This window comes from Mytilus edulis, chromosome 11, assembly GCF_963676685.1.
Source record: "Mytilus edulis chromosome 11, xbMytEdul2.2, whole genome shotgun sequence".
NCBI classification, from domain to species: domain Eukaryota; kingdom Metazoa; phylum Mollusca; class Bivalvia; order Mytilida; family Mytilidae; genus Mytilus; species Mytilus edulis.
This window is the reverse complement of record NC_092354.1, coordinates 16,227,552-16,294,497: the sequence shown is the minus strand read 5'-3', so window position 1 is coordinate 16,294,497 and position 66,946 is coordinate 16,227,552. Positions and strand designations below refer to the sequence as shown.

General features: G+C 32.1%; 2 protein-coding genes across 2 annotated transcripts; both read left to right on the top strand.

Moving 5' to 3' along the window:
• Nucleotides 1-10,348: 10,348 nt before the first annotated feature.
• LOC139495228 (uncharacterized) lies at nt 10,349-13,983 on the top strand. Its single transcript, XM_071283472.1, has 3 exons — nt 10,349-10,534; nt 12,753-12,864; nt 13,534-13,983. The coding sequence occupies exons 1-3, from the start codon at nt 10,486-10,488 to the stop codon at nt 13,925-13,927; spliced, it is 555 nt and encodes a 184-aa protein (XP_071139573.1). The 5' UTR covers nt 10,349-10,485; the 3' UTR covers nt 13,928-13,983.
• A 2,852-nt stretch (nt 13,984-16,835) lies between these two features.
• LOC139495227 (NADPH oxidase 5-like) lies at nt 16,836-56,309 on the top strand. Its single transcript, XM_071283471.1, has 14 exons — nt 16,836-17,304; nt 30,682-30,787; nt 35,949-36,099; nt 38,865-39,075; nt 39,881-40,269; nt 41,181-41,353; nt 45,945-46,136; nt 47,853-47,985; nt 49,234-49,410; nt 51,186-51,238; nt 52,932-52,988; nt 53,702-53,911; nt 54,682-54,951; nt 55,860-56,309. The coding sequence occupies exons 1-14, from the start codon at nt 17,231-17,233 to the stop codon at nt 55,989-55,991; spliced, it is 2,328 nt and encodes a 775-aa protein (XP_071139572.1). The 5' UTR covers nt 16,836-17,230; the 3' UTR covers nt 55,992-56,309.
• The last annotated feature ends 10,637 nt before the right edge of the window (nt 56,310-66,946 follow it).

Below are 66,946 nucleotides of genomic sequence, written 5' to 3'. Positions count from 1 at the left end.
TAAAAAGATCATAACATGCGGCTCTTGGGCTGATATTGAACCTAGGGCTGATAATACATGCGATATGAAAAATGCCATGTAATAATCTGATATTATGTACCAATTTTTCTAGTTCTCTATTCTAACATATTTTTGGTTTTTTTTTTTATTTACAAGACTGTTTTTTTCTTCTACCATTTGATTTGTCATTTATTCTGACTCTGTCTTATGTTGAACATTGAAACCAGTATAGCATGTTTTATTAAAAAAAAATACTGCCCCTGTAATAAAGTAATGAATGGAGTACATTTGTAGCTTTGAATGTATACTTCTTAAGAATACATTAAATTATTCTAAAAAAAAAAAAAAAAAAATATGCATTGTTTCTTGTGAAAAAAATATGTTACACAGGTAGAGAAAATACTCTCTTTCATTATTTTACTACTGCCATTCAATGACTTGATAAGTCAATCTCGAAACATCCGAAGGCTCTATAAAAGAGGGATGAAAGATACCAGAGGGACAGTCAAACTCATAAATTGAAAATAAACTGACAACGTCTGGCTAAAAATGAAAAAGACAAACAATAGTTCATATGACACATCATAGAAAACTTACGAATGAGCAACACTAACCCAACCAAAAACTAGATGTCATCTCAGGTGCTCCAGAAGGGTAAGCAGATAAGCATCATGTTGCTTATATTATAACAAATCCAATATACGTAAAAAGTATAATTCGGTAGGTCACAAACATGAAAGGGAAGGGGATTGTAGTAACGACGCAAGGAAGATACCTGATATCATTTGTGAAACGTTTATTCAATAACGGTCAACCAACTCGTGGTGACGTCCGTAAAATTTACGAAGGGATGAGTTTAACTTCACCATTTGGAACTCTTTGTTTAATAGTTCCCGTTTGAGCAGCAACCCTATATCAAGAAAATCATGATAGGAAATGCAAGCACGGGCATATTGTATCAACTGGGAGATATATACTCCGTATGTAGGTGCTGCTGGAATGTTGCTACTTAGAAAGAAAAGTTCACCATTGGAAAGCTGAAATCATCTCTTGTGTCGTGAAGTTTTGTTTTTCAACCGACCCTGTGTTTGAAATTTGCTTAATTAAAACTTTATAATTTTGTTAAATTATTTTTATTTTCATCCTTGATCATTTGAAAAGGAAGCCAAACAATAAGAACTTTTATTGTCCGTTTTCTGATGTGTGTACGTGCTAACAGATATATATGTGTACGTGAAAACATATAATGTGTGTACGTCACTACAGATAGATGTGTGTACGTTATAACAGATAGATGTGTGTACGTTTTAACAGATAAATGTGTGTACGTGATAACAGATAGATGTGTGTACGCGATAACAGATATATGTGTGTACGTTTTAACAGATAAATGTGTGTACGTGATTACAGATAGATATATCTATAAAAGTTCAATAACTTACTGAAAGGTTGTTGCTACTTTGTACTTTTAATGATTTCATTATAGTAGGGTGCCCAGTATCGAAAAAGACGTCTAGTTAACGAGTTTAAGTTAACGGATAACACACGGCTATATTTATATGCAAACGATTGGAAAATCATTAAATTTTGTAATCATGAATGTCGTCGTATGCTCCCGTGGTCACGTTTTTCAAAATTTTGTGGTTTCTTAGGGTACCCATAGATACCTCATCATACAGGCCATCTTCAACACGAAAAATAAAATTATTGCATTCCGGGTTATTTGTTCAAATGATACTTATCATTTAGCATAACAATTAAATTTATCATATAACGAAAGCTGAAAAGATTTATATAATTTAAGTATAAGTATTTTATGATTTTAGTTAGACTATTTTTTTAGCTGAAATTTACCACATTTTGAACGAAAGAAAATTTATTGCGTGTTACTTTCACGGGATTTTTACTCTGATTACATCAATAACACATGGTTCATATGTGTGCCTAATATCTTTCGTGTAATGTTAATCGGTGAGAAGATAATAGCAATTTAAAACACAAATTTAGAGATAATTCTGCCTTGTTTCAAACACGCCTTTTCTCGTGCCGTTAATCGTTTTGTAGCTTACACTACCAGGTCATTAACTAGGCCAATTGTCACTAACTTCATTTCTTTTTTTGCTTGTTGTATGGTCAAATTGTATATTTGGAATAGTTCAGTTAGTTGTTTTGTCATTGGAAATATTTTTTGTTGGTTTTTATAACTTTAATTGGTTTTTTTTCAAATTAGTTTTGTTATAATTGTAATATACAAATCAAATCCTTCGGTCACATTTCAGACCCGGAATATGGCACACATTTACAGTCCTGTTAAACTATGCCCATCAAGCCCGAAACGAAGTAGGCATGAGATACAATGGAATAAGTGTGTTATATGTCAGGGTTCTTTTACTAAATTGCTTATTAATAAGCGAGGAATAAGCACAAATAAAAGCTTTATCGAGGCTATGGGAGCACGGAAAGATTTGAGTTTATTGCATGATGCTTCAGACTTAGACCATCTTCGTACTGATGATTACAAAATGTTGTAGCATCATTCTTGCTACAAATCTTACACTAGCTGACACAACTGAAGTCTTTTTTAAAAGCTTAATCAAGTTCAGGAATCAACACCAGGAAGTCATATTCTAGTTAGCACTTCCTAGGACCCCAAATCAGCTCAGAAAGAGTATTTTAATAGGTTTTAAGAATTATTTTGTACGCCCGATGAAGTAGATACTCGCATCATTTTACATATGCATGCTATTCATGTAGACAAAGATATAGGTGTGAAAGGAATCAAGGGTAGGATAATAACAAAGTCATAAGATACAGATGTTCTAATTTGATGCTTTCCTTACATCCACTCCATGCAACATACACATGAGCTATGGTTTCAAACATGTAGATCTATACAAGATTTTCGCATCTCTACCTGTCCACGAAATATGTAAAAGTCTTCAGTTTGCCATCTGTAACTTTCTACCAGCCGCACATGCTGTAACATGATGCGATACAACGTATTCGATCCTGTTTAGGATCAGTAGGAGCACTGTTTTTTAGTCTTAAAAGACAGCCCATGCAGGTGATTTTGCCGATTTGTCAAACCTTTCTAATTGTGACATCGATGAATCTATAGATGCAGCTCGAGATCTTGTTGTCAGGTTGAATGATCTCAAGTCAAAACTAAAAATAGATCACTGTGACCTTAACAATTTGAGCGTAAAATTGACTACAATTTAAAATTTCTCCCTTGTCAAACTTCCTCCTTGTGAATCTACTTTTGAACAATATGTAATAAGAGCTTCACTCCAGAAGTAAATTTGATGTCTTCCCATATAGCAGAACTACCTTAACATTCTCCTCTTCAGAATGGCCAAAGACGAATAACTTGTACCTATCTATCTCGAAGGTCATATGTCACCCGAATTTCTGCAAGATTTAGTTTGTACTTGTAAGGGGAATTCTGTGTTTTCAAAGGGTTGCGTTTGCTTCGAACAAAATCTATCATGTATAGATGTATGTCCATGTCAGGCAAATGACATATGTCAATATGTAAATACTCGTGTGGTTGTAGTTCGAAACATTGATGACGACAAAGATGACGATGTATAAGATTTCATTTTTCTGTATGCATCTTAAAAATCATTGTTAGCTAGCGAATGAAAATTACGTAGTCCATAATATTTTCTAAACAATAAATAAAGTATCTACTCAATTTTGAAATCGTGGGAAATATAGTAATAACCTATCTAGTAGGGAAAGATATGTAAAAATAATAATAAAAAAACCTGCTATATGTTCTCTGACCTTGGCCGGGGATCGCACTACGGGAGACCATAGAATGTACTGTAGGTAATACTAGCCTCGATCATAATCTTCTATTTGCATTTGTTTTTCTTTTTCGTGTTTTTGCCATGCTGAAGTCTGCTTGTCTTCATTTTATAAGTTTTTAATGTTCCTTTGGTTTCTCACGCCTATTTTGTTTGCCATTGTTTGTAAAACACATCAGTGCAGTACATAACCCTCTCCCTTATTATATTTTTGGAATACTTGTAAACATTATAGCCAATTGTTACTCATTTAGTCATCTGTATTAAACGTAAATATCAAAAACCATAGGTAAAAAAACGCGAATGGTTGAATTATATAGTTGATTGCAATGTAATGGATTGTATTATGTATATCATGTGACAAATTGCAGTGACAGACCTATATCAGAAAAGTATTTGTGTAACGGTATCTTCAAATTTTAAGTTAGATTCTGTACTTGCTAATGAACAATCAGAACAGCACTAACAAACTACGAGAATAAAGCAGAGGAAACAAAGGAAGGGATATTCATGAAAATAAACGCAAACATCTCTCATTTATATTAGTGTTTGTCAAATGAATTTCATTTGTGCAGGACCAGTAGATTTGGAGCCGGACTAGTAGATTTTCAGTCCACTAGTCCGGCTGGCCAATACACAAAAAGCTTAAATTGGACCCCTGTCTGTATGTAGGATAGGGTGTTTTACCTGTTGCTAATACATGTTTTGTTTTCAAAACTTTTACACCCCCCTTTTCTCTGTTTGCAGTAATGTTTACTTCTGTAAATCAAAGCTATAAACAGAGCTTTATATTCAATCAACTAAATTCGACGTTAATTTCGAAACAAATCGTTTATATATATACTCTTTCACACCCAATAACAGAAATTTGATTTTAACCTAGAAATTAACAAAACACCTAACTATCAAAAGACGTGAAAATCACTCTTTTTTTGACAAATGATTAAAGTTAATATCTAAAAAACATCTTTAGATCGTATTTGTACCGAATTGAAAACAAAAAAATAAAATTTAGAAATTGAAATAGGTCAAGGTCACTGTTATTTAACAGCTGTTTGAAAATTTAAGATTTGCACTCTATATGCTAAAAAGTCAATCTGAAGTTATTTTTGGCGATAAAAATATAAATTAAGTTCTAAATGTAGATACAAAAGATATTTTTCTATAAATTGGTTGTTTTTATTTTGCTCAAAACGAATATATGTAGCAGACACAAGCTATTTAAATGTTACTGTGCATTTTTCTTGATTGTTTGCTTTGACCTTTGACCCTGATTTAAAAATAACGTGACCACGGCAGACAACGTCGACAACGCTATTTCGATGAGGCTTGTTCTTCTCTTTCCAACGATATAAAATATAGCCGTGTGTTATTCCGTTAAGGCAAATCGATAAAATTTGTTGATCGGGCACCCTACTATTAGTGAATCTTCAGACAATGAAGAAGTACTTTTGAAACAACTGTTTATAATCACTTGATCATTATGTTAATATATTTTCATTTTTGTCGTTGATGAGAAAGTCGATAGATAAGAACTATAATTTATACAATATAAAGATATTGTTAAACACAAACATCCTAAAAGTGCACAAGATACGTCAACCATTATCACCATTGAGATAGGGACTATAGAGTATAGTTAGTGTTTTGAATAAAATTAGCTTTTTCAATTGATATTATATTTTAATAACAGAGAAAGTTTTAACCTGTCCTTAGTCAGGATTCTGACGTTTGTTGATAGTTTGTTGGTTTTCCTGTTCAAATGGTTTTACGCTAAGATCTGTACATAATGTATTTTTGTTGATGGGATGTACAAGTTCCAGGCAACGTCTACTTGTTTGTTGTCAATCTGATGAGTTAGTACTTTTTCAACTGATTTTTACAGTCCGTTATTTTGTTGTAATGTTATACCACTGTCCAAGGTTAAGGGGATGGTTGGGATCCCGCTTACATGTTTAACCCCACCACATTTTATATGTAGGGCCTTGCCCAAGTCAGGAGCCTGTAATTCAGTGGTTGTCTTTTGTTTATGTATAACATTTTTGTTTTTGATCATTTTTTTCATAAATAAGGCCGTAAGTTTTGTCGTTTGAATTGTTTAACATTGTCATTACGGGGCCTTAAATAGCTGACAATGCGGAATGGGCTTTGTTCATTGTTGAAGGTCATACGGTACCTATAATTATTGATTTCTGTATCATTTTGGTCTCCTGTTGAGAGTTGTCTCATTAGCATTCATACCACATCTTGGACTTTATAGATAGATAGCTTGCTGTTCGATCTGAGCCCAGCCTCCGTGTTTAAGACCACACTTTGACCTGTAAGGGTTTACTTTTACAAATTGTGACTTTGATATCATAGGACACATTCTGATCCATTTATTTTCCAACATCATTAAAACGATTTATACATTGTTTACATACTATTAAACCTATTCCATACTCACACTTCAATAAAAACAGAAAAAAAATTGGACAATGATGATTTCTAAAGTAAAACAAAAAAACCAAACAAACAAACAGTAAAACAAACACACGAACTAATATGATTTAGAAAATGTTTCCGAAAATTGAATGCAATAGATTCATTTGTTTTCATTGGTGCCAATTCAAATAGATCGAATAAAATTATCAATTTCGTGAATATTTGATTTTGACAAATCTGCACATTTCTGTTTACCATTTGTAAATAATTCAACCTTTGTATTCGTGGTTCCTAGGTAACAACGAAATCCACATAAATTGGAATCCAGCGAAAAAATGAATACACAGTACATAGTGCGGTACAGTAGATTCACATGCGTCAAGAACAGATCAATTTATGTTGTGGTGCTATTAAGATAGTATATTAAACTCGACACTTTATTAAAAGTAAAGGAACACTTATAATTTACCTTTGCATTCAATTGTGTCAATGTTATACCCCTAATGCGCCTCGAATTTAGGACGTCAAATCGATGTGTAGTGATAGTATGTATGTTGCGTTATCGTTTGTGATTGTTGCACTTCAATATTTCTGTTGTTCCGGTGGGTTTCTCTGAAAGTTGATGTTTTCTCAATCGGTTTTTAGTTTAAATTTTGCTTTTATTTATCTCGATCGATTTATGTGTTTGCATTTTGTGTTCTTTTGCTTTTATGCACTGATTATTTGTCATGATGGATATTCAATATCCTTATTTTTTAATGATTTTCTTATTTTACGCAAATATTTCATGCATTTTTTCGGATAGATTTTTTATTTTCATAATGTCTTGGGCCATACTATTTTGTCAGTTCGTACTAGACAAAAGTATACATTTTGAAAATTGGCCATCCCTCCTCCATGCTATGAACTGCTGATGTAGCTATATTTTGATTTGTCTGTTGTTGTTTTTTCGGTTTGTTGTTGACCTGACAGTGTGTTCAATTATTTGGTTCCTATATGTTTTTACTTGTCAAACGGAAATTATTTGGAGCTGTGAAAGCTGTTCTAGAAATGTTTTTATTAATATGAAACGCAGTAAAAGATGGTATAGTATCGATTTGTTATTAAATGTTTCAAGAGGATTAAAAACGCCGAATACAAAACAAAACCGTGTTTCATGTTAAATCTTCATCATCATGACCATAGATTAAAATAGTTATCAAAGGTACCAGGATTATAGTTTAGTACTCCAGACGCGCGTTTCGTCTTTATAAGACTCATCAGTTACGCTCATATCAAAATACTTAGAGAGCCAAACAAGTACAAAGTTGAAGAGCAATGATAATCCAAAATTCCAAAAAGATGTGTACACAGGAAATTTATAAAAATGACCACATTATTGATATGCATGTCGACACCGAAGTGTTGACTACTGGGCTGATGATATCCTCGGGGACGAAATGTCCACCAGCAGTGGCATCCAACCAGTTGTGTAAACAGTGAAAAAATATTCCAAAGTACTGCTCTGTAGTTGAACTGCTGATTACACATTTTCACTATACACGACAGCAAAAATAGAGATTGGTGATGTAGACAAAATTCTGCTTTAAACGATAGCAAGATCATTTTTTTTTTAAATTCAACCGCTCATACAATTCATTTTGTAAAATAATAATGTTTGCACCTACAATGTATTGGGCGAAGTTTGTGTTCACAATTACCTATGAAAAAACATTTTCTTTTCGTATAAGGCAGTATACGAATTGTGCAGTTTTAGGCAGATTATATACAGCAGTTCATCGGTAATACCTGGATTCGGTGTGCTTAATAGAACAATTTTGCAGTGTAAATGTCAGTAGAACTATATTTCCCATTTAAATGCCGGCTGTGAACACTGACGATAAAGCAGGATACATGTAAAATTATGTATATCAAAATAAATATACAATTGCAAAATTCGATCATAGTTGAAATCTAATGTACGTTAAAGTACAACGAGCATGTGGTATGTGGCATGTACATACATTTTAAATATTTGAGCAAAATAAATAGTCAAGTGATTATAACAGAGAAAGTTTAAAGTTGTAATAAATCAAATAATTGGAACCAAAGATATCCACTTAGTAACTAACAGTTATCATACAGTTATGCACCTGTCCTAAGTCAGGAATCTGATGTACAGTAGTTGTCGTTTGTTTATGTAATTTATAAGTGTTTCTCGTTTCTCGTTTTTTTTTCAGAGATAAGACCTTTGGTTTTCCCGTCTGAATGGTTTTACACTAGTCATTTTGGGTCCATTCATAGCTTGTTGTTCGGTGTGAGCCAAGCCTCCGTGTTGAAGGCCGTACATTGACCTATAATGGTTTACTTTTATAAATTGTTATTTGGATGATGAGTTGTATCATTGACACTCATACCATATCTTCCTATATCTATGTAATACTTTAATGAAGAGGTGAAAAAAAATGCTTTACACTTTTGACTGACAAAACTGTTTTTAAGCTATAAAAATCAAAAATAGAATTATTCTCCTAAGTCAATACATACCTAGTACTGGTACTTAAAATCACAACAATGTAAAATTCCTGAGAAGCATTTTATCATTTTTTGTAAAAGTGAAATGTAGTACATAAAGATATTTGTAAAAGTAATGTACAATAACGTTACATTGCTTATATCTTAAGTTCAACGTTGAATATACAATGAGAGAAAAAAAAAACGGGAGAAAAACAAACACTAAAATTTGAATTCGCTTTCAAGACTTTCTAGATTTAACATTTGTACACTGTTTCTAAAGATTAATTTACATTTCTTCCGAGAAGATTACCATTAACCAAAAAGACATATAAAATATATGACGTCAAATTGATCGTTTTCCCTAACCTTGTAATGATCTCAAATTAAAGTTGACAGTCATACATGGGTTAACTTGTCTAAGGATAACTCTGGCTGTTTTGAGTCTTGGCTGATTGGTTGTAGGCCCAGAATTGTTTTGAATGTACTACATCCCAAACCTACTTTACCATACCTTTCAACGAGGAATATTTTGATATTTTGGACTTCAAAGACGCTATTGTTTTTTTGTCGATTTCGAACGACTTATATTAAGTTGCCGATTTCGACAGGAAACATTCAAAATATGATCAGAGAAGACCGCTTTTGCAGTCTATGTAACAATCGACAGATTGGTGACGAATATCATTATATGTTTGAATGCAATTTTTTCCATCAAAGACAAAAAGCGTTTTGAACTGCATATTTGACAAAACGTCAAAAACAGTTAAATTCTCTGAACTTATGTCAAGTTAAAACAAAAACAGTTCTGAAGAAGCCTTGTTCTTTTATAAAACAATATAAATACTTGTGTTTGTACTCCTGGCTTGTAACTTTTGTAACCTCTCTTGATTGTTTCGTACATATTCTTAAATTATTTATAAAGTACATGTCGATTACATCTAAATCTGAATTAAACATTTCGTAACCAATAACCTTTTATGTATTGATGTATTAATTGTTTGATGTTTATCCCCAAATTTAGCACTATTGACTTTCGTGGCTATATCATGAAGGCACGTTTTTATACGAAGAGAAAATAAGAGTGCCCAAAAAGAACAGTCCCTTCGGCAACAAAATATGCCAATCCTTGTCTACTATTACAATTGATGTTAAACGCACGGGCGGGATTTGAACTCACAATATCCGTGTTGAGATGTTGTTCAAATCAGCCTAAAATAACTCTTAAAAAACATTGGTATGAATGTTAAGTAATGAAAGTCGTTAAAGTGAACTTTATATTGGTATTTTTCGTTTTCTTACATTAATCTTTTATTATTTATTGATTTTTTTGGGGGGAGGGGGGTTTCTCATTATGAATTAAACATATCTTTGCGAGCGATGCATATAGATATCCCACCTATTTGTCTATATTGTAAACGAATTATATACATAAGCAAGCGAAGAAGAAAGCAGGTAAAGATTTGTATTACAATAACATGGTTTAGATACATGATAATTATACATTCAGTTTAAATGCCAAATTGATTATGGTTATTTTGTGAAGATGACATTTAAAAAAACACAATGGCTTTTTAATGTTTAAGAAAATCTCGCTGCAATGAAAAATAAAATAATCTATTCAAATAATAAGAAATGTAAATACAAGCATGTGAATTGTTTGTGGACAAAGGAATTAGGTCATTAGTTACTTCCTCAAATATGTTTTGACAAAAATCATTATTTTCTACGTTTTACTTAAACAAAATTTGACAAAATGTTACTGCGATCTTTTATATCATTAGTGATTTTAGCACCAGTGCTAGGTATGTATTAACTTAAAAGAAAAATACTATAACTTAATATTTTTTGTTTGTACAGCTTGAAAATTTACACTTTGAATTTTTTTTATTCTTCTCATCCTCGGTTATGACATAATACTTTTTTGTTATTGAAATTTTTTGATCAACAGTTCAGTACTGTGAATCTGTTAAAAGCATAATGAATACAAATCACAGAATTTTAGCCATTATCGATGAACTGCCGTATGTTATCATCCACTTTAAAATTGAATAAATAAAAGAAAAGAAGACCAAATTTTGACAATTGACTGGCGCCTATTAGTCATGTTAGTCTAAATTTGTCAAATGCCAAAAAAATAATGGTGCTGTGCAATTTGATCTAGAAATGTTCATCCTGCTCAACACGCGCGTCTTTTTGCTCATGTTATTACAATGAGTTATTATTATGTGGAGCAGGATCTGCTTACCCTTCCGGAGCACCTGAGATCACCCCTAGTCTTTGGTGGGGTTCGTGTTGTTTATTCTTTAGTTTTCTATGTTGTGTCATGTGTACTATTGTTTTTCTGTTTGTTTTTTTCATTTTTAGCCATGGCGTTGTCAGTTTGTTTTAGATTTATGAGTTTGACTGTCCCTTTGGTATCTTTCGTCCCTCTTTTATTACAACATTCACCAACGGTCATAAGAAAATAGTCACAAATGTGAAAATAGTGTATTCAGAATTTAAAATAAAGTTGTGTCACGATTTATTTACTTAATGAAGATTTATTTTCTTTGCGTATGCTTAAAGTAAAAATAAGATCGATCGCAAACATATAACATAAATAAAAGCGCGAGGTTTGGCTAGCCACAAAACCAGGTTCAACCCACCATTTTTTTAAATGTCCTGTTCAAAGTCAGAAAAAAGGCCATAGTTATATTATATTATAGTTCGTTTCTGTTAGTGTTACATTTTACTTTTGTATTTCTGTTGTGTCGTAGTTCTCCTAAGTTTTAGTTTGTTACCCGGATTTGTTTTTTTCTCAATCGATTGATGACTTTCGAACAGCGGTATACTACTCTTGCCTTTTTTATACATACAGCCAACAACGCTAAAATAAAATCATTGAGGTTAAAATTTTATAAAGAAGAGACAATCTTTAAATTGTTGGATTTATATTTACATAATAGTATAACGTGTACAATTTAACAACACAATGTGTCGTGTCTCGTCATACTTCCTCAATCTGCATTATAATTAACGTATTAAGATCAGGAAGAAGGCGGGTTGTTGTTTATAGTAAACAATCGAACATTCAAATAAAATGCGGAAAGATTTAAACTATTTTGTGTTTTTTTTTATTTCAATTGAAATCTTTATTGTGGCATATGATAACAATAACACAAGAAGTACATATCGTAAACACCTTAAATTTCAATTACAGGCGTCATTTTATTATCTTTTTTGGCTCAGCGGCTGCAGAACTACAAATACATATAATTAAAATGAAGACGAAAAAGATGGTTGTACATTACATATACATAGCAAATCGCATTTTGATGGATCTCTGCCTTGAAATATAAAGATTGATCTAAGTTATCGTATGGTGCATTATACAGTAATAAGAAGATGTGGCTTGAGTGCCAATGAGACAAATCTCCATTCTAGTCAAAAGGTCTATAAAGATAACAATTATAGGTCAAAGTAATTTAAAGGCTTTAACACAAAAAACTGGCTCACATCGAACAGCAAGCTGTACATGTCCCAACAATGACTATAGTTTTAACCATTTTTCGGCTCTCCCTTGACACCATTTGCGAGTATGGTCTCGAGGAAACGATGATAGTCCGTCGGAAGGGGACGATAAATGGCTGACCCGTGTTAAGAGAGAGCAATATCTCTTGCACGTTACAGACACCCTTGTAGATTTCGAAAAAGAGCAGGATAATGCCGCTACAAGGCAGCACTCGCACCCGCAAAGTGGAAATGGATTAATATAAGTTACAAAACTTATTTCCCAATCCACTATAAACAAATATGTTTAAACAAACCAATTTAAACAGGAAAACCAACACTCTTATCAATATTAAAACAAAACACAATAATATCAACAAACGACAACCACTGAACACAAGGTTATTGATTTAGGACTGATGCAAACAAATACTGCGTGTTTACACATTTTTACAGAAGCTTACCTTCACCCTAAACTGAAATGTTATTTGAATATAGTACATAACTTATACAAATTAATGTTCCTTACAGGCGTCACAGTATACGATGGAGTTGACATTTTTATTATCCTCTGGGGTTCAGTAGCTGGAATTGCTACCCTGACTATATTTGTAATCATTGTATACATCTATGTTAAAACAAAGTAAGTACGAATACTTTACAAGAAGTTAAAAAAAAACACATTGGAAGTTCATCACCTGATTAAACATTACCGAAAAACAGCGATGTAGTTTCAATAAGTCGTTTGTATGAGAAGTGCTTTTTATGAATTTTAAAATGTTCTAGTGGTTGTCGCTGCACATAATTTAATACGGACGATGACACTTCTGGCGAGAGGTATATTTAAAGAGTTATACTTGTCGATTGATACACATTGTCAAAATATAGAACTGATGCTATTTTAAACTCAATGTAATATTTGCTTCACTCAAAACGATGCAGGAATAATGATATGGGAAATGTTAAGAGATTTATTTGTCATTATTTGTTGCCCATAATTTATGAGTTTTGCCCATTGTTTGAGTCCGTATATTTTTCTTTTTAGCTGCATGTTGATTTTCTAGGCTTATATAGGTTTTGTTTTCGTCGTTTTTTTCTTCAAAGTTTTAATTTTTCTGATCGCTGCATAAATATTTTGAAAACATGAAAAATCGTTCCGTTTAACAAAAGTATGTCTTTTTCTATATATTTATACATTTAATTAAGTATGTACACATACAAGTGCATGTAGTAAGCAGATCGTGTCGTTCCATTGTATAAATATATATATTAAATTCTCAATGTCTCTTTTATAAACATTCAAATTTTACAGTACAGATATTATAGCTTCTATTCGACGAATGATATCGACCGAGGATAAACAAGAAACTTACGAGACCCCAGAAGCGAAAAGAGACAGTCATATTTACAATCAAGATCAACAAAATGAAGACAATCTAAGTGAAAACCATCAATATCTAGAAGTTCGATCATCGACCACAAGTGATATTACGAATACGCGTTCGACCAATGACGATATTCATAGCCAGATATCGACCAGGCGAATCACTGGCGATATTCGTAATCAATTAATGTACACTGGAAACATTCCGAATCGATTAACTGGTAAAACAATAGAAATACATGGTGAAGTCGATTCAAATCGATCTTGGGATCAGAATCGTGAAACAGTTTATGAAGTCACCGACCTTGATGACTTAAGTTGAGCAACCACAATTTAAAACGTCAGCTAAAATGCTTTTATAAACTGTATGTCCATAAATTAACCTATTATTCTTTATTTTCAATTAATTCTTTTTAAAAATGTCATTACTGTTTTACCTGTTAACATTTCATGTAATATAACAAAAGATGCATGGAGAAGCGATAAAGCTAAACTTTTATTCTCTCGACTTCGTCTTGTGGGGTTATTGCCGGGATGTTTAAAAACAGTTATTTAGGGGCCAGCTGAAGAACTCCTCTGGATGTGGAAGTTTCTCGCTGCATTGAAGACCCATTGGTGGCCTTCGGTTTTATGCTTGAGTGTTGGTCTCTTTGACCATGTTGACACATTTCCAATTTCCGTTCTCAATTTTATTGAATAATTTACGAAGTACAGCAGCAAAATTATACAAAAGAAATATTTAATACTTCAGTAAGTTTAATAGATTAGATGTATAAAGTATTAAATGTTGTATTCTTATATGGTAAACATTGAGTTATCTTTCTTTTACCAGAACACGAGTTTCAGCTGGAAAAAAAATATTATTTTTCGTCTTACAAACAATATCTAAAACAATTATGTAAACGTTAGGCAAACAGAGTTATCTTTCTTCACACAGACAATTTGTAGAACAAAAATGTAAACATTAAAATGCAAACTTTAAATATAGATAATAATTAACTAGTTAAACAGGAAAATAGTTATCGTTTGATACGTCAGACGCGCGTTTCATCTACATAACACTAAACAGTGACGCTCAGATCAAAATAGTTATCAAGCCAAACAAGTACAAAGCTGAAGAGCATTGAAGACACCAAATTCCCCAAAAATCTGTCCAAAACGGCTGGGGTAATCTTTTCCTCGGATAAAAAAAAACCTTAGCTTTTTGGAAAATTCTAAGTTTGCCAGTGGTAACAGGAAATTCATGAACATGACCTTACAATTGATATTCATGTCAACATTGAAGTGCTGAATACTTGACTGGTGATAGCCTCGTGGACGAAACGTCCACAAGCAGTGGCATAGACCCAGTGGTGTAAAAAGTTATCAAAGGTACCAGGATTATAATTTTAAACGTCAGACGCGTTTCGTCTACATAAGACTCATCAGTGACGCTCAGATCACAACAAATCGATTAAAATGTGAAAACATACAATAACTATGACAATATTGTTAACATCTCACAACGTGCTAAAACGAAAATAAAGTTTGATAGTACAGCAACTAACAACTTCCACTGGATTGATAAAGCAACAGTAACATACTGCTTTTAAATAGTCAAAAATCAATTAAACGAAATTAAATCTGAGTTACAAACCAAAACCAACGGAAACACATCACCCTGTATGAAAGACAAACATTTGAACAACAGAAAAACTGAACTGCTACAAAAACAAACGCCAAATGTAACACAAATAAAAAACAACTGCTATATTCAACATTTGGTTCAGGTTGAACCTGGTTTTATGGCTACTCAAACATTCCGCTTATATGGCAATGTTGAAAATACCACTCAATGACAAACTTATGTGACAGGATAATCTGAATACAAAAAGGCATACAGTATTTTTTTAGAGTTACGTTTCTACTTATCTTGGGATTGCAATGCTACATGTAAGCACGACATTTTTTGTTACATATGACGTGGCTTTGTACTGATACATCACGAAATTGTGTTATTGTTCTTTGATATTTTTTTGTATTTTGTTATTTTATTATTTTCTTTGCTTTGTTTATATGCATTTATGTTTTTTCTTTGTTATACACTTGTCTGTTTTTTAGTGATTGCGATTATAACACATGAATTATGTTGACTGTTTTAACCAACGGTATACTTACTTTTCAATTGTTAACTTTCCATTTCTATGTAGCAAAATTCTAGCAGCTCCTCCATACAGAGTATATACATTGCCGACTGATATACATCTTCCAATTCATACGATATTCCCGCGCTTGTATTTTCTATGATGATTTCCTTGATAAAGGGTTGCTGCTCACAAGGAAGCTATTAAGCGAAAGGTTCCAGATGGTGAAGTTGAAAACATCCCTTTAAATATTTTATGAACGCCATCACGATTTTGTTGACCGTTATGGAATAGCCGTTTCAGAGATGATATCGAACATGCTTCTTACGTCGTAACTGCAATCCTCTTCCCTTTTACATGAACGTGACAAACCGAGCTAGATTATTAACCGTGTTTGTAATAACATGAGCATTAAACGAGCCAAGTCAAGGTGTTTGGTACCACATTCCAAGACTTAATAATAAAATATTAAGTAATTTTCAGTCATTTCAAAAACCGGGGTGATTTCAAGTGCTCCGGAGGGGTAAGCAGATCCTGCTCCACATGTGGCACCCGTACTTGAGTGGTCTACGGTAAAATTAAATAAATCAAGAATTCAAAATTGATACTTTCAGCTGGAAGAGTTTTAGTTAAGGATAAAAAAAAGCTAAAATATTGATAGGTCATGGAGATCTTTTTCGAGATATTTGATTTATAAGATATGGCGGGAAAAGGCTGACTCGGACTTTTACCTTAAATTTGCATTAGTACAATTTGGGTGTCAAACAGGAAAGACAATCAAGAATCTGCCTAAACTTTGTCAAATGACCTTTTATGATATTAAAAGATAAATGGGTTTTAATGGGGCAATCTATTTTACCTTGTATCGTATGGAAAAACACAAAGGAGTTCGAACATTTGACAGTTATTCCACAGCCTCAACTAAGTACATCCTTTATTTTCTTTAAATTTTCACAAAATGTTAGCTTTGACCCTTAGACAAACATCAAAAAAACACTTTAAAAACACTAGTTTTGATCATTTAGAAGCTTTACATTACCTTAACAATAGTACCTGATTATAACGTTCATCTTATTATAACAGAGTTATCTCCCTTTAGTGTTATGTACCAACATAAGAGTTATTCTAGTTAAAAAAAAAGTTTCCGATAACAAAAGTCTTTGACTATGTATATATTTTGTTATTTAAAATATGAAATAGTATGAATCAGACGTATAGTATTCATTAAAGGTGTTTTGCTTACTATTAAGAGAAAATGATTCTTTAATATTCATGAATATTCGAATATTTTTGAATATTTGAATATTCAACAAATTAACAAATCATCTAATGGGTAGGTTCTGCCCTACTGATCGGTATTTGTAGTGGCACATATTGTAATTTAAATAGACACGCATGCGTGGAAAATTACAAAATAAAATTAATCGTCTGTGAAATGAGAGAAGATAAAATTCTGTATTAATAATCAAATATTACAAATTCTGAACGTTTTAATTCACATTATGAACAAATATTTGAAAGACAAAATTATGAAAATTGAGGAAAAATCAGACGGTGTTACGGTACAAGTTGAAAGGTAATTATTCGTATATTTTTTTGTATCTTTACGTTTACATAGATATTTGTATGTGATACATGAGATAAAAAACTGCATTTTGGGTCCTAAATTATAGTTGGAGAAGATATTCGGACTATCTATTATGTCTAAATACTTTTAAGTATATATGTGAATTTTCTATATATTCTTTATATTGTATACCTATTTAGTACTTGTCAAAAACTCGTTTGAATTTGATTTCTCTTCATAATTTATTAAAATATCATACAACTCTCTCATCTTTTTCTTCTTTCGTACTGTCATATTCTTTCTTATGAATTATTTAATTGTTTTAGCCTTTTTTCCAATATTTGTATATATGGTTTGAAAAAGGATCTTTCAAAATAAATATAGCAAATGATAATGAGAAATTACCCTGAAAATATTTGATCGATTGATTGTTGGTGTTTTAACGCCACTTTTTAGCACCACATTTATGCTATTTCGTGGCGGCCAGTTTTATAAGTGGAGGAAGCAGGAGTGATCGATGAAAAACCACAGACTTCAATAGAAAAACTGACATATTTGAAAATGTAATTAAGAATATATTGTTCGAACAATTTTCTATTCATTAATAAACATAAATATTTTAATATTACATAAACGGAAATCTAAATAATTTGAAGATATAGTATTAAAGGTAGTTTTTAGATATTTTTCATTTGTACTTTTGAGAAAATATGTTAACTTGTATTATGTGTTTCTCATGAGTTTATTTGAATTGTATTGATCATATCAACAGTAATACGTATGATTAAATGAAATACATATACGTAAAAAATCATACTTACTAAGAACTTAAAAGAAATTGTAAATATCTTATAGTACACACCAAGTCTGTCATAATCGTAGATATGATTATATGATGACGGACATATCTTATCAATTGATTTAATTGAAGTCAGGAGCTAGAATTTCAGGGATTACTAGAAGTAATTTGTTAATTTATGTATCATTAAATTTGTGCTTAGTTTCTTTTGTTACCTATTTTGACACTGGACTCGGACTACTTTTCAACTGTATGTTACTGTGTGTATTGCTGTGCAATTGCTTTTCTACATTGCTTTGACATCAAGGGGATGGTTCACTGAACACGTTGAACATGTTGAACTCCGCTGCATTTTTATTGCATGTTGTTTAATTTTAGTTCATTCATATGTTTTGGGGTTTAGTATGACATCCATTTTCGCTAGTACACAACTTTGTTTAGGGGTCAGTTGAAGCCCACCTCCTGGATTTTCTCGCTTCGTTGAACAGTCAAAAGTTGCAGATTGTTGTCTCTTTGATAACTTCTCCATTTCCTTCCTCAATTTTACAGGAAAACCTGACTAAACCAATTCTGCATAAACCGAAAACCTTTCTTAACCAAACATGTTCTTAAGTACCGTCATATCAAATTATGTGCGTTATGAACCTGATAAGAACGAACATCGGCTGAAACCGGAAAAAATCGGAAGTCCCGAAGAGGTTCCGTTTAAACAGGTTTTGCAGTAATAAGGAACAATGTTGCCAAAATTAAATAACAAAAATACAGAACTTCAAAGAAACTCAATACAGTACGAACCTTAACATATGACACATTTGCATTTCTTCTACAGCTTATTACCGATATGTTAAACATAAAATTGAGAATGGAAATGGGGAATGTGTCAAAAAGACAACAACCCGACCAAATAAAAAAACAACAGCAGAAGGTCACCAACAGGTCTTCAATGTAGCGAGAAATTCCCGCACCCGGAGGCGTCCTTCAGCTGGCCCCTAAACAAATATATACTAGTTCAGTGATAATGAACGCCATACTAATTTCCAAATTGTACACAAGAAACTAAAATTAAAATAATACAAGAATAACAAAGGCCAGAGGCTCCTGACTTGGGACGGGCGCAAAAATGCGGCGGGGTTAAACATGTTTGTGAGATCTCAACCCTCCCCCTATACCTCTAACCAATGTAGAAAAGTAAACGCATAACAATACGCACATTAAAATTCAGTTCAAGAGAAGTCCGAGTCTGATGTCAGAAGATGTAACCAAAGAAAATAAACAAAATGACAATAATACATAAATAACAACAGACTACTAGCAGTTAACTGACATGCCAGCTCCAGACTTCAATTAAACTGACTGAAAGATTATGATTTCATCATATGAACATCAGGCACAATTCTTCCCGTTAGGGGTTTTGTATCATACCATCATAACATATATGAGAAGAACATAACCCGTGTCATGCCAACAACTGTTTTTAGAATAAATGTGTTTAGTTCCGACGCAAAGACCTTATCAGTGACTCAATATTAACGCCAAAATATGCAATCTTTAATGACTTGACAACAGTATCGTAATTATATCCCTTCTTAATAAGTCTATTCAAAGGTTTTGTAAGTTTCTGAGGTGAATACTGACACCTTTGTGCTTTATAAAGAATATTTCCATAAAAAATTGGATGTGAAATACCCGAACGTATAAGAAGTCTGCATGTTGAGCTATATTTACGAATGATGTCTTTATAACGATGATAAAATTTAGTAAATGTTTTGACTAGTTTGTGATATCGAAAACCCTGGTGTAATAATTTTTCAGTAATACATAAATTTCTCTCGTTAAAATCTAAAACATTGTTACATACACGAGCGAATCGTACAAGTTGAGATATATAAACACCGTAAGATGGTGACAAGGGAACGTCACCATCTAAAAACGGATAATTAACGATAGGAAATGAAAAATCATCCCTTTTATCATAAATTTTAGTATTCAGCTTTCCGTTAGTGATAAAGATATCAAGATCGAGGAAAGATCAGTGGTCATTGTTAGTATTAGCTTTATTTAAAGTAAGTTCAGCAGGATAAATTTCATTAATATACATACTGAAGTCGTCATTATTGAGAGCCAAAATATCATCCAAATATCTAAAAGTATTATTAAATTTGTTTATCAGATGTTGTTTTGATGGGTCTTTGCTTATTTTTGTCATAAATTGTAACTCATAACAATACAAAAAGAGGTCCGCAATAAGTGGTGCACAGTTAGTCCCCATTGGAATTCCGATAATCTGACGATATACGGAATCCCCAAAGCGAACAAAAATGTTATCTAGTAAAAATTCAAGGGCATATATAGTATCAAAGCATGTCCAATTAACATAGTTTTTTTGTTTATTGCTACTAAAAAATGACCTAAAAGAGTTTGAACATATATATTCACATTCTGATTTTTTGAATGCCCATTTAATTAGGTGTGTGAATTTTTTCTTAATGAGAATGTGAGGCAATGTGGTATACAGGGTAGAAAAATCAAAACTTTGAACAGATTCAAAATCACCAATATAAGCATGCAATTTATCAAGTACTTCCAACGAGTTCTTGACACTCCAAAAGTAATTTATTCCACTATTTTCGAAGGCCTTATTTGAACAATTTATTATAAGGTTTTTAATTGTACCAAGTGTGCTGGTAAGAAGAATAGACAATTTAGTAGTTGAACAATGGCTTAAAGACGAAATAAATCTATATTTGTAAGGGGTTTTGTGTAGCTTCGGAAGCCAATACATAGTTGGGACTTTCATTGTATTTGGCTCTGCTTGTAAAGCGGTGGCTAAAAGTTTATGTTTGTTACAGATTTCGTTTTCTGAAAATGGAGTCAGTTGGAATGTTGGTGAATTGGTGATTTCCTTTTTCAGAACCTCAATGTAAAATTTACGTCAAACAATAATAATATTATTAGCAGCTTTATCGGCCGGGACAAAAACAAATTCCTTGGATAGTTCTTTTAGTTTATGTTTGATACGAGAAATAGGTTTATTGTGGTTATTGTTAATAGTAAAATGTTCTTTAAAATGTTGAATACGTATATCAACTATCTTCATTACTGAAATAAAAAAAGAGTCCAAAGATTTTTTGTCAGCTTTTTCCCGTTTTATCCATTTCATACAGTAAGTATGGAGTGAGTCGTGGATGATATTACGACACTCATTCCAATTAATACTAGTAATTGACGGGGGACGATATGTAGGTCCTTTACTGAGGAATGATTTTAACTCTCGGTCTTGAACGATGTTAAGATCTCCTGTTATAACATGGGAAATGGGTCCATAAATATATTCGGAATTACTGCAATTACATGAATACTATATAAATATATAAAAAACGTCACTCTCTTTTTATTATTCATCCATTTGACAAAAAAGTTAGAATTCAGTCTAAACGCTTTGTTTATTTCGGTTTTCTGATAAGAGATTCAAACACGGCTTTAACAATCGGTTTACTTAATGATTTTTAAAATGGTCATTTCGTGAGAACAACACAAATGAAAAACTGTTACAAACACAGACAGTTCCCAGCAAGATTAGTCCTTCATTTGAGTATAATATTTTTTTACTAAGACATACCATCTATATACATAACTGAATAATAGGGTTGTCAATATATAGGATAATCATACGTGCGTATGTAAGTACACGTACCCGTAGTTATCTGTTACTATGGATTTATTATTATTCACTTGATACCAATTTTCTTGAATTTCGTGGTTACAGTTGACCCACGAATTCAAATGTCCAATGATTAAAAAATATTATGTAGTCTTTGTATGAAGTGAGTTTTCCTCAATCCACTAAAATGATATAAGTACACACGAAAATGCAGCAATACATGTAAACAAATAACAAAAAATAGGATTGTAACGTCACATGCATATTGGTAATGGCAAATAACAATTGCTAATAGTTTTTTATGTTTAATATCTGCGAGTTGTGAAGGAAAACTAAAAATTCTGGTAGCTTTTGGAAAAATATGACGAGTTGCCTATTTTGATATAAGATAAAGTCATTAAAATTCTTTTCATTTGTCTATTTGTCAATGTTTGTCCTACGAATCTCTTCAATTTTTTACAGAACCCATAAGAATTGTTTAGTGGTTGCTGCAAATCAGCCATACCGGTAATGGGTTCATGACTTCTAAAGTTGACAGTGTCCGTGAAAAATTATCTCCACATGGTTTAACCCCCATAACAATTAAAAATAGCAAAAAAACTACATAGGAACCCTAATGACAGATTTTTGTTATTTTGACTAAGGGGGACAATAAAGGCCTAGATAAAGATAGGTTGTATCATATGTTTTAAGAAAAGAAAAAGAAAAAGAAAAAGATGATGTCAAAGACTTTGTTTTCTTGCTAGTGCAAGTACAAATTAAAAATTTCTTATTAGTTCTGTATAAATATTTTGATAAAAGAGTTATCTCAGTTAATGACTTAATTGAAAAAAAATGATTCTAAAACACAAGTATTTGGTATTTGTTGAAATATTTTGAATAATGCAATAAATCAGCAAGTTTTCTTCACATTTATAAACAGTCTAACCAATAACATTGCACATTTGTTTACAAATTTGCAGATTTCGGCAAATTACTAGATTGATTGTGATTTACGATAGTACAATCAAAGATGGCGGTATATCATGCAACTAACGTAGGACAAATGCGCAGACCACTGAGTACAGTGAAACCTGACTAAACCGAATCTTGCATAACCTGTCTAAACTAAACATGTTCTTCAGTAGCGTCATATTAAATCATGTGCGTTATGAACCTGATAAAACCGAACATCGGCTGAAACCGAACAAAATTTTAAGTCCCGAAAAGGTTCGGTATTAACAGGTTTCACTGTATTAACTTTCATGATCACAAACGTTTTCATTTTTGCAATTTCAAAGTAATGTTTTTAAAATGGGATAGTGTCGAGTTTGTTTAGAAAAAAAAATCACATTGCAGGATAGCTTGTTCAGACCAATAGAACTCTGCAAAAGAGCTTGTTCAGACGAATATAAAAATACATGAGAGCTTGTACAGTTCAATAGAACACTACAGAAGAGCTTGTACATCCCAAAAGAACACCACAGGAGAGTTTGTACAGTCGAATATAACACTACAGGATGAGCTCGTGCAGATCAATAGAAATCTGCAGGAAAACTTGTACATATCAAAAGAACTCTGCCTGCAGCAAAGCTTGTGCATATCAATAGAACTCTGCAGGAGAGCTTGTACGACAAATAGAAGACTGCAGGAGAGCTTGTACATATCAAAAGAGCACTACAGGAGACCTTGTACAGTCCAATATAACACTACAGGATGAGTTCCTGTAGATCAAAAGAACACTACAGGAGAGCTTGTACAGACCAATAGAACTCTGCAGGAGAGCTGTACGACCATTAGAACACTGCAGGCCTACACGAACTTGTACATATCAATGGAACATCTTAGGAGAGCCTGTGCAGATCACTAGAACTCTGCAGGAGAGCTTGTTCAGATCAATAGAACACTGCAGGAGAACTTGTTCAGATCAGTATATACACTGCAGGAAAACGTGTACATATCAATAGAGCTCTAAAGGAGAGCCTGTACATATCAATAGATCTCTGCAGGAGAGCTTGTACGACCAATAGAACACTGCAGGCCTAGGAGAGCTTGTACACTTCAATAGAACTCTAGGGGAGAACTTGTACATATCAATAGAACTCTAGAGGAGAGCTTGTACATATCAATAGAACTCTGCAGGCCTAGGAAAACTTGTACATATCAATAGAACTCTAGAGGAGAGCTTGTGCATATAAATAGAACTCTGCAGGAGATTGTACAGATCACTAGAACTCTGCAGGAGAGCTTGTTCAGAACAATAGAACACTGCAGTAGAGCTTATACATATCAATATAACACTACAGGAAGCTTCTACCGATCAATATAAATCTGCAAAAGAGCTTGTTCAGTGGAATATAACACTAGATGAAGAGGTACAGATCAATAGAACACTGCAGGAGACCTTGTAAAGACCAATAAAACACTGCATGAGAGCTCGAATATAACACTACAGAACAGCTTGTTTAATCGCTTATAACACTACAAAAGAACTTGTTCAGACCAATATAAAACTGCAAAAGAGCTTGTTCAGTCGAATATAACACTACATGAGAGCATGCCCAGACCAATATAACACTACAGAAGAGCTTATACAGAGTAATAGATTTTTGCATGATAACTTGCACAGACCAATAGAACATTGTAAAAGAGCTTGTACAGACCAATATAACACTACATGAGAGCTTGTACAGACCAATAGAACTGTGCAGGAGAGGTTATACAGACCAATATAACACTACTGAAGAGTTTGTGCAGTCTAATATAACACTACTTGAGAGCTTGCACAGACCAATAGAACACTGTAAAAGAACTTGTACAGTCGAATATAACACTACATGAGAGCTTGCACAGACCAATAGAACATTGTTAAAGAGTTTTTACAGACCAATAGAACACTACATGAGAGTTTGTACATACCAATAGATCTGTGCTGGAGAGGTTGTACAGACCAATAGAACACTACAGAAGAGCTTGTTCAATCGCATATAACACTACAGAAGAGCTTGTTCACACCAATAGAACACTGCAAAAGAGCTTGTTCAGTCGAATATAACACTACATGAGAGTTTGTACATACCAATAGATATGTGCAGGAGAGCTTGTACAGACCAATAGAACACTTCGGGCCTACAAGAGCTTGTACATCAATGGAACACCTTAGGAGAGCCTGTACAGATCAGTATAACACTGCAGGAAAACTTGTACATATCAATAAAACTCTAAAGGAGAGGTTGAATATATCAGTAAAACTCTGCAGGAGAGCTTGTACGAGTAATAGAACACTACAAGCCTAGGATAGCTTGTACATATCAATAGAACACTGAAGGAGATTGAACAGATCACTAGAACCCTGCAGAAGAGCTTGTTCAGAACAATAGAACACTGCAGTAGAGCTTGTACAGACCAATAGAACACTGCATGAGAGCCTGTTCACTCGAATATAACACTACATAAGAGCACTGTTCAGACCAATATAACACTGCAAAAGAGCTTGTTCAGACCAATATAACACTGCAAAAGAGCTTGGTCAGTTGAATTTAACACTACATGAGAGCTTGCATAGACCAATAGAACACGGTAAAAGAGCTTTTACAGACCAATAGAACACTACATGAGAGCTTGTACAGACCAATAGAACTCTGCAGGAGCAGTTGTACAAACCAAAAGAACACTACAGAAGAGTTGTTTAGTCGAATAAAGCACTACATGAGAGCTTGCACAGACCAATAGAACACTGTAAAGGAGCTTGTACAGATTAATATAACACTACAGGAGAGCTTGAACAGACCAATAGAACACTGCAAAAGAACTTGTTCAGTCGAATATAACACTACAAGAGAGCTGGTACAGACCAATAGAACTCTGCTGGAGAGGTTGTACAGACCAATAGAACTCTGCAGGAGAGATTTTACAGATCAATATAACACGGTAGGAGAGCTTGTATAGACCAAGAGAACACTGCAAAAGATCTTGTTCAGTCGACTATAACACTACAGGAGAGCTTGTACAGATCAATATAACACTGCAGGAGAGCTTGTTCACACCAATAGAATTCTGCAAAATAGCTTGTACAGACCAATAGAATACTACATGAGAACTTGTACATAATACCCTTAACAATTATGTTCATGTTTGTTTCGTTGTATTTATGGATTTTGTTTATGACTTTGAACTTGCTTATATTAAGAAAAAAGACGTGGTATGATTGGCAATGAGACTTCTCTTCACAAGAGACCAAATGACACATAAATTTCAACTAGACATCAGGGTACAGTCTTAATGAAAGAACGAAACCCATACTCCAAAGTCAGCTATAAAAGGCCCTCACATGACAACATTCAAACAATTCAAACGAAAACATAACGGCCATTTTATGTAGGGATGGTTTGATAATTTAACGATTGACGTTTGATTAACGTAGGTATTTTACCTTGAAACATTTACAGTCATGGTTCAAAGTCGTAATTTTAATCAGTAGTAAGTCCTACTTTAATGTGTTTTCCTTTTCTGAGAATTCGCTTTCTCAGAAACTAGAGCACTATGGGTAATCTCATTGTTCATACACCAAAACGAAAATAACTTTACGTCATTGGTTGGATTTCAATTGTTTAGAACGTTTTTTAACCAATCACAACGATTTGGTATACGCTTTTGAATTTATTACCCAGAATGCATTAGATTCTGAAACGGTGAATTACCGTAGCTTATAATAAACATAATGGGGTCTGCAGTAGGCAAGACTGACGCTTTTTAAAATTTGTATATCTTTTGAAAGTTATATATATATTTAAATATTTTTTAATACTTGGACCATTTTAGCAATACTCATTTATCTGCATCTTCATCACAAAATCAAAATTATGTTTGTATTTTCTTTTTCCAGGATGATGATTTCATGACTCTTTTTTTTCTAAATTGTTTTATTCATCATTTGATTAAAGATATGTAAGTTCTTGTTTAAAGTATAACATATTAAGTTCTTAAATCGAACTTTTTATTTTCAACAAGACATTGTAGTCAGTACTATATCATACTTTTAAACGTGATTTTTTTCTTAGATAACTTTATTTTGAAAAGTGGTCTATGATTCAAAATAATTCGTCTAAAAAACTTCAAATATATGCTCACTGTATTGGGACTCAATTTCATCTGCTTCACCGCTTGATGTGCAGGTCTGAAATAAATGTGTATGTTTTATCCCTGTTTAGAATTTGGGTAATGATCTTCAACTTTTTATTTTTTTTACTTTTTTGATCTGAGGGTCACTGTAGAGTCTTATGTAGACAAAACGCAAATATTGTGTATTAAATTATAAGCCTGGAACTTTGATTTGCATGTCGAAATGTCCTTATACACAGAAAAGCGATAACTTGACCCCGCGAAAATGTCTGCGATTTTTCAAATCGCTTTTTGAAAGTCTACGTTTTACTTTTATATTTATTAAGTATGTTTGTTTTGATCACATATGATGCTATTATGAGGAATGTTTTGCCACTGTTTAACCAGTAAGAGGGTTGACTGGCTATACAACCAGGTTGAATACACTTTTTCCTACAGAAAAAAAATTACCTGACTGTACCAAATCAGAAAATACCTGTAGGAAGTAAAAAAAAATACCTGTACCAAGTTAGAAAATACCTGTACCGAGTCAGGAAATAATCGTACCGAGTTAGGAAATACCTGTGCCAAGTCAGAAAATGACAGTTATTTTCCTTTTGATTGATGTGATTGATGTGTTTTAGCTTTAATTTTGCCATTTGACAAGGAATTTTCTTCTTTTCTTTTTTCTTTTCTTTTTTTTTTTTCTTTTTTTTTCTTTTTTTTTATTCTACTTTTTATATTTTTTACTTTTGATAATCGAGTGTACACAGCGTAACCTGCCTAATCCGACACCTGAATATCCCATTATCCTGCTTTAACCAACACATATTCATGGTCCTAAATTAGGCCTATCCTTGCAGAAACAAAAATGAGTATTCCATCACCCTGCTTTATCCGACATTTTTTTCTGGTCCTCCAGTGTGTCGGAAAAGACAGGTTGCACTGTACAACAATAATATGGAAACTCTGTTTACCATTTGAGTGAAATACCATCTTGTATAAAATAAGCCGTTTTTTGTGTTTAACTGATCACAAAAATGAATATACCAAAAAAAACATTCCTTCTTGCCTGTGAACGTCGGCATATGGACAATGATAGTTACTTCAAAAGAAAGATACAAATAAGGAATAATACAAACTATTAATGAATTTTTTGTCGTCACGTATGTATAAGAAAGGTAAAATTACAAAAATAAAATTATACGGAATGACAAACATATTTTTTTGTATAATTTTAATATGAGTTAGAATGGTGAAGTACATGTTTTATATATAGACATAGAAGACACTGCTTTGAAATATGACCGAAGTCAATGCACGCTTCTAAAATAAATTTTATATGGCTTTTATATTAGTGAAACATTTTCCTATCGACTAATCAAAGTAGATTGGAAGATAGAAATAGTATTTTATAATTTTGATCCACTAATATTTAATTATTCGTACTTTTATAAAACCTGGTTAATTCTTTCGCTTAACCATAAAACAACTCAACCAATGAAAAGAATTTTAAAATATGCTTCATTTAATGAGATAAAACAGAATTAAAATAGTTTTAATTGAAATATGAATAATTTTAACACACCTGGTTTAAACTTCTTGATGACATGAGAGACAATCTTTATGAATAGGAAGACTTCATTAAGTCAACGTGTACCAAATAAAATACTTCTTCGTTTTATATATTTACCGAATTTCTTTTTTTTTCAAATTGTTCAGTGCACAGTATAAGCTAGGCAAATTGTTAACGAGGAACATTTTATTATGTAGTATGTATATTGTTGTAAAATATTCTTCTTCGCGTAGCTTTATTCATATACTGAGTTAAATGTGTTGGATTAATACTTATCTTTTGTTTAAATGATCTTTATGTTGGTTCAACTATCCTTCAGTATTGATGTTCTTATATTTTCTAGGTGTACAGCTTTTGAAAAGAAAAATTTTCAAATTGAATACATTTTTACACAACGTATAATTCTTATGAAATACACGATGATATTATCGATCTATATAATCTAACCAACATTTTACTCGATTCATTTGACAATATTGTATTATTATCATTAATTAGCATCGCAAAAAAAATACACGAATATATGGAAAGGAAGGAAAGATACAAAGAGTTAGAAAATTTTTTTAGGGTTGTTTTCATTTTCTAATGTAATAACCACAAATGCAAATTTTAAGATTTAATTAGGTTAGAATGCAATGCATACTTTTAAGAAATATTTTTCATTGTGCTCACCTCGTCAGAAGGGAAAAAAAAGTGAGCCTGAATATTTACCTGGCCAAATATAATAAACATTTTGACATCTTATGATATTTAGTTGATGCACATCGGTTGTGCAGTTACTTGGTAATATCTTTTTTGATCAATATCAAGATTAGTTGATATGATAGTTAACTTTTTGAGAGAAAACTCACGTTTGACCACTGACTATTTTAATGTCAATGACACGGATAATTTTATGATTTACTATTGGCATTTGTTGGATATACCTTATATTCTGATCACAGTATTACTTCTGTCTTTCAGCTCAAAAACATATTTTTGTCATGTGACTGACGTCATCAACTTGTGTTTTAATGATTTACTCCTTAAAACGGAATTTAAAATAAAATACATGGAAGGTTTTCCTTTTTGTTGTATAACAAGTGCATAAATGTAAATTGGAAATGCAGGGGTTGGATGGTTTTATGACGGTTTTTTTTTTTTGGTGATCAAATATCAAAGTTAAAATATAAAACTTGTGTCGATAACATGCATCTGAACCGTTAAACCTAAAATATTTCAAAAACCTTAAATAACGATTGGAATAAACTTAAGTTTTGAAAAGTATAAGGTACATATATACTAAACAGGAAAAATATTTGAAATATGTGTTTTAAGTGCACTGACAAATTAAGATAAAAAGGTGCATGGTTTATAATTACTTTCTTAATTGTTTAGATTATAAACTATGATCCAACACCTTGTTACACGATATAGCTCTTATTCTTTATATATGTACATACAACTGAGGAACTATAGAAGTTTTAATGTCAATAACTATATAGCATACTCGGAAAGTCTATCTTGATTGTTTTAGTTTCAAATAATTTGTTATAACATTTCGCGCATTTAACGTGCACTAGTATCTGAAAATAATTAACACAATAATTTGATTGAATAATTACTGGCATTAAGTCGATACCGGAACTGGTATCCTTAACATTTTATCAACTCAGTAGGCAATGCTCCTTTACAGACATGTAGTGCTCTGACATACTGACATGACTATAAAAACATACCTTTTTTTAACTATCTGTAGTTATGAAGAAACTTCGGCTCCCTCGGGTTCTCTAGGTGGAGTTTATTTAAGATATTAAAGGTGGTTTGGCGATTCTTGGTATGCCCCTTTTAGTAAAATAAAGAATGTACATGCTTCTCGTTGTGTATTCCGGTCTTTATATATCTAAAGGTTGGTTTTTTTTGGGGGGGGCGAAGGGGGAGAGGTCGGAGAGGTTGAGGAATGAGGCTCAGAAAATATAAAAGAAAAGTGCTTATATACACTAAATTTATAAATGGTTACTTATCCCATTTTCCTGGTACCATATTTCAAATGAAAGATTGGTCACAATACGACAACAACGACTAATACTAAACAAATGAATGATCTTTGCTTTGATTATTTTTCAATTTTGAAGTCAAATATTTCCTCCCTTTTGTAATGTACAACATTAATTTTCAGTCTTTTTCATTTTTTTTGCAGCTCCTACAAATCATGAATTAACTTTTTAATACCCTCTGCCCTCTGCATATTTACCCTTTACGTATTTGGTAAATTAAAACATTTTTTTTCAGTGAAGATGATGAATGGATTGACTGGATTAAAAAAGAGTTCGAAAAGTTTGCTGACAATGGAAAACTAAGCGCAGAAAACTTCGAGAAATCCCTGGCTCTTAATAAGGTAAGTCTAGAAAAGACCGTTACTCATTAAGTATTTGTTTATACGGTTTTTGTTTTTTAAAAAGAAGGTATAATATATTCCGTATAAATGATCGCGATACCACGAGGATTAAACAAAACAGTCAACGAATGGAGGAATAAACAAACAAAACAATCAACGAATGGAGGAATAAACAAACAAAACCGTCACATACGAAGGAATAAACAAACAAAACATTCAACGAATGGAGGAATAAACAAACAAAACAGTCAACGTATGAAAGAATAAACAAACAAAACAGTCAACGAATGGAGGAATAAACAAACAAAACAGTCAACGAATGGAGGAATAAACAAACAAAACAGTCAACGTACGAGAGAATAAACAAACAAAACAGTCAACGACTGGAATAATAAACAAACAAAACAGTAAAGGATTGGAGGACCTCACATTTAGGAAAATACAACATTGCAAACAATCAAAAATCAATAAACTTGATATTGCCACAGAATCCAACTATTAACTGGGTGAACTCATGTTTATTGGATAGGAAAGCAGTCCATTTTCTTATCATTGACATCCTCTTGTTGCATATGTCCGTAATGCCGGTAATATATCGTATTTTTAGATATCTTTTAAAGATGCTCTTTTTCAAAATAGCAAGTATTTTTTAAACATGTTAAATACTATTCTAAAATAATAACAATGAATAAAGGAACTAAAAAAGCAGAAAAAAGGGTTCGTGTGCTTGTTTTCGAGATACAAAATTTGGCGAGAAATGATTCTCAAAACATAGGTGTTTTTGTTTGATTCAAACAAAAATTAAAAAAATATAAAGATTATACAAGATTTTCAAATATGACTTTAAGCGGAAGATATAAGCAGGCAAAATCGAGGTAATTGTGCAAATGATGATACAAGCATGAAAATTACCACAAAGCATAATTATTTTACACTTTTTTAAGAAACAACTGCTGGCCATTAAAAGAATATATTTCAAGATGGCCATGGCCTTTTTCTAAAATTCCTGTTCTTTTTCAGTTTGAAAATATTTATTTTTTCTCGAAAACTTTTCTTTTACCTTCTTTTAGTGAAAAACAGTTATTAGGTTTGATGAATATTTGACATTTCCAGGGTTTGCGTATGCGCGAAAAAGTAACAAAATGCATTCAAAACCATTTGAACTTTTTACTATAAATTTAGTGTTTTGGCATTTTCAATGGCATTATGAATTGGTTTAATAACATTTTTCAAGGTAATGATACACATGATTTAACAATTTTGCGAATGCGCAAACTATTTATAGATATATAGAGCGATTTGTATGCACTACCAGGGCATTCTGGTATAAATCTTATATATATATAGTTCATCATATACTCTAAAAATCGAGGCTCTTCTGTAGCTGTTCAAGTAAGTGTTACTTCTATGATGACACTGTTCACGCCCATTCAGTTGCAATGATCAGGTATTAGATGGATAAGGCGAAAAATGCGGTTAATACGGGAGAAACATCAATAGTAAATGCAGATCAGCCACTTTTAGTAATGGATATTCAGTGGGAATGACCTGATTCGTACGGAGAAGATAAATTTATCGTCATGTGAGGTGAATTGTACATTGAAATGACTTGTTATAAAATTCTGGGTAATATAATACGTGATAGTTGAAGGACATGTGTCCCCGCTACAACCAATAGTGCAACATCTAGAACGACAGATTCGTTTATCTATGTTCAAATATACCTTGGACTAGACACGCGCATCGGATAACTCCATGTGTTTTGCTTGAATTGTATATATCGGCTAAAGAAAGTTAACACAGAAATTATAATCATGTCATGAATCTGTGACGTTAAATGATTTGATAGTTTGGTGAAAGGAAATAGAGTCATCTCGACCACAGTTTAATTCCTGGCGCCGCGTTCAGTTATGAATTAAGAACTTCTTGTGAATTTGGTAGTTTGCTCATTTCATGAGTCAGATTTTGAACAAACAGTCCAAATAAAGCATATGATACCGTGTAAATTATTCTCGATCGTTACCGACTTTCTCTGAGATATGGATTCCCTTCTCTAACATGTCTAACATCACCCACAGGTGGCAATTGATTTTGAAAATGATTTTTTCACTGTACGTAAGACCAGCAAATATTTTTCTTATAGCACAATTGATCAGGCACAAACACAGAATAACGCAATTGTGAAGGGCGAAGTTGTTGTCATAGGTTTAACCGACGATCCCTTTTAGACATATGGATGGTAGCTGGACCCGAAGTCAGTAGACTTTCAAAGAATTTGAAAGATCTATTGGTCCGGAGATGAACGACTTAATGAACACTCTACGAAAACACAAAAGGATTACTTTAAAAAGCTCAAAGGCAAACAATACGAAGATCTTTTGAAGCAAATACAAAACGAAGGAGAACCTGCTTTATATAAGCAGGTCAAAAAGAACAACTTCCTATTATGTCCGTAAAATAAACTGTAAACGTCTTTGTCAAAAACAAAGCTAGAGAACCTTAAAAGTGATTGCGATATCTTTTCTAGACTTTTATTTCATGTCACAGTAGACAAATTGACTTGGAACATTTCTTTATCCATAAAAACAAACTGCTCCTCCGTTTTTGTCTCAGGATGTCACTTTAAACAGTAGAATTAAATCGGTGCAAATGGGTATACTTGAAACATTCTGCGATTTCCTGATCCATCTTCTGACGCATCGTTGGTGGGGCAGCAATTATTAATTCCAGGCCACTTTGTTGGTCAAATATATTTGATGATAATGCAAATAATAAAGTACCTCACATAAAATCTTGCATCGATAAGTATTGAAGAATAGACATTGTATTCGATGTTTACTAAATGAAAAATTTAAAGGCTAGCTGTGACAAGACAAAGGCAAGGTTCTTGTTCTAGACGGAAAGGTGTTGGTTTTGGTAGAACATCATGGGTTTGTTGTAGTTTTCTCTGTGAAGATGACAATGAAACGAAATTTTTCAATTTCTTGCCGACAGAATTGCTTCTTTAGAGACTAATAAAGATGTGTATTTTACTCATAGTGAAAATGTTCTTTACAATTGCAATTAGGATATTTTCCAGCTACCCCCTTGTAATCATGGAGAAGCAGATTAACGAATATTTGTCCATGTTCGGAATGATAATGAAAATTGATGTAAAACGGTAATTTTAGGTAGCACTGTCACAGATGTAGTAGTATTAACAATTACAGCACTCCCAAATAATGGTGGAACAAACTGTGAATAGGTTTTGGCAGGAATGAAGACTTTTGAAGGCATCCTGCACGTGACATATCAAATGCGTTTGGTCCTCGTGTAGCTACTCTTTCGTCCATGCATTCAGTGGATGTGACACTTTGTCGGATTTTTTTCGCTGAAGTATAAAGACACATACATGGACATCATAGAAGCATTCGTTTGCATCATGTATGATAGAATAACATCAACATTTGCTGTTAACGAGGCCCGATGTAAATTGTTAGCAAGGAAGGAGCGGCATTGAAATACAGTTCCGCCTACAAGAGTTTTTTTCCGAAGCACACCCAAAGAGAAGCATAGCAAGCAGGACACGTTTGGGCTCAGTCTGATTTATGTATTCGACAGGTACCATGTACCAAGTCAAGTAAGAAAAAGAAAAAAAACAAGTCATGAACACAGGGGTTGGATGAAAGAAAAAATCGATGACAGTTGGCAACCAAAATGGACTTCTTCGGCTGCCGTTGCATTCTCCTGTCAGGAACATATTTGAAATGCGGAGGCAAAAAATCCAGCTGTGTTGGTAACTGTAAATGCTACCGTTCTGGCCTTCCTTGCACGGGATTTTGTATTGGCAGCTGTCAAATAATTATAAGATAAGCAACCTGTTTTTCTAACCAAACTAGGCATTTAAACTTAACAAATAATGTGATATCACTTGTTAAGATGATGGAAATTTAAAAAAAAAATACATTTTCAAAATTTTTGCCGCCATTTTTGAACCGGAAGTCACTCTTTTTGTTTATTTATGTTTTGTTTTGTCGTACTTTAGGAACTGTAATATACGTTTTATCAAAACTCACATTGGATTCTCCCTATAACACAGTTTTAAAGGATTTATGAAATGTAGCCAATTGGATATGACGCCATTTGCAAAATGATCGGTGGCCATCTTGAAAAAATTTAAAATTTTGATGGCCAGCAGCTGATTTTTGTAGTTATCATTTAGTCAACCTTTATACCAAATTGCATGCTTGTATCACGATTTGCACAATTATTTCCATTATATCTCCCGCTATTTTCAAACTGTGTGAAATTAATTTATGAAAAAAGGGGTAGGAAGGCCACAATGTTGTATGGTAATACATGATTAAATCCATAGGATTACGAAAATCTGGTGAACATTTTAAAACAAGAGGTAGTTAAGATAAATGGAACAAACCATATAACAGCCAACTATTATTGATAGTATATGATTAGACATTGTAATGTAATGCATCTCAGCATCATACCATTCGTCATAACTCGGCCGGAGAGTAGCGGATTCTACCCAGGATTGCCGATTGAGCATCATACTTGACATATCTGTTAGAAATAATTTAAGACAAATGTCTATGATGGGACATGCAACCTGTAAAACAATCCTCTCTCGCTCCATTTTCAATACATGCCATTCTTTCAGGGTTTCTCATGGGTTTGTTTTGCGTTTTATACTTTGATTTGTATAATCTTACTAATAAGTGAGCTAAAAAAAAAGCATCAGCTAACTACTTCTGCGTCTAAAAAATGTAAACAACATGTTTTAAGATTAAAGCGTGCGAAACGCTTGTTTGTTTATCTACAGCATAAACGCTCGAAGCTAAATATTCGAAAGCCATTGGTGTTTATAAACCGTAAAAGTTTAATTTGAAATATAAGACCATAAAAAAGCCTAAATCCGCCTTTGGTCAACTTTGCCTGATAAATTTTAAATTAATTTGGTTATAATTTCAAATTAGATAGAGGACGATTTTAGAAAGGTTTGTTCAGAATAAAAATAACTACCGAAGTACTAACGACTGTGATTATGGTACCCTCGGGGACTAATATTCCGCCGGCAGAGGTATCGACCCAGCGTCTAATGTATAAATGTTGAGTATTAGATCAAATCTTTACACAAAAGTGAATGAGACCTATTTTGTATTTTCAGTCATTTTTTGCTACAAGATTTTTTGGTCTGTTCGACGCCGACGAAAATGGAAATGTCGACATCATTGAACTGATTGAGGGCCTATACCTGCTGAAGAATGGAACTCCAACACAGAAGCTCATGTTTTTGTTTAATGTCTTTGATACAGACGGTAATCATTAGAAACCTTACAAATGTTTTAGACGCAGAAGTAGTTAATGCATCTCAGCATCGTACCATTCGTCATAACTCGGCCGGAGAGTAGCGGATTCTACCGAGGATTGCCGATTGAGCATCATACTTGACATGTCTGTTAGAAATAATTTAAGACAAATGTCTATGATGGGACATCCAACCTGTAATACAATCCTCTCTCGCTCCATTTTGAATACATGCCATTCTTTCAGGGTTTCTCATGGGTTTGTTTTGCGTTTTATACTTTGATTTGTATAATCTTACTAATAAGTAAGCTAAAAAAAGCATCAGCTAACTATTTCTGATAACGAAAATTATAATATTATGGTGGCCGAAAATCCGACGGAAAAAGACAAAATGCCCGTAACTTTTTGATGTACGTTTAACTTCGAGGAAGCACAAAATAGGACACTCTTTAAATGTTAAACATTACTTTATTTAATCGTCTAGAATTAACAAAAAACACGATTCAAAGAAAAATACAAAACGGAAAGTCACTTTATTGAAATCTAAAACTAAATCACATCAACGGATGGATAACATCTGTTGTATAACTGACTTGGAAAAGGCATTTTTTCCTGTCGAAAATTGCAGTTTTTAATTTATTTTTTCTTATGCCAGTCAGCATTGTTTCATTTTGCATTAGTTGTCGTCTTAAACGTGTTTTATAAAGAAGTACATTATCAATTAAAATGTCACTATTTCAAAAAAGAGTCAAACGATTCCAGAGGGACATTCAAACTCATGAATCAATAATAAACTGACATCGCTATGGGTAAAAAGGAAAAAGAATACCAGACAAGCAGACAAACAGACAAACTTAAGTACACAAAACACAACATAACAAACTTAAGACTTTCAGGTGCTCAGAGAAGGTAGGCATATCCTGCTCTACATGTTGCACCCTTTATGTTGCTCATGTTAAAATAAACCCGATAAGAAGTCTTATTTGAGGTCTCTTTAGAGAAAAGATGATTTCGTCAATAATCGTTTTACATATAATATAACAGTCGTTTCCTTATGTATCAAATGGCTGATACAACTTGGTTGTATAGCTTGCTTGTTATTCACGAGTTTGAATGACCCTCTGGTATCTTACGTCCCTCTTCTTTGCTAATTATGTCACTTGTATGAAAGTACCTTATACATAATTACATAAATCGGTTATGATGTGGTTGTCCTTCATTGCCATCAGCTGGCTCATGATGTATACATGTAAGTTTTCATCCTTGACTTTTAAATTTAAGGTCTCGCGTGATGAAAGTAAATCTCGAGAACAGGTCAATGACGCATCGGATTTTAAAAAGTTATTTTTCTATCCATAAAGGGGAAGGTTATTAGTTGTTGTTATTTTATCCAAAGATTTTATAAAATTTGATATATATATAGATAGAAAATTAAAGTACATCACGAATATTATTGGTCTCCCCATTAGATGACGATACAAAAATATGTTCTAGCATACACTTTATGAGTTTATGAGGGCCCTCATGGGGTTTTTGATTATGTGATTACTTGGCCGTTTTTTTTAATGATTATTTGATTATTAAGCCAAATATTTCATGATTATTTGATTACCTAGGACTGTATTTTTAGTTTATGATTATTTGATTACTAAAGATAAGCAAATATTTAATGATTATGTGATTATATTGGCAAAAAAATGTTGATTATGTGATTACTAGGACCCCCCCCCCCCCATGAGGGGCCTCGTTTATGTACAGAAATGTTATATAATATAAGTTCATTGACATTTTAAAATTATACAAATAATCCATAAAAAAGATAAAGTGTTACAATCAGATCAACAGATCTTAAAGTCTTCTAACATTGAATGTTTATGTAATTCATTTATTCTTAACATTTTATAGTGTCATGGCAAAGTGATAAAAAAAATTAAAATCCAATTGACTAATGCGTGTCATTTTTAATTGATATTTCATGATATTTTAAAATTTAATCTTTAATTGATAACATTCGCCAATATTAGGTTAAACATTACATAAATTATACAGTTTTCTCCCATATTGAAGTAATTTTAAATATTTTGAATGCATCATGGTTTATGGCGGTAGCAAAAATCATGTTTGGAAGTGCGAACAAAAATAAATGAAGATCACATCATTTTGTGATTACGATATTTGTGCAAGACAGTTTATTAATATATTGCCGTTATTCATGAAACTATTTCGTAATAAATTTGTATATTTAGAAAAAAAATCATAGATTTGAAGTCTAAAGGAATATGAATATTTTAACTGCATTAAAGTAAAAACTAGAAAACAAATGTAACGTCATTGGATGAAGTTTCATTGCTTATACGTTATTAGCCAATGACAACGTTTTGTTGTTTCTTTTTGGACATTTTACAAAGATTGTATTAGATTTTGAAACGATCAATTTTCATGCATTTCCCTGGTCAGCTTTAGTATTTTTCATAGATAATTTGCGTGACAGTAAAATTGTAAATTTGTGGTCTGAAAAGATTAAGTTTGAATAATGACTTCTCTTAATATCATAACGTTTTCGTGCACTTTGCTTAATCAACTGCAGAAAACCTTCAAACCATGATTATGAAAGATGGTTGTTTTTGTCTTGCAACTAGTCAATATATCTATAGGTGTGAAAAGTTGAAGAGGTTATTTCAAGAGTGTATATCGGGTTATAGTAAAGATTACTTACATAAAGTAAAATATGCTTGTCAGATTTTTAATACATAAAAGTGTATTTATTTTCATACAGGAAATGGATCAATTTGTAAGGTCGACCTAAAAACAGTCCTGCAATCCTGTACCGAGGAAAGTTCTTTACATTTGTGCGATGAGGATATTGATGAGTTAACAACAGTTTTGTTTGAGGAAGCAGACATTGACAATAGCGGTCAAATATTATTTGATGATTTTCAAACGGCACTCGAAAAACACCCTGGTCTCATAAACAATTTAACATTCAGGTATTAAAATACAGTGAAACCTGGTTGAAATGAACCTCTTCGGGACTTTAGAATTTGTTCAGTGTTGGCCAATGTTCAGTTTTATCAGGTCCACAACAATTCGATATGACGGTGCTTAAGAACATGCTTGGTTTATACAGATGTTCAGTTTATGCAGGGTTCGGTTTAGCCAGGTTTCCCTGTATAAGAGGTTGTTACTAACGAAATCCCAGTAGTTAACCATGCTTATTTCATAATATTAGTAGCAAAGCAGAAAAGAGACAAACGATGCTAGAGAAACAATCAAATTTATATAAGTCGAAAATAATCTGACAACGTCATGGCTTAAAACAAAGACCAACAGACACTGGAGTGATCTTAGATGATCCCGAAGGTTAAGCAGATTCTACCACATCAGCTGTATGAAATGTATGAATTTGATAAAATAATGTATGAAGCTGCAATTAATGAATACGAGCTGTATGAAATGTATGTAATGAATGAAATTAATTAAATTAATGTATGAAGCTGAAATAATGAATACAAGCTGTATGAAATGTATGAAATGTATGAAATGTATGAAATGTATGAAATGTATGAAATGTATGAAATGAATGAAATTAATGTATGAAAAATATCACCAAGATATGAAAAAAATGAAGAAGTGGCGTGATTGTCAATCAGACAACTTTCTTCCATGCAATTACCAAATTAAATAAATGTTAAGAACTGCAGATAATCGCAAAGAAGGTTTTAACAAGAAAACTAGTTAAGAATTGTAACCGAGAAAACAAAGAGCTTGATTTGTTTTACTTTCTATTCACAGTGTAACGCAGTGGTGCAACATTCCAAAGAAAAGACGTTTTTTGCAATTTTCTCGCTATTGGTCTATGGTCTATCTTCGACACAACACATCAAAAATTGTTTTAGTATTGGTGTATATTGCAATAAGCATCGCTCTTGGTGGGTATGCTGCACTGAAAAACATAGATTCTAATAGATTCCTTATAACTGCCAAAATTTGCGGGAAAAATTTGAATTTCAACTGTACTCTCGTATTGGTGCTGATGTTACGACAAACCATAAATTTCGTGAGATCCACAACGATTGGCAGAAGACTTCCACTCGACAAACATGTGTTGTTCCATAAATATGTAGTAATAATGATTGTTCTTTACACAACGGTTCACACGATTGGCCAAGTTGGAAATGCTTGTAAGTGTAGTTTAAGAGAATGAGTTTTGAGGATGTACTTAGTTGTGTTTTCGGACTCCTTGATTTTTATCTTTCAATGCATGGTAAAATAGGTTGCCCCGTAACACCAACTTTTTTTCATATAAAGCTCCAATAGCTGATAAATGGTCATTTGCCAAGATTTAAGCAGATTTTAGTCCTCTTTTCTTCCGATTTGAGACCCCAAAAATACAAATGTTAATATAAAGTAAAAAAATCTTGTCATCCTTTTTCCGCCATTTTTTAAAACGCATATATCTCAAAAATAAACTCCATATTCTAACATTATTTTTTGCCTATTTTGTTTCCAAACTAATACTCTTTCGACTTATAGTATCATTTTTTTTATTTTAATTTATTTCGGGTCTCACCTTAGTTCATCCAAAGATGTTTGAGACCATTATTTTTTCATGTTTTTATGGTTATTTTTTTTTAATTTTTCAAAAATATTTGATGTAAGTGTAAACAAAAAGATATGGAATAATTGGCAATGAGACCACTCTCCACAAGAGACTAACTGACCCAGAAGTTAACAACAATGGATCACAATACGTCCTTCAACAATGAGCAAAACCATATACCGCAAATACTCCACTACAAAAGGCCCCGAAATGATATGTTTTTGTTTTTTTTACAGAATCTGCATTATATGTTGCTTTCTGTTGCTCCGTTATACTATTTAAAATTTAACAATATTATATCTCTTACAATACTAGTTGGGAAAAAAATCTACACCTACGCACATCAATCCTTATCTGGAAACTCTGCTGTTTACATACCATAATATATGTTATAGGTTAAGTACAATAATTTAAAAAAGGTACACTAATGATGTGATGCAATTTATTACAATGAGCGAAAATATAACAAAAAAGAATGATATATATTTTCAGATGTGGTATCAAGTTTGTCGACAGAGCTCCCAGTTGGAACAATTTTGTTAACGGATGTATCACAGTATGGGTTGTTAAACGGCTCAGCATATATCACTGGCTGGGTTGCAGCGTCCATCTTGATGATAATTGTAACTTTTTCGTTGCCATGTATTCGCTCTAGGCTTTATGAAGTGAGTATGATGTTGACGAATATCACAACGAAGCTAATATACATGACATGTACTGTCCTGTATCTTAAAACAGTAGTATAAAGTAAAAACACAAAAAAAACTGAGAGTCCCTAATCAAATGGAAAAATCAAAAGCTCAAACATAACAAACGAATGGACAAAACCTGCCATATTCCTGATGTATAAAATGAAGGATTGTTTCTAGTTGTATAGCTGGCTGAACCTCTGAATTGTATGACAGTAGCATCAAATTTCATATATATTGACAACGATGCATGAACAAAACAAACAGACATAATTAGAAAAAATGTTAAGAATAGTGGTACAGCAGTCAACATTGCATCATACTCCTTATCACAATAGGTCCGAGACCACAATTGTCGTCCCTTGATTTTCGTTGTTCACAAATATAGTCCCTAGTGTTGACAGTGGGTTACTTGCCATTGATTTTTATAACCCTTCCAAATTTATTTCTCCATGTTTAATGCCTCAAATTGCAAGTAGGGTGTGAAATTACACTGTACAAAAATTTGGGTCCAGAATTTTAAAGGAAAGTAGTGATTTGGTCCAGGTGAAAAAGGTTGAAAAATAGTACTTCCGAAGCTGTCAAAAGATTTCAAGACGCCCTAAAGATAAAATTGTCCATATTTTGAGTTAGAGACGATGAAGTTTTCTATAATTTTGATATAATTTGTCCCAAAAGTAGTACAACACACTGTAAAAGTTTCTTTGAGAAAGCGCAGGTGGGATTTTTTTTTATTTTCATTTATGTTCTAAAAGAAATGCACTACGAAATAATTGTGTTCTCGGACCAATAGAAACAAACAAATATTTAATAAAGAAGATATTTAATATTCATAAAATGAATTAAGCGAGAACAAACTAGAATGCTTATCTTCCTATATAAGTAATTTTAAAATAGAAGACAAATTATCCTAACTAGTTCATCAGAATAAAAAATGACCTCAACAAAACCTGTAAAATTTATTTTGACATTCGCCCATGAAAATTCGATATAATCGAGGTTTACAATAGGGTTTAAAGAATTGAAAATGATTGGAATAAATGAAATAAATAGAAGAAATAAAGAATAATCAAGATAAACATAACACAAATACAAACACAATAAAGAATATTCGGCTGATTAATGACTGAAATAGAAAGAAATATAAGGCCTGAGGCAGACAAAAATGCCACAATATCAATTATCCTGATTTAGAGTAATTTCTCGCAATTTGATTGGCTGATATTGTCCTAATAAATTTCAGTACAATTTTTTATCACGTCAATTGGAATTATCTCCCTTATTTATTACGTCAATTGGAATTATCTCCTTTATACCATTGACCTAATAAAAAAACAAAAAAACAATTGAGTTGCTTTGTAGTCATAATATTTTTTTATTTTTCACATTTTTTTTATTTAATATCTAAAAAATATTTATTGATATTGTCCTAACATTGAATTTGAATATAATAATATGTAATATGACAAAATCAGGATAAATTCGTTACACAGTGTCCAATTGTCCTAATACGGAATTTATCGGGTCAATAAAATTCATATCGGGTTTGGCTTCGACTCACCCGAAATGAATTTTATTGACCCGATAAATTCTCGTATTAGGACAATTGCACACTGTGTAACTAATATTATAACGCATAAGAATAAGATGTGAAGGACACCTTCCAACATCATTGAAATCAACTCCCTTGTTTTGGATATATTTTAATGATTTTTTTTTGAAAGGTCACAGCTGTTAGTGTGCAGCATCATTCCAAATGTTAACGAGATAATGTAGCAAATTAAAAATTGTTAAAATTGTTTGTTGATATCTTATCCTTATTTTTTATTTAATCATAAAGAAAACTGGAGAAATTGATCTAAAAATAACTGCAATTCTTATATTTGTCAAGGTCAGATGTTTATTTAAATTGTGGACGAAATTGTTGTTTAATGAGGCAGTATAATGTGATTGTTAAAGTATCTTGCGATATAATATGACACCATAAAAAACTTTCTTCAGGTGATTAAAAAGAATATCATCTTATCTATTTATATCAAAATTAATGTACTTTGAAATTTCGTTTATCATCATTTTAACTTAAACATGAAATAATAACATAAAATATGTAAGATGAGAAATCATTTTCACTGTGTGAAACATGCATATGGCTACTTGTTTGAAACTGAAGTCAGAAATTAGGCGTTTATTCCGCGGATATTCACTTTGTTGTATATTTATCAATTTAAGGACGTTTGTACTTCATTTCTTCAATTAAAATGTAAAATTATTTTGCAAAATAAAACGAAACAAAATGTCTTTAAGTTATCAGTTCCTCATATTCAATTTTGTATTGATTGTAACAGGTAAAAAGTCAATTATCACAATCACTGTAGACGAAACAACGATAAACAAAGTATATAAAATATTGTTGAGGAATTTAGATTAATAAATCTTCAGATCGTATTTTAGGAATGAAACTTGTAATTTTCTGAATGTATAAGTTTATAAGTTTAACGTACGTAATTCCAAAAAAAATATTATATTAGAGCAACCTTTTCTTTCGCAAATACATATACAACCATTGTACAATAAAAAAAAACTGAATCTTTTATAAGATTTTTGTGTTATAAGAAATGAAAGATTTAAGAAAAAAAACTAGAATTGAGATATTAAATTACTAAGATACTGAGACAGTCAATTGATGCAAAACATGATATTTATAATAAACGCTGCTTTGTATGAGAAAAAATAAATATTTTTTTTTATATTTCTAACAATTGAAGCATAAAAGAGGAACAAAAGATACCAGAGGTACAGTCAAACTCATAAATTGAAAATAAACTGACAACGCCATGGCTAAAAATAAAAAGGAAAAACAGACAAACAATAGTACACATGACACAACAAAGAAAACAAAAGAATAAACAACACGAACCCCACCAAAAACTAGGGGTGATAATATACTTGATAAACAAACAATATACAAAAAATGTAAGATATATACAATGTCAATAATTTGAATACATTATAACTGGTAATATTCGAAATTGTAAAAAAATAGTACAAAAAAAAAAGATTAAAAATAGGAAAATATATAAATACAAGTAAAAAAGGGAAAATGAACGCAAAAAAAAAAACTTAAAAAGGAATTAATTAGTTACATTCCTTTAAAAATAAATAAAATATTTTATAAATCATATTATGTATTTATCATCATAAGAATAACCCAAATAAAACTGAATGCTAATTATATATTAGTTTATTCAAAGGGTTATATGCCCACAAATGAAATAATATAGGAACTGAAATCTTCTAAATTAAACTTTTCCGAAGCGTTTTTGAATTTATTAGTTTTTTGATAATTTGTCTTTTATAATGGACAATTATGTAATTAACTTAGTCAAAACAGAATCACTTATTTGATGAGCTAAAAGGTAGCATCGGGGAGTCAACTAGCAGTACATATAAAACTTAATATATTGTATCCGAAGTACTGTTCTTAATTCTAATGCAATTATTTTGTATCAATGGTTCTGATTGGATGACAGTTAGCGTAAAATTATCTAACTCCTTGTCTGTAACTAAGGAAGCCGACATTTTGAATTGCTGAATGTATTGACATGTAATTTCTACAATATTAAGCCAAAAAACTCACATGTTGCACCTAAAAGTCTTCTCTTTATCAAATTGTATTACATTCTGAAGCAGCACAGAAGCCAGAAAACGCCCGGTGTTTAAGTTTAACGCCGGAAGCATACCTATGACGTCACCTAGTGTAGGGACCAAGGAAGATAACATCTTTTCGCGGAATTTTCTTTAATGAAGATTTTACACTGAAATCATGATTGAAATTTAATTATGAACTTGTTCTGCATTAGAATAGAGATAACTGTATTGTATTTGAAGCTTTGCGGACGTCCATCGGTAATTTTACTGTCGCAAATACCCGTTTACCTGTCTTCGCTACGCGCAGCTAGGTAAACTAAATTTGCGACAGTAAAACTACCGATGGACGTCCTTAAAGATTCAAATACAATACAGTTATCTCTTAATTATAAGAAACTTCAAATTGTGTTCACTATTATTTTCCGATTTTCAGAATATGCTATTTTGTAAATAGCAAAAACGATATAATTTAGTGTCCACTCTACTTTATGTTAATAATACTTAAATCTTTTTTGAATTGCTCAATGCTCAATTTATAAAACGGTTTGTGCCTTTTATATTTCATTTTCACTAGTCAAAATCAAGTGTTCCCTTAAACATAAATGCATATTAAAATGTAATTATTCAAAAATCAAGTAAGTCAAGACTGGAATAAAAAATCATTATTTAGAGTTGTAAAAAGTTTCTAACAAGTAAAATAAACTTTGTTCTCTCAAACGTTTATGTTAAGAAGGAATACTTCATAGGTACAAGTACCCGTTGTGTTCTTATAAATCTAAGAGATTGTCGACACGTAACCAAAAAAAGTACTGCCTAAACTATGGACAAATCGTTTCACATAACTAATCAAAGTGATGTTATGTATCTTTCATTTCCGGTTCACTGCTATTGTAAATTTTTTTTATTTCTTTTGTTTCAGTTATTTTTTACAGTACATTTTTTATGTGTTCCTTTTTGGATAGTGTTAATCTTCCATTGTCAAGATTTCTGGAAATGGATTCTGGTGCCCGGATGTTTATTTCTAATTGAACAGATTTACAGGTTAAAATGGATTAAACAAATACGTTATGGTGTAACTCACATTCAGCGAGCTACTCTGTTACATGGAAGCGTACGTATATTATTACAGTGAAACCTGGGAAGACCGAACCTCTTCTGAATTTTGTTCGGTTTTTGCCGATTTTCGGTTTTATCAGGTTCATAACGCACATAATTTGATATGACGGTACTTAAGAACATGTTTAGTTTAGACAGGTTTTCCGTTTATGCAGAATTCGGTTTAGCCAGGTTTCACTGTATATGAAATTGAATGTCATTATATTTTACATTTAGATGCAATATTTTGATAAGCTAATACGAAGGAGATAATTTACTGCCATGGCTAAGCGGGGGACATTTGTATAAGTCACCCTCTCGTGCAGACCAATATTAAATTAATAATTATAAAGACCATGTTCTTGAATATATTAATACATGCAAATGGTCAGGTTCTACGTTTCGGTCTGAGACATATTTCACAGCCTGTCAAAATTGAAAATACATTTTTAGTCCCTTCTTGGGTAGTTTTTCTCATATATCAGTAACGTTATCATGTACGTTGTTCATAGTTCAGTACCTTAAAGTTTCATAGTAAATAGAACTAGATTTGCCATTGCAAGCAATAGCGGATGGCACCCTTCCCCCATTGCCAGGTGAACGGCAGCCATTTTGAGCATTTCAAAGTCGGAAAATCACATGAAGACATGCCAGTTGTCATTACAGTAAAGATTTAGACAATTTAGAGTATTTTGAAAATTTTGGATTTTTTGCTGTTTCCATGGTAACGGCGGCCATTTTGAAAATTCCTAAATTATATTTCAACTCTGCACATGCCAGTGAACATTTCTGTAAAGTTTCATTAAGTTTGGTGCATTTTCATTTTTTTGTAGTTTCCATGGTAACAGTAGCCATTTTGAAAATTTAAAAGACAGATTCCACTTTGACTCATTACATGTTACCTCCCCATAAAGTTTCTATGGGTTTAATATCATATTCTTTAAGAAAAATCAGGTTTAATGTTTTTCCCATAGGGCCAATGTTAAACTTTCGCCCTGTTTCCATGACAATGATGGCCATTTTGGAATTTCTTAATATAGTCGGTACATCAGGGCATACCAAGGAACATTTCCATAACGTTTCATCCAGTTGGGTCTTACAATGAAAGATTTGAAATTTTGATTTTTTTTTACATTTTTTTAGTTTCCATGGTAACGGTAGCCATCATGCACATGCCAAAGTCCACTGCACAACTTATCATGGTGGTCCATATTCTAGTAGAGTTTAACCAACATTGGTCCATTGGATTCCGAGAAATAAGCTGGACAAAATCGGTGGAAGAAAAATAATAAGAAAAAAAAAAGAAACGTAGAATAACAATACGTCACCCCAACTCCGTTGAGGGTGCCATAATAATAATAGAACATCCAGTATAATTATTCAGATAACCCGAAGCTAAGAGTGTCATATAGCAGATTGAAAGCCCTCGGAGAAACAAAGTGATTCTCGGCTGATGTAAGTTAATAAGAAGAAAAAAACGACAAAAATCAAAACCAGTTTAAGGTGTAAAAAAAGATATTACCCATGACTCGGTCTTGTTTAAGGGAATTTATTTATTAGTAGATGAATGTGAAACGAAAATCTTCAATCAACAAACTTTTTAATACTGTCGATTTTTGTGCCAGTCTTATTTTCATTCAATGTGAGTTGTACAATACTGGTAGCCTTCTGAAACTTCGGACACATCATGTATTGTAACATCTTTAAATTAAACTGTATTTTTCTTGATCAGGTAACCCATCTAGAAATATCGAGACCAAGGACATTCGATTTCAAACCTGGAGATTACCTATATTTACAGATTCCGGAGATTTCTCCGTATGAGTTTCATCCATTTACAATCAGCAGTGCACCGGAAATGAAAGGTATATAAAGCACGGTTGAAAACATTTTTGAAAAGCTTTATAAATATTGTAAGCAGTATTTATTTTGTTATGTGTCGTTATTCACTTAATTATTTAAGTAAAAAATTAGAACTCGTACCTATTATGTGTTTTTAATAAACAAAAATGTTTTAATTATTTCAAACATTCAAGTAACGCACAGTATTACATTTTTGTTTGCAATTTTGTATGTGTGTATCAAAGAACGAAACATATTTTTTTTCAAATATATACCTAACTACAAAACTACTCTGAAAGTTTACATTTATATTTGTGTAGTTAAACTTTAACAATTACTTTTTTTATCTCAGTCTTAACTTAACATATGTGTTGATTAATTGCATTTTAATATGCATTTATGTGTATGAAATTTAAATTGTTATGGGAAAACATGATTTTATCTAGTAAAAAAGGCACGTACCGTATTATGAATTGAGAATTGAGCAATTTGAAATAGATTAAAGTATTAATAAAACGTAGATTTGACACTTAATGATACCAATAAGCAAAAAACAGCATACCTAAAGTTTGATAATTATATTAAGGTGGTCCGCAAAACCTTGACTATAATAAATTTGGCTAGTTTAATTTTCATAAAACTTTGACAAAATATTTACAGTGACCCTCTTACAAAAATATTAAATTTCCAAAAATTTGAACCACACACATCGGAAAATTGAATAGGATTCATCAGATATATAGCAGTTTGATCAACACTTATAGACCACTTTTTTCGAGTTCATCCGTCACTGGAACAACTCTTCAATTATGCGCGCCTTTATGACGTCATTTACAAGATAGAGTGGATCGCCTGTTTCCCTGCACAATTAACGTTCATCAAGCGTCTTAGTGATCGTCATTGTGCAGGATAAACTAGAAATAATGTTTGTTTTGTAAATATTAATCACAATTCCCTAATTACAGCAGTGCTGATTGTCAATTATGAAAATTTAATTTGCCAAACAATTCGTGCATTATAGTATTATTGTTTTCCAACAACTCGCTCAACAGTGGAGCGGAAGTGACGATGCCCTTAAACGCACGAATGATGTTCACTAAAACCAGAGTTTTTGACGGAAATGCATCGAATTCAAAAGTTATCTATTTTGATCATTTAGAGTCTTAACATTTCCTTAATAATAGAACTTGATTAAAACGTTTAGCAGATTTTACAGAGATGTCTCCCCGCAGTGTTATGTTCTACCATATATATTTGATTTTCTTTGGCAGATGTACTATGGTTACATATTCGGAAGAGAGGAAACTGGACAAATGCCTTATATAAATTCATTTCCAAATATGACCCGGATGTAGGTCATAGAAGGTCGTTTTCATGGTTAGAAATGATCAAGTCTATCACGGGAAGAACGAGATCGAATATAAAAGAAACTGCTAAGGGCTCAGATGGTAAGAACATAACATTAGGTCAATAAAAAGTGTTCACGATACAAAATGCTGACTTGACATACATGACCACCTAAAATGCTAGTAAATAGTTATCAAAGGTACCAGGATTATAATGTAATACTCCAGACACGCATTTCTTCGTAGACCCATTCGGACTTTATCTACTGAAGAAGAAAGATGGACAAATTTTTTTTTTTAAAACAATGATATTAAATTACACCTATACGTGGACTTGATACACTTAGGAATAGTTGAAATAGTATGTATACAGAAATTGTAATCTTTTAATATTGAAATGCATATAAAGAGGGGCGAAAGATACTAGGGGACAGTCAAATTCATAGATCGAAAACAAACTGACAACGCCACTGATAAAAGAGAAAAAAGACAAATAGACAAATGATAAACACGTTTTGAACATGTTGAAAGGAGAATGAAATTAGTTAATATGGGTTTATGTGTACATGTATCATGGTTGATTAAAGTAAACATCTGTATCAGTTTAGTAAACAAATGGTAATATTACTGTTTGAAAAGAAGTGGCTGTAAATTAAGCACTGTTATCCAGCAATAAATATGTGTTCACATTTTTCATAAATTGAATTTACAGATTGTATTTTGTCAATTTCATAACTTTACTATAAGTCAGTAAAACAATGACATATTACTATTTACTTACTTACTTACTCTTTATTATTGGTTATTGATATTCAAAGCTTCCTTATGCTCTTTTGGTTTTTAATGGCGATGAACTTGCTTGTGTCGAGTAGCCCGGTTCATCTTGGGAGAACCAGCGACGTAGAAAAACTGTCATTCAAATGCAGCGTTCCGAAAGGAAACTCTCAACATGTTTAACATGAGATGATACCTTAGATACTCGTCATATGCCTATCAAGTGGTGGGCAAATCAAAATTATTTAAAGACTTTATCGAGCATGAAGTTGAACAATATTGAAAACGAAAACTTTCAAAACAAATGTGTCATATATGGCTTAACCCATATACTGTGGATTCATTTATTTTCGTGGGTACCAATTTTCGTGGTTTGAAGAAAACTTACATATTCGTGGATATTTAATTTTGTGGTTTTGGCAAAGTCTACACTCATTCCTTTAGAAAATTTGTTATTCGTTGAACATTTGAATTCGTGGTTCTCCTGTACCCACGAAATCCACGAAAATTGGTATCCAACGAATATTAATGAATCCACAGTAAGTGGAGTAGCAAACTCAACATTACGCGAGTACTTGTAATTTGAAATAAACAAGAAGATATACAGCATCGATGATAAATCACTAAACAGTCGACTACATGTACTTGGTGTAAAGTACTGTAAACCAACTTATTTTCGCGGATACTTTATTTCGCGTTTTACACTTTCTTGACCACTTCGCGGCTATTTAATTTCGCGATTTTCTGATTACTTCCCGAAGTTTAATAAGGAAAGATCAAAGTTTTAACATATTCGCGACGATTTATATTCGCGTTATTTTTCTACTCGCGAAAATCGCGAACATAAATCGCTCGCGAAAATAAGTTGGTTTACAGTAATTCCGTATGAGAAGAAATGTTTCACAACATTTTACAAACTCGTCATGTATACGCTAGATTAAGAGTTTTTACTTTTTTTTTTCTTTTTACATTAGCAACATGACGAAAGCCTAGTGTGGACAAAGATAACAAGTCTACATTACTTGAGCACTTAGGTTGAGTTTACTTATGAATGCATGTAATCAGTTTCTCAATATGTAACATGGTTAATTCTTATTTTCTAGAACCTGTCAAAAATCAAAAACAAAGGAGAGGAGGATTACCAAATATTGATGAGGTGAACTTGATAAATAAGTATCAAATATCGGTTATGCGATGATGTGTGTATTACAAAGATGGACGCATAAAACAAATTCAAAACAAAACGTCCAAAAGGATACCACTACTGGCATAAAGGAGGGACGAAAGATACCAGAGGGATAGTCAAACTCATAAATTGAAAATAAACTGACAACGCCATGACTAAAAGTAAAAAGACCAACAGACAAATAATAGTGTAGATGACATAACATAGAAAACTAAGGACTAAGCAACACGAACCCCACCAAAAACAAAGCGATTTCAAGCATAACACAGCTTTGAATCGCAAAAAAACTCATTTTTCAACATAGCTGACGTTTACTGCTAAGCGAACATTTTTTCAAAGTAAATTTTTCTTTACTCATTTTGAGTAATTCTATTACTTACATATTTACTAACTATTACTTACAATTACTTACTTTTACTTAGTTTTACTAGATATTCTGAAGGAATTACTTGAAATTACTTAATTTATTTTTTTACTTGATTTAAGTAATCCAAATAGTTTTAAGTAAAAATTGATTACTTGAATTTAGTTAAACTATTTCAAAAATTACTTAGTAATTTATTTTTACTTAAATGCAGTAAATGATTTACTAAAATTACTTCTGATTACTTGAAAAAAAAAATACTATTCATTACTAGGTAGGATTAGATAAATTACTAAAAATGATTACTTTATTATTTTACTCTATATATTTAAAACTTTTACAACTTCTATTATATATAATGATAAACGCTTTCTATGAAGTTTGACTCCATAATTTAACAATTTCAACAATATGTGGGTTTAAGTCTGAAAATTGCATAATTTTGGATAACAATTTTTTTTTAAAGAGGCAATTATTCCAACTTTGAAATATTTTTAATTATATGGAATTTACATAATTTCCTGTGCTTGAAAATTTTCATAAATTTCATGTCTATTCTGTATTCTAATGTTCAGTGTGGCACTTAACACTTTCTATTTCAAAGTAGATAACACATTTTCAATAGAACAATGTACTGTGCTGCGCACAATACTATCTATACAAAATACATTGTATGGAAAGTATTATGCAATGCTTAAAAATAATAATGCAGAATAAACATGGAATTCTAAGCACAAGAAATCATGCAAATTACATAATTAAAAATAATTCCAAATTGAAAAAATAGCCTGTTTTTAGATAAAACTTCGAAATGCTTAAAACATTGGATCGGAATTACTTAGTATTACTTATAATTACTAGTCATTACTTAACCTATTTTCATTTCAAAATATCCTCAAATTATTATTATCTATTTTTTAATATTATTTTATAATGTCAAATAACATGATTTAGTTTTACTAAAATTAAAAAATAACTATTATAAATGTACAAAATTGTATAATATTTCCTGTATTTTTAATAAGCAGAATTAGAATTACTTATGTTGATTATTTTGTTTATTGAATTGGATTACTTAGAATTACTTAAAAAGTAAATTACTTGTATTTACTTGAAATTACTTAACATCACCAATAATTACTAACAATGATCAATAATTTTGACAAATTCAATTACTTGAATCAAGTTATTGAATTACTTTTTTTTTGGTAATTCCAAGTAATTCTTTTTTTAGAGTGAATGAATAAGCATTACGAATTGTTTGAACTTGAAAATGCAATTTGAAATTTATCGTTTAAGGTTGGTTTAGTGAAGCAGAGACGAATACAAATGAAATCGAAAAACATTCAAATCAGAGTAAGTTAACATACATAAATAATTTAATTTTGGATGTAACGCGTCTTCTGATTGGCTGACGTTATTTTGTTATCAGCCCATAGACATAATTTAGTCATATGACCGTGACGTCATCAACGTTTGTTCATGGTTTTCTACGGTTTAAAATGGAATTGATAATTAAATTATAAGAAATGACTGTAATATTTTTTTCTGTCTATTCGAAATAACATAAAAAATGAGGTGCACACTGTTAAATAACCCGCTACGCGCATTATTCAGTGTGCACCAAATTTTTTATGTTATTTCTTCATAGACAGAAAAAATATTACAGTCATTCCTTAATTGATTGTAATCATATCTGGTAAGTGACCACATATGGACCCGGTCAAACTGTTATTTAACGTTACGTCATTTATATCATTTCTGCAAAAAATGATTGAAAATGTTTGAAAAGGGCAAAATCAGAAGGGGAAAAACTTTATTAAAAACTTTCTGAACAATATAAGTTAACTTTTTTGTCAATAAGTTGGGGATTAATAACAACTGTATTTGCCTTAGGCGACTGACATGACCAATGGTTATGCATAATGTGTATTTTGAAATTAAAAATAAAAATAAAAAAACAATCGAGTTTTGCGTTTCTAAATTCCATCAGCATACTTATGTATGTCATGGTTTTATTAAATGGCCATTAAGTACATTACAAATTATAATATCATTTTCCTTTTTAGTGCTTTTTAGATGGACCATTCGGAAGCCCTTCACGAGAGGCATTGAATACCGATCATTCCATTTTGATAGCTGCAGGGATAGGAGTAACACCAATGGCCTCAATAATTCAAAGTTTAGTCCACACTTTAAGAGAAAGGAAGCAGAAATGTCCAAATTGTAGTCATTGTTATTACAATGATACGAAAGAGACTTTACAGAGAGTAAAAAAGGTAAGTAAATTTCAATCTCTTAATTCTAATAGTTAAATTTTGGATGTTTATAACACGTCTTTTTATTGGCTGACAGCTGTTTGCCTATATCAGCTGACGGAGATCATTTTTGTCATGTGACTGTGACGTTATCAACGTCTCTTTGTTTTTGATTTTCTCCTTGAAAAAGGAATATAGAATTAATTTAAATCAAATCATAACAATCGACTGCAATATTGTTTCTGTGTATTTGAAATCAAATGTAAAAAGAGGGGTGCACACTTTTTAACAACCCGCTACGCCAAAAAGGTACACTAATATTAATATGTACATTCTGTTATTCAAAACTATGAACGTAATTTGTCGTCTCAGAATTAAAAAAAGTTATTGGTTAATTCATTGTTCGGTTCCTAATTTAAAAACAACATCACGTCTTTTTCAATTGTGTAGGACGTTGTTACCCAATAACGACGTTCTTGTGTACGCTTCTTAAAAATTTACCTATTATGTATTTCATTTTGAAAAGGCAAAATACCGCCAGCTTATATGTACTCCCAGCGGTCTTAGCATAATATAATACCTTTGTTTTGATATTTACGGCTTTCCAAACATGTGACCATTAGTTATCACTATATTATTATTTTCATAGTTGAATAGCCTCAATATCATAATTTAAAGAAATTGCTACATCAATTGTATATTGCGTCTTAACGTCCGCCATTGTCATTGTGCATATGTTTGAATTCAAGCAAGCGTTTTATTTCCCCTAATATGCAATGTTAATTTTCTAGGTAGATTTCATATGGGTAAATAGAGACCAGAGATGTTTCGAATGGTTTACGCATGTGTTAAAGGAACTTGAGACAGAACAGGCCTTGCTTAGTTCAATGGAAGATAACCTTGTTGATTTACACTTGTTCATGACGTCAGCAGTCAAGAAGTCGAACATGGAAGGAGTGGGATTGCATCTGGCTTTAGACTTGGCTCATCGCAGAGAAAGTAAAGACTTTTTTACAGGTCTAGAAGCTCGTACCCAACCAGGTCGCCCTGACTGGGATAAGGTAATATTGTTGCTGCTTTTACGCATGCGTGAAAATGGTGTAATTGTCATGGTTTTCTTTTCTTTTTCATAAATGTAATCTCCCCTTACGTCGCTAAATTGTAGAATTCAAGCCTACAAACAAAACAAAAGAATACTTTACTATGCAATACTTATCTTTCTTAATTTTAAAAAAAAATACGTAGTCTTCAAAAAAGTGTGTCGAAAGATACCAGAAGTATTTTTGAAAATAAACTGATAACGTCATGGCTAAAGAGGAAACAGACAAGTACATAAAAAAACAACATAGAAAAGAGGGCCCTCATGGGGTTTTTGATTATGTGATTACTTGGCCGTTTTTTTAATGATTATTTGATTATTAAGCCAAATATTTCATGATTATTTGATTACCTAGGACTGTATTTTTAGTTTATGATTATTTGATTACTAAAGATAAGCAAATATTTAATGATTATGTGATTATATTGGCAAAAAATTGATGATTATGTGATTACTAGGACCCCCCCCCCCCCCCCCCCCCCATGAGGGGCCTCAGAAAACTAAAGACAAAGCAACACACACCACACCAAAAACTTGAATGATCTCAGGTACTCCAGAAGGGTAAAAGGATCCTTAGGCACCTGTCGCATTGCACATATTAGTACAATTCCGGTTACAAGTTTAATTCGGTAGGTTACATTCATCAAAAGAGGACACATTAAATTCCAAGTAGTCTTAGAATTCAAAGATTTAAGCATAGAAATATAGACTACTCATGTACTATGATTTTGAAATCTAAGAAAGCGAAGTTGAAATTTACCAGATCTAGCAAAAGTCATCTTAAACACATAAAACCCCTGACACTAAAATGTATATTTAATTAAAAATCGCCAAATACATATTAGATGGGTTTTTTTTTCTTTATTTTAGCTTTTATCTGAAATAGTATCTAAAAGAAAGGGAAAGAAAAAGGTATTCTTTTGTGGACCAAAACCAATGTCAGAAAGTGTGAAGCAAGTCTGTGAAAAATATCTGATTCCCTTTGCAAAGGAAAACTTTTAATATTTATTAATGGTAATTTAAAGGATGACAGCAAAATAAATTTTGTATACATATGTCTAACAGATTGAAGTAATGGCCGTTGATATAAACGACATATTTTACATATATTTAGAATAAAGGTTGTTTTAAATATTGCTAGTATTTTTTATTTATCATTATTTACGTTTTTTTATTTATTATTATGCTGTTGCTTTTTTATTTTTACGTACAAAAATGTAGAGGTTTTTGTTTTTGTTTCTTGTTTGTTGTCCCGGTGACTTTTGTTAAAATTCTTGTTGAATTTTTGTTTTCAATGTAGCATTATTTATATTTATTGAAACAATTTAAGCCTTATAATAAATACATTATATGAAGAAAAAAAATGTGTGTTATTTGTCTTTATAATTTGTGTTTTTGTTATTATAATATGTGCATTTTGATTTATAATATGTGCACTTTGTTATATGATATGCGTTGTTTTTTCTTCATATAATATGTGTCGTTTGTCATTATATTATGTGCAATTCGTCATTATAATATGTGTTTGTGTTATTATAGCATTGACTTTGCCCTCAATAACATGCAACCAAATGCTTTGAAATAAACAGGAAAATAATGTATTATGACCTTTTCTTCTCTCTTTTGATTTTGTAAAATACGAATTTATTTAAAGACTGTAGTGTCAGCATCGAACTCATGAGTGCTACTTGTATTGGTGGATAGGAATCGTCTTTCAAATTGGAAGAATACGCCGCATATTACATGTATTATCAAGACGTATGCATGATGACAGCAAAACTATGATCGCAAGACGAACGGTTCAAAAGTATGTCAACCTTTACAACTTCGTTTTATGCAAATTAATTTTTCTTACTATTATAAACTAAGTACATAAACCAATCAAAAAACTTAAATGTGTTAAACAAATATTTTGCTTTTGGTCTTTAATTCGTACAAATTATAATACGCATCGAAATATTGTAAGATAAAATTATAGAACTTTTCAAGCTCTTACATGGTCATATTAAAACAAACAAACTTTTACACCACCAAAACATCGACGTCGGCACAGAGGAACAAACAATGAAAGAAGATAAAAAACATCATAGTCTGAAAACAAAGGTCATGTGTTCAGAAATTTAACCAATCAATCTGAGACAGTATATTGTATACGGGAAATGAATCTGATAGGGTTTTTCAGTATACAATTGATAAAATCTCGTACTTTACGAGACTTCTTAAGATTAATCGATTTTGGTAGCGTCTGACTGTTAAAACTATCGTAACTACTCAATGTTTATGATCCTGCATCAATTGATGGCTCTGTTTTGGTAAAACCCGGTCTTGAATGAAAATAATATTTATAAATAAATTTCTAAATGGCATTCATATGTGTGGATAATAAAGAATCAAATATTTTTGTTTCTAAATAACTTCATATCATCCCCAGTAGAATAAATTCTGCTTTGTTTTTTTCACTGTTAATCTGTTTTCTTCTCTCGTAGTACTGATTGACTGTTTCGCGTGATTGTACCACGTGGCTGTTGGTATCGTCACCATTGTGTATCGTTGTTTGCACGTTATGTTCAATTGATGCTATGAATGTCTCATGATCTTTTTTTCTCTTTTCTGCTTTTTCCCTAAAAATATCAGATTGTTATTTATATATTATAACTCATTCTTTCCCCGTAATATCATATAGTTAGATGACTTCTTTAAGCTTATATACTGAATTATAGAATCATGGCGTTGGTGGCCAAGTGGTCTAAGCAGTTCTTCTATTGTAATCACTAGCCAGTCACTGTGAGTTCAAACCAATCACGTGCGAGTCCACTCGACTCCAATACTAAATGATGAGAATTGTCAGTTTTTCTATAGAAGGTTTGTGTTTTTTCCGGGCACTCCGGCTTCTCACTAAAAATATGGCCGACACGAAATAGCCCAAATGAAGCATTAAAAAGGAGCGTTAAGACATTAACAATCATTCAATCAATCAATTGTAAAGTAACATAAATTAATCATAAGAATCGATTATTTCCGTTAGCCGACAATATTGAAAAGCTATTCCAAATTCCAAATATTTAAAAATGTCTATTTTTTTTATTGTTAGCTAAGCGAGTTTTCATTTGATTTTTAGGGTAGGGCTAGGATAAAAAATTCTTCTGTTTTTATTTTCAAACTCCGACCTGTCTTTTTTCCACTCTTTTCGGTCCTGCCATTTCTTTTATTGGTTTATTTGAATTTTTATATATAGATTGTCATCCTCCTTTTGTTTGCAAAGTTTCTCAGTCTGCCTTAGTTTTTTTTTAATCAAAACGCATGTCCTGCTTTTTTTAAAATTCATCTTAACAAAGCAAAGGAGCTGCGCTTTTATTGCTGTTCTTTATTTAAAGTCATAGTGATACCGTCAACACAGGAACAAAGCAAAAGTTGGAGCGAGATTAGAAATTCGTGAAAAATCTGTATCTGGACTTTTTCCGTCTTGATGCTAGTTCTTTGTTAATTTGGGAGTTCGTTTGGTCTTGCTGAATGTTCGTATACGCAGTGGCGTCAAATTAAATTAGAACATTGACGAGTGTCATGCTATCTGCACGTTAATGTACCCTTGAAATGAAAGTCTGGTGATCCTTATTTGATCTGTTACAGAGCCAAATATATGTTCCTACTTTTTAAACCTCCTTTTATTCAATAACATTTAAGAGTTATCGCCTTTTTCTAGCAGGCATATCACACAGAGCTCACATACTAAACAGGCATTATTTTATAGTGCGTCTTTTAATGATGTGATGTTGCACTATTGTCTCAGGTAAGGATGAAGGTTGGTACCCATTAAATCATTAAAACCCACTGCATTTTTTTGCATCCGTCCAAAGTGAGAAAACTGACGTTCAGTGGTTGTCGTATGTTGATGTGGTTCATAAGTGTTTCTCATTTTTTATATTGGTACTAGTAGTTTCCCTGTTTGATTAATTTTAAACTAGTCATTTTTGGAGTCCCTTTATAGCCTGCAATTTGTTGTGAGCCAAGGCTCCGTGTTGAAGACCGTATGTGGACCAATGATGGCTTATTTTTACAAATCGTGACTCATTGGCAGCCATACCATATCTTATTATATTTATATATCATGCAGAGCTTACATATTTCACATCCAAATATAAAAAAGAAGATGTGGTATGATTACCAATGAGACAACTATCCACAAAAGACCAAAATGACACAGACATTAACAACTTTAGGTCACCGTACGGCCTTCAACAATGAGCAAAGCCAATACCGCATAGTCAGCTATAAAAGGCCCCGATAAGACAATGTAAAACAATTCAAACGAGAAAACTAACGGCCTTATTTATGTAAAAAATGAACGAAAATCAAATATGTAACACATTAACAAACGACAACCACTATATAACAGGCTCATGACTTGGGACAGACACATACATAAATAATGTGGCAGGTTAAACATGTTAGCGGGATCCCTACCCTCCCCCTAACCTGGGACAGTGGTATAACAGTACAACATAAACACGAACTATAGAAATCAGTTGAAAAAGGCTTAACCCATCAGATGGACAAAAATACAGGTTGACGTGGCCGGGTACTTATACATCCCGACACAAAAAGATACAATGAACAGATCTGAGAGTACTCGCAGTTATCTGAAAGCTAATTCAAAGCCACTAACAACTAATAAAAAAAATCATGCATCTAAGACTAAACTATCAATCCGTACAAATCCAACATCCAATGGATTTAGTGTAAAGACGTCATAAACAGCCAGAGAAAAATATGACCTTGTGCATGCATACAATATTTGACACTGGACGTTAAGCAATCAATTGCAACTGAAAAGAAAAAAAACTTATTCATTCTATTAATTGTAAATTCAATCTCGTCCTCAAACACCCTGTATAACCCCGATACAGATGAAACCGGACGTTGACGCGTTCGAATCGAACACATCGTGTAACACGGAGTTCAGACAGTAAGAAATTAATACTTTTAAAGAAAATCCAATATCTATTCTTCGGATATTTTGCTCCAATATATTCTTTGCCATAATACTCATTAGTTACTAAAAGGTTTTTCAAATATGTGGAGTTTTTATATACAAACATCAAATAACGCACGACGATATCAATGATAAAACGTGCTTGGTATTTTTAAATATTCAAAACTTTATGTTTCTTGTACCTCATAGTTTTTATAATATACATTTTTGAAAATTTCATAGTTAAAATTAACAAACTTATAAAGGTCGTATGTTTGTGTTGTGTCTAGAAACAAAAAAATATACGTTTTAAAGTGTCTTTATTTTCATGTTGTGTACGCTTCGTTGTCATTACACCTTTTTATACTGTACGCTTCGTTGACACAATATTGCGTTTGTCAATGAATTTTGCGTGTATGAAATAATGCTTTGATATGATTATAACCAATATGCATGTTTAAAAAATAAATAATTTACCACCATAACATGCAAACAGCAACCCATAATATCCGTTGTATTGTCGAAACACTCTTGGAGGTAAAAAAAATCCTTATGTATATACGAAAGTTGAATTGGTAGTAATACATTAACTCGACAGATGCAAATATGACTAAGCATACAGATACACGTCCGAATATCTAATTTGATAGCATTTCAGAAAATGTTTACCATACGACAGTCAATGTACGGTTAGGGGTGGGTTAGGTGCCCGCTAACATGTTTAATCCCGCCATATTCTGTATGTGCCTGTCTAAAGCCAGGAGCTTGTAATCAGTGGTTATATATATTTTTGTGTTCACTATTTTTTGCAAAAATTAGGCTGTTAGTTTTCTTTTATGAATTGTTTTTAATACATTTGTCATTTCTGTGTGATTTTTTAGCTGACTATGCGGTATGGGCTTTGTTCATTGTTGAAGGCCGTACGGGGACCTATAGTTGTTCATTTTTGTGTCGTCTGGTCTCTTGTGAAGAGTTGTTTCAATTACACATCTTCTTTTTGATGTAGACGGCAATCAAAAACAATTAATGGATTATAGGCTTTTGGCCTGAATCTCAGAGGCGGGTCCAAGGGGGTCATAGATTACAATAGAGTTACATTAAGGCTAGAGAATATGTGTATACAATGAACATGTAACTTATAGCCGTCAAAAGTAATACAGTTTCTTTAATGTAAAGATATAAAGATGAAGAGATACTTCTTAATATAAAATGAATTGCTTTCTTCGATGATGTTTTTTTTTTGTTTGTTTAATTTTTAAGGTATAAAGATTATGTTTAGTTTCCTCGAACATTACAGTCTTTCTACTGTGATGCCAAAATCTACATGATTGGTAATTCTGGTACTTTAAGCACCTTGAAGTCTATACCCACCCATATGCATTTCATTCAAATTTTGACTTATTTCGGAGAAGACCAAAAGGACCATATTTATCATGTTTATGTTCCCCAGTTATTTTGGCGTCATCGGTAAATTATGCAATTGAGCAAAGCATCAATCATCAACCATCAACCTAACCTTAGACATTTGCTTTGTTTCTTTTATCAAGTCTTAATAGTTCTCAATAAGAAATTGAAACGTTTCACAGTTGATACTTAACAATTTCTGGACTCCTTTATTTGTTAAAAACACGCGTACGTAATAGCTGATTGTTGGCTGCTTAACGTTCAAGATAAGCACAAAGTAGCAAAACATACTACATGTAGGTCCTGGAAGGAGGCCCTCCGGAATTATGTCAGGGAAGTTTGGACTGCCACTGGATAAAATGAGGTATATTGAATAAGGACACAAATGTTGCCTTTCAACAGGCCATTTATGGACCTCTCAAAAAGTTTTTCAAGGGTTCGTAAAGAACACGAGACATTGGATCGTATATTCCCATTCGTCCTTTGTCGATATGTTATGTATACTTCTTAATATTAGTCAGTCCGTACGCGTACGGTCCGACCGTATGAGCATTTTGAAAAAGGACGCATACGGCCAAGACCGTACGCGTACGGTCCAAATACTCATACGGTCTGGAACATAATCACTGACTAATACTTAAGATACACATGATTTAACTCTTAGTTTTAATTCGCTTTGAAATAACTATCAGTTACTACAGTTACTTCTTTGTCGATATATGTTTGTTGTGCCTTGTACCGACATTTTGAGTTGAGCCAACTGCAACTGTACAGTTTTTTTTTAATGTTTTTTTTTATAAGTTGTGCTGTTACACCAGTGTCCCAGGTTAAGGAGAGGGTTTGGAGCTCACATGTTTAATCACGCCGCATTTTTTTCGTGTCGGTCCTACGTCATGGGCCTGTATAACATAGGTTATATGGATCTGTCATATTTTTTTCTTCTTTGATAAATAATCCATAAGTTATAAATAAATAACCGTTAGTTTTCTCGTTTTTATTTTTTCACATTATTTATATTGGTGTCTTTTATAGCCGACTATATGGTATAGGTTTTCCTCACTGTTAAATGTTGTACATTGGACTATAATAATTGCATTATTCACCCACTTCATTTAAACTTTGGTGGAAAGTTGTATCACTGGCCATCACACCACATCTAAATAAAGGCAACAGTAGTATACCGCTGTTCAAAACTCATAAATCCATGGACAAAAAACAAAATCGGGATAACAAACTAAAACCGAGGGAAACGCATTGAATATAAGAGGAGAACAACGACATAACACTAAAATGTAACACACATAGACAAAATCCCACGAGAATAACAAATATAACATATATATATATAACATCAAAACCAAATACATGAATTTGGGATAGACAAGTACCGTGACACGTCTTATCGCAATGTGAATTTACACTCAAAAATAAGAGAAAACAAACGACACAACGTTAGCTTTATATGTATAAAAAAAAACAAAAAAAAAACAACCCATAGATAAAGCATTTGGAATGCCATCTAAGGCATTCGGCAAACTAAGTTCAACGAGTTCCTATGTCTGCTTTCGTCTATGCGAATTTGGACCAACATCAGCATATTGAAGGGCCTCAAATTGTGAAAAGGAAGTCATTAATGTTTTAATGATTGTTCTATACTTTTTGAAACTTTATTTCCTCTTGAATATATTTATTAACTGTTCATTTCATCTGGTATAACGTTGAAAGTCCCAATTTTCAATAGAAACATTCCTATCTGGTTAAACACTGCAATTTTGGCTTTGGGTGACTGGTGATTTAAGTTCAACTATTTTGACTAATTTAACGGATAAGCATTTACAATACAATACAGAAAAATGGGTCGCCGACATCATCTCGAATACATTGACAAGAAAGTGATTTGTGACGGTTTTTGTCAACGAACTGTACAGTGATTTTTTAAAAACGCACAACGCGTTCCATTTAGTGGAACGAACAATACAGTAAGAGAAAACTTATTTACAATGATATTGCGTTTATTCTTAGTTCTAGGGAACATTTGAAGGCACGTAGTAATTCAAAGTATAGTTATTTGATATTGCTAAATGTATTAATACGCAAAGGTGTATGCACGAAAAGATATTCAGCATTGTTTATCTCATAAAATGTATGAAATTGCACCATGTCTGTGCGTTTTGCATCTAGCAGTTTTATCAAACGTTCTATGCAATATCTAAAACTAACAACAATTGTATAATTGTATAAATAAACTAGCATGCACATTGACATATTTACATATACTCAAATAAGTTCAAGAGAGGCATTCCAAATTGTTGTCATCCTAAATATTGTCCTGATTATCGCTTCGAACGCGTCAACGTCCGGTTTCATTTGTATCGGGGTTATACGGGGTGTCAAAGTCCCCAAAATATTTGCCATTGGATGTTTAGCAAACATCAAGCATTCAATGAATCTTATGTTCTAAAAACTATCGTGCAAATACATAATGCTATAACGTTTTAATTATTCCTTAATATGCAGTCATGGAGAAAATAACACTCAGATACAATTGTATGGCGAACATAGATTTTTCTAAAATAGTGTATAATTATATGAATCTTTTTTTTGCAATAGCCGTAGGCAATTGGGGCATTAAGTGTTATCTTTAACAGTCCGTTCGTTCCAGTTTATATTCCGTACTCCAACTTAAGCTTGTCTTATGTAATTTTTATGAAATACAATGCTAAAATTATAATTCGTAGACAGAGCTTGAATTTTGGTGTGAGTCATATACCGTTCTAGAGTTATGCTCCTTTTTAACTTTGAAAAATTCCAAAACTAGAGCGAGGCATTCGGGTCTCCATATTCATTCTTTATTTATTTAAAGTCTTGGTATGTACTTCAGTTTGTATTTTGTATTGATCTAATAAAGTGTTTACCTTTTCCTTTTCATGACACAGTAAATGATAATAACAAGTAGTTGAAAAGTCACAGCACCACCAAGAGAGATTCCGACAACAAATAGGTCATTCTTCCTTATATCTCCTAAAATAAGTTAATACTTGAGGAATGAGCATGATGAGTGTAATAGATTTTTTCTGAAAAAATAAAACAAACAAAAACTGTGCGCTCTATATTACCCGCGTATTGAGTTATTCTAAAGTGCATGTGCACCAGACTGTTTAGGTCATTTTGAAAAGAAAGAAAAAGTCTTACAATCAGTCCTCATAATTTAATTTAAAATCACTTTTTAAGATGAAATAAATCGGAAGGTTCCAAGATAATGTTCCGTATGAACTTCACAAATAATACATGATGTTCTTGATATATAGATTATGCGTACGTACGTTGTTTGTCATCTTAACAACGTGTTATATTGTTCTCTGATTTGTCTTTGTTTATTTATTAATATTACTTTTACTGTTTGGATTGTTTTCTGTGATATCCTTTACACGTGAATCGGTTTTTATACCTCCCGTCAATGTGTTTGTATTCTTTCATTTTTGCTGTTGTGGTTGTATATGCAACTTTTTGTGTTTATTTGGTTCTTATAACGTGACTTTGTACTTTACAAGATCCCGTCATTATGTCACAAACATACTAAACTCCAAGGAATATTCCAATCGGAAAGTCCCCAATCCAATTGCAAAATCAAATGATAAAACACATCAAACTAATGGACAACAACTGCCATATTCCTGACCTGGTACAGGATTTTCAAATGTAGAAAATTGTGGATTGAACCTATTTTGATAGAGCTAAATCACTCACTTCTATGACAGTCGCATCAAATTCCATTATATTTGCAACGATTATATACTGAATGATGTTATCAGGAAAATCAATAAAAAAATCTACAACTTGTCAGACATTTATAACGTAAACGTTTTTACTAAATGTATAGATCTAGATATTGCTGTTCGTTGTACATTATAATGCGACAGCGTAAAATAAGAAAGTTAATTTCATGCAGCTAGGTTCAAATGAAATCTATAAAATCTTCTTTCCTTTGATTATAGCTCTTCAACTGTTTCAGCTGGAAAATGTTCGACTTCGATCGTTACTGATGAAGCTTAATCCAGAAGAATGCTCCGGACGAATGTAATTAATAAGCTGACGTGTTGTTTCCTTTTTTACATAATTGCAAATATCAATCAAAAACAAATATATTAATACGAACCCATAGTGTGTGTCTAGTTAAACGTTATACGATTTACCTGGTATGTATTGTAAAGATGCACATCTAATTAAACGCCGTTTGAAACAATGGTGTGTATTTAAACACCAACACAAAGGAACAATTTAACTTGTTATCAATAGATCGCGATATTAAAAACATGTCATTTAATAGTATTCTACATTTAAATATTAACACAATGTATTTGTTTTAAACAACGTTTTCGTTAGGTTGATGTAATGGGTAGAATTCAATAATTTCATTTCTCAACTCATTAAACATGGGATTGATTTTGAATTGCAGTGAGATCTTTTACTCGCGCTCATTAACAATTTATAATTATTGTATCAATAATTTGCTTAATAATATTATTCAATGTAAATTAGTTTTATGTAAATACAAGACAATTGCAAATTATTTATAACTCTAATCAGTACCCCACTGTTTAAACTTATTGATTATTTAATAAAAGTTGGATTGAAGGGGATAAATAAAAAATAAGATCAAAACCTTCAAGAAAGTAGGCTGGATAGAGGCATTGACGGGCATTTTCTTTGTCCTGCCGAATGTACGCCGATAACGTTTTTTTATATAAATAGCGTGGGGTACTTTTAAACGAAGCATTTGGTATAACGTTGTCAATTTTCTAGATGTTGTACAATATTATCGAAATAAAGAATGTCTATATGATTCAATCAACTCTAAAGGATCCATTTTGAAATAATCATATTATAAAGTTAAGAGGCTGTCCAAGTAAATATCAGGCACATCCAATGATATAGGTGGCACAACATAATTTTTTCCCACTGATTTTTTGGTTCCAATGCAATGTTTATATCATACAAAGAATATATATGTCAAAGTTATTTTTGAATCAACAGTGGATGGCTCAGAAAATGATTTTAAAGTTCAGTAACAATGCAACAAAATTTTGTACAAAATGAAGAATTATCTCCCCTTTTCAATGAATTTTCAGTGCTTTCTATGTATTTTTTCTTCTTCTCTTTATGTGTTGCAGTTAATATAAAAACATAATTTAACTTTGAGAAGGAATGAATTTCTGATATGAAATAGATGAACAAATTTTGAAAACAAAATGTGTCATGTGCCATCCACTGCCTGTTTTTTCCATGACACCCTCTTAATATTATCATGTTAGCTCAGTAGTCAGCACTTCGGTGTTGACATGAATCTCAATTTTATGGTAATTTTTATAAATTTCCTGTTACAAAACTTGGAGTTTTTTTGAATAAATAAAGGATTTTATTATCCCAGGAATATATTACCTTACCCGTATTTGGCACTACTTTTCGAATTTTAGGTCCTCAATGCTCTTTAACTTTGTACTTGTGTGACTTTATAAATATTTTGATTTGAGCGTCACTGATTAGTCTTATGAAGACGAAACGCGCGTCTGGCGTATTAAATTAC

What these genes read in the sequence shown, in the direction of transcription:
- LOC139495228 (XM_071283472.1), top strand. Translation starts at nt 10,486, where the DNA reads ATGTTACTGCGATCTTTTATATCATTAGTGATTTTAGCACCAGTGCTA. An exon ending in GATTTTAGCACCAGTGCTAG is followed by an intron (nt 10,535 to 12,752) that starts GTATGTATTAAC and finishes TGTTCCTTACAG; the next exon opens with GCGTCACAGTATACGATGGA. An exon ending in TACATCTATGTTAAAACAAA is followed by an intron (nt 12,865 to 13,533) that starts GTAAGTACGAAT and finishes CAAATTTTACAG; the next exon opens with TACAGATATTATAGCTTCTA.
- LOC139495227 (XM_071283471.1), top strand. Translation starts at nt 17,231, where the DNA reads ATGAACAAATATTTGAAAGACAAAATTATGAAAATTGAGGAAAAATCA. An exon ending in GTTACGGTACAAGTTGAAAG is followed by an intron (nt 17,305 to 30,681) that starts GTAATTATTCGT and finishes ATTTTTTTTCAG; the next exon opens with TGAAGATGATGAATGGATTG. An exon ending in CTACTCTGTTACATGGAAGC is followed by an intron (nt 46,137 to 47,852) that starts GTACGTATATTA and finishes TTTCTTGATCAG; the next exon opens with GTAACCCATCTAGAAATATC.